This window comes from Adiantum capillus-veneris, chromosome 4, assembly GCF_014529385.1.
Source record: "Adiantum capillus-veneris isolate H3 chromosome 4, ASM1452938v2, whole genome shotgun sequence".
Lineage (NCBI taxonomy): Eukaryota > Viridiplantae > Streptophyta > Polypodiopsida > Polypodiales > Pteridaceae > Adiantum > Adiantum capillus-veneris.
Genome location: NC_140934.1, coordinates 113,905,024 through 113,977,112, shown reverse-complemented (window position 1 = coordinate 113,977,112; position 72,089 = coordinate 113,905,024). Strand labels below are relative to the sequence as shown.

General features: G+C 41.0%; 1 protein-coding gene and 1 pseudogene across 5 annotated transcripts; both read right to left on the bottom strand.

Annotated features, from left to right (window-relative positions):
- Positions 1-32,091: 32,091 nt before the first annotated feature.
- Positions 32,092-38,917, bottom strand: LOC147459835 (TMV resistance protein N-like). Of its 5 annotated transcripts, XM_086511032.1 has the most exons (11): positions 38,815-38,897; positions 37,996-38,714; positions 37,646-37,912; positions 36,622-37,356; positions 35,071-36,498; positions 34,395-34,488; positions 34,296-34,311; positions 33,929-33,986; positions 32,983-33,026; positions 32,803-32,857; positions 32,092-32,372 (listed from the first exon to the last, which is right to left on the bottom strand). In XM_086511032.1, exons 1-11 carry the CDS (start codon positions 38,870-38,872, stop codon positions 32,283-32,285), a joined length of 3,564 nt encoding a protein of 1,187 aa, XP_086367158.1. In that variant the 5' UTR covers positions 38,873-38,897; the 3' UTR covers positions 32,092-32,282. The 5 variants fall into 5 exon arrangements, 2 of the variants coding, with proteins under 2 accessions (XP_086367158.1, XP_086367157.1); XR_015187914.1 differs by having other exon boundaries at positions 32,803-33,026; positions 33,929-34,488; XR_015187915.1 differs by having other exon boundaries at positions 32,803-33,026; positions 33,929-34,488; positions 37,996-38,917.
- Positions 38,918-50,529: 11,612 nt separating this feature from the next.
- On the bottom strand, positions 50,530-54,472 carry LOC147459834 (uncharacterized; annotated as a pseudogene).
- Positions 54,473-72,089: the final 17,617 nt, after the last annotated feature.

Genomic DNA, 72,089 nt, shown 5'->3' with positions numbered 1-72,089 from the left:
CTTTCCATCTCCTTGTCAAGAACTTCTTATGATTATCTCCTTGTTGTTGGAATTAGGGTTGCAGAGAAATGCACATAGCTTGGAGAAGACAAAGGAAGATCAAGGCACGCAACTGCGAGTATGTTACTTAGTGTGCAATGGAAAGATAGATAGCCCTAGAGTGATGGGCGTATATACAATGCACGGGGGAAAAAACCTCCTAAAGAGGGAAAAAATTCCCGGCAGTCCTAGTGTGTTCACACACATCACTACCACAATTATATGGTAACAAATCCCCCCGGGAGTGATGCGGTGAACGAGAGCTGGCACATCAATAAAGGGAACTGTCATGCCTTGAGGACATGATGAACCCACAAAGCTTTGCGGAAAGCTTCAAACTTCTCACAAGACAATGCCTTTGTGAAAAGATATGCAAGGTTGTCCTATGTTGGCACATAAGCCAAGCTGATCTCTCGTGCTGAGGGCCTCTCCCTGACATAGTGCTAATGCACCTCAATGTGCTTTGTGCAAGCATGAAAAATTGGGTTCCTCGCAACTGCCAATGCGCTCTGACTTTTTTGACACAAGCAATAGCACCATCACATTGCTTGAATTGTATACCCAAGTAATGATGCATTAGACCCAAATCTTTCATCTTGAAAGTAGCATTCAAATTAGCCTTAAATTCAGCAATAGGTCTCTCATTTGGTCCAGTGATCAGCAAATCATCTACATTAAGAACCACAATGAGAAGTACATCACCCTCACGCTTTACATATAATGTGCTTTCTGTTGGACTATTACAAAAGCCTCGTTTGACCAAATGAGTGTCATCTTTCTCATACAAAGTACGAGGAGATTGCTTCAACCCATACAAAGCCTTCTTACATCTGCACACTTTGTCCTCTTGTCCTTTCATGATAAAACCGCGAGGCTACGTTACATAAACTTCCTCAAATATGTCACCATTCAAGAAAGCAATAACAATGTTTGATTGATGTACATCCCAACCAAAACGAGCTGCCAATGTACATAGAAAACGAGTAGTAGTCATACAACAAGTGGGAGCAAAAGTTTCTTCATAATATGCCTTTTTGGTGCGCATATCCTTTTGCAACAAGTCGAGCCTTATGGCGATCAACCTCACCATGCGGCTTGCATTTCAACTTGTAAACCCACTTTGTATCAATGGCCTTTTTGCCAGGAGGCAAATCACATAAAGTCCATGTGTCATTTTCTATAAGTGCATCATTATATGATTGCATGGCAGCCATCCAACTTTTTGAATTTTTTCCTTCATCAAAAGAGAGAGGTTCCTCAATATCATGTAAGCTAGACGTAGCCAAATCATAACAATATGATGCATAAGATGCATGGCAAGATCCTGAACGAGTACACTTAGACAAAGGTGCATCCAATTTATTGTCACGCAATGTATGCACCATCCATTTTTGTATACCTCTAGCCTGCTCATTTTCAGCCCTTTACTCATCAAGTACATCATGTACATCTGCATCAGTAATAGGATGATCTCTAACATTTTGGGAAACCCCCATCGGTTGTACATTTGCCTCATTGGAATTTACATTCGAAATTCCACCACTGAAAAAGAGGCAAAAAGTATCATAAATGTCTTGTGAGCTTACATTACCGTCTCTAGAACATGACAACAAGGGCTGAACAGAATCTTCCACAAACACTACATCCCATGGAACCAAAATACGCTTTGTTTGCGGATGATACAACCTATAACCTTTGCTTTAAGCACTATAACCAACAAAAATACATTTGACAGCCTTACCATCCAATTTTTTGCACTGTGTTTGTGGCACCAAAGCATATGCCAAACAACCAAAAGCACGCATGTGCTCAATATAAGGCTTTCTATCATGCCATGCTTCATATGGAGTAATAGACTGCAAAGATTTTGTAGGACGCCTGTTAAGTACATAAGTGGCACACATGATGGCCTCAAGCCAAAAAGAATGCGGCAAAGCTTAACTTTTGACCGTACATCATGCCATTTCTGTAAGTGACCTATTTTTCCTCTTAGCTACACCATTTTGCTGAGGCATATAGGGCACTGTACATTGGTGTTTTATCCCACGACTAGCCAAAAATGCATTAAATTCATGAGACATATACTCCCCCCCTCGATCGGAATGGAGGGTGTCCATAGTACATTTCGAGACATTTTCAGCCATAGCCAAAAATTGTTTGAAGTACATAAAAACTTCGAACTTCGCTTTAAGAAAAAATACCCATGCATGCCTAAACTAATTATCAACGAAAGTCACGAAGTACAGGTAATTGCCCAAGGACGGAGTCATGGACCCACAAACATCACTATGCACAAGCTGCAACCTGCATGTGGCGCTAACTAAACCATCCTTTAGAAACTTAGAACACTGTATTTTATCCAAAATATAGCCTTCAAAAACATGTTTGACAGGTGCTTCAAGAGGCAGCAAAGAAGCAACCATATTAGATTTTTGCAAACGCAGCAAACTGGCAAAATTCAAATGCCCAAAACGTGCATGCCATAGTTTTGCATCTGAAATAGCCCTTGAATCTGCAACTGCATTTGCAAAATTTTTTCCACACTTGTCATACAAAGTGAGCTTATATAGCCCACGGCACAACAGACGAGATGCAACAATTTCATCACCAAAACTGACATCATGAATTGTACATCTGGCATCCACAAATTTGACTACAAGTCCAAGTCTAGCAAGTGCAGATACAAACAAAAGATTCTTCCTGATCTTAAGTACATAAAGTGCATCAACAAGTGTGAAAGAACTGCCATTTGCAACATTAAGCACAATCTTTCCAACTCCCTGAACAGGATAAGAGGCATTGTTGGCACAAGTGACTGAGAATTCCCACAAGGGACGGACTCGAGAGAGGTGAACAATTCATGATGTGAGGTAATGTGCTTGTAGCACCACAATCGAAATACCACACATGTGAATCTGCAACAACCGACATGCACGCATCATGGATAGCAGGATTGTAAGTGCACTCTGCACTTAACGTCCATTCTGCATCCCCTTTCACAGAAGACTCAACAATGGCTGCATTTGTAGTGGAACCAGCATTTGCAGTGGAACCACCTTCTTTCTTCTTAGCCTCTTTGGCCTTCAACTTAGGACACTGCTTGATCAATTGATCATTAGGTTTACAATAATGGCAGCGCATCTTTTTTGCCCTTATCACCAAAATTTCTAGACGAATTGCTGCCAACAGAAGCATTAGAACAGAATTTTAGCCACTCGTAGCAGAACCATAAGAAGTGGATGCATTGTTGTTACCACCCTTTCTTTGAGAAGCAATAAAAGCTTGTTCAACTGCACGCTGCCTAGTCCTGTTTTTTTTGGAAAGTGACTCTTGCAACAGCAATGTGCATAATGTATCAAACTTGACAACTTCAGGATTTCCTTGGGTCATAAGTCTTCAAGTACTAGAAAAAGTCTGGTAAGAATCTGGTAATGCATCAAGAACAGCCTGCACAAGGGAACTGTTTGAAATGACGTCACCTGCAGAAATAAGTTGCTCATTGATATCCTTGACACCAACAAGGAAAGTGTCCATATCATCTTCCTCATGCATAATCTTCGATTCTAGCTCTTTACGCAGCAAAGCAATTTTAGCCTCATTGCGGCTTGCATAAAGACCTGCTAGAATATCCCAAGCCTGTTTTGTAGATTTTGCTGAACAAATGTGAGAAGTAATGGTACGCTTCACAAACAACGCAATCAATGCATGAGCCTGCGCATCCTTTACATCCCAACGAGCTTGTTCTGTCGTAGGCAAAACAACTCTAATGGCAACAATTCTTGCAGCAAGACCTGCAACATCCTCAACATCACCTACATCCTAAGAACCAGGACGTATATCAATGCTCTGCACAATATTCCAGACACCCTTTAACACAAGAACATGTTGCATCATGTAAGCCCACATAGGGTAATTGTCCCCATCCAATCTGTCCTCAGCAGCAAACATCTTAAACACATCTGTGTTGTTGTCAGCCATGGAAAATGCATGCACCTGATGCGAAAACTACCCGAAATGAGGAGAAACTGAGTGAGACCAGCACGTGCTATATAGCACAACTCGTAGCAGACTGTATGGGACTTATTATGCAGTAATTGGCGCTGACAAAAATTCTGCACAAAATGACAAAATTGCATGTGCAGACCTGGTTGTAGTAAAAATGGAGGCCGAGATGAGCCCGAATCAGAAATTTGAGCAGACTAAGCTCTATGAGCGCTCCCGAAATTTTTGTCGACCTGCGAACGCTCACCAAAGCTACTGAAATCGGAGAAAGCGAGCAGGTGTGTACTAGAGCTGCTGGCGACTAATCCCGGGAGGACGCAACCTGCTCTGATACCAATTGTTGGAATCAGGGTTGCAGAGAAACACACACAACTTGGAGAAGATGAAGGAAGCTCAAGGCACACAACTCAAAGTATGTTACTTAGTGTGCAATGGAAAGATAGATAGCCCTAGAGTGATGGGCGTATATACAATGCACGGAAGAAAAAACCTCCTAAAGAGGGAAAAAATGCCCTGACGGTCCTAGTGTGTTCACACACATCACTACCACATGTATATGGTAACACTTGTCAAGGGGTGTTGGCCTAGTGGTAAAGGTGATGGGCTCTAAATGCACCCACTATGGTTCAACCCCTAAGACATGTGGGTGTGGGTGAGTGGGCTCAATCCCATAAAACTAGTCAAAGCGATGCTTCAAACATCTTATTAAAAAAAAGGGATTATCTCTTTTAATCGTTTAAGGTATCTCTTTGCTCATTACCTTACTTTATGGATCGGTGGCAAGAGCTGGTTTTATTTGTGGCCATTCATCATCTTCAACAAGCAAGTGAAATTGTAAGGAGAAAGTTTGTGGGTGTGGGTGAGTGGGCTCAATCCCATAAAACTAGTCAAAGCGATGCTTCAAACAGCTTATTAAAAAAAAGGGATTATCTCTTTTAATCGTTTAGGGTATCTCTTTGCTCATTACCTTACTTTATGGATCGGTGGCAAGAGCTGGTTTTATTTGTGGCCATTCATCGTCTTCAACAAGCAAGTGAAATTGTAAGGAGAAAGTTTGTGGAGTGATATGAGCACCTTCTCTTCCCTCACTTGGGAAATCCATTTTCTTAGACCGAATGGTGGATGTTTCGATGCACAACAAAGGTGACACTTTGGGGTCAGGATCACAATCACTTTTGCAACAATGTTTTCTTGGCTATGGTTATCAAAGCTATGGGTTTGGTCCGGCCCTCAATATTACTGTGTGTGCTGAGGTCAATGCATCGTGGGTTCTTTGAGCGAGTTTTTTTACTTGCACAGTTTCTTCGTCACCACAAGATATGCTTTTATCCCCATTTTGAATTGTCTTAGAGATCCTTTTGGCATATCACCTCATACCAATGAGGCGGGTGTTATGATAACATGCAAAATTATTCCAATAAATGAGTAACCTAATATGTGCTCTACTTGTGACAGTTGCTTTTGTAATCATATGATGGATGGGTTTATTGACTTGTAAAAACACTATCTTCATTGTATCTCTTAACAAGTTCTTTGTATATTAAGATCTTAGTTGTTGTGTTTAGTCCTTTCTTTGATTCCACTTGACAGATACAGTTTAATTCTTTCTTGGTTTCCTATATCTAGTATTTGTAGAATTTCACTGAGATAATTATAGACGTAACAAAATTTATTTATATATTTATTTACAATTTCATACAACAACCTACATTACAAGATTTAAAGGATAACACTAATCTTGCTATTACTTACAAAAAATTGTCGTATTACAAAAGGTTGCATTACTTGAGTGACACAAAAGATAACAAAATGGAGTTTGTATTCAACGATTACATGGGCTAGGGAAGATTAATAGGATCACAAAAAGGAGAAAACACGTTACAAAAGGTAAGAAAACTGAGAATAAAATGTTCTTAGTCCTCCTAGGAAGCACCTTCAATGGAATAACCCTTCCACTGGACCAAAACCACTCGAATTTTCATATGTAGTAGCTTCGGCTCCTTCATGTCTAAAATTTTCTATAGCTCCATCCTCATACTCTTCCTTAGTCTCAAGAATGGGAAACTTTTCATTCCGGTCACTAGTATCCAAGGCAGCATAAACGTTGGCTTATTCATCTATCTTATCCTTTACTAAAACAAAGTTTACTATTGCTGATCTAGGTGGGTTGATGATTGGCCCATGAGAATGAGTTGTAGGGGGATTTATTGCTTGGGTTGGGTTTCTTCTTCTAGCTCCAAGATTTTTGAGTTTTCCCCTTGATTAGAAGATTTTGAAAGTTAGTAGGGGTAGCCAAAAGACTAGGGTTATTTCCTTGTGGGCATTCGACCTCTTATGGCCGAATTCTAGGCATTTATAACACTAAATTTGCCTTCCACTTTGAGAGATTGAAAGAGGATTCACATGAACAAAATGCGATGGAGACTGGGGTTGGCAGTTGGCTTTGGTATAAATGACACTTTGGGTGCTCTAGAGGGCTGATTGGGGTAGGAAGGGAGATCATGCTTCCTACTTGTTGTAGTACCTTCCTTAAAAAATACTCTTGTGTTTTGACTTGGCCCAAATTAGAGCATCTACCAGTGAGGTAGGTTGAAGGGATTCTACTTCAGGAGACAAATCTTTTCCAAGACCGATGAAGCGACTTAGTTTTTGTTCCTCTATCATGAGAGGAGCATATCGTGAAAGTTGGACAAATTATTCATAGTAAGCCTTAACAGACATGTTCCTCAGCTTGCAAGAAAGAAACTAATTGATCATATTAGTAGTAAAGTAGTCTACGGGAAGATATGTCTCCTTGAGATGATGCTTTAGCTCAGCCCATCTTTGGGTTACTTCTGCTACTCGGTGAGATTGGCAGTTGAGCTTCCACCATGTCTTTGTTGGTCCTTCTAACTTAGCTCTCCCCATTATCGCCTGAGTAATTGCATTGTAATCGACAAGAGCAAAGTAGTCATCCATCTGAATTATCCATTCTTCTAGTTGAGTAGGCACATCATCACACGTGCCTAAAAAAGGATGTGGTTGCACAGATTTGAGCAAGGTCTTAAGATTCTTGTCATGCGCAAAATCCTCTATGAGTGGTATAGTAAGCGGCATCTGATTTGGTATAGGGATAACTTGAGGTGCTAGTGATGCTCATGTATCATGAATCACAGAATCCAAAGTGTTATCTACGGGCGAGCCTTGAGCATATCTATCTCTTAAGTGTTTTCATGGAATATTTTATGGCTATGGTAAAAAAAACCACTTCCTCTTAGCGATAGGTTCACAAACACTCAAGGGTATATTTAAAATTTTCTAAGAGGCAAAAATTCAAAAGATGGATTCTGTTTATCTCATCCAAAATTTAAATTTTGGAAATAATTAACCATCAAGGAAAGAACTTCTTTTAGCATTTTGTAAATGCTAAGTTCTTCAATTTCATGTTTTTGAGAGGAGTACCCTTAAATCCCTAGGATTAATAGTAATGCAAAATATAAAATTATAGACTCGGATTAAAAAATGACTTGCGAGCCCAAATACAATGCCATTTTGTTTCTCAAGGGCATGTCAACACAGGTCCAACAAGCACGTTTGTTTGTGGTTAGATAGACATTTCCTCCTAAGAAAGATTCATTATTAATAATTGAAGCTTTCTTCCATAGGTTGGTTCATAAGACTTGACAATACAATAGTACTTGCGACCTACTCCCAATTTTTCTTTCACCATTTCTAGACGGAGAGTATCCAAGTTATATTCATGGCCCTCAAGGCAATATTCAAGTTATATTGTACTCGATCTTCTATCTTTGCAGATTTCCAATTCTTGTTTTGTTAAGAAAGATAAGGTAGACAAATTTCTTTATCATATCATATTCTTTTCTTATTTCTTTTCTATAGTTGTTGCTATCTCCATTTATTCTTTCACAAACTGGAGAACTTACTCTCCTCAATAGTCTATTGTCGATACCTCACTCTCTTCTTACAAAAGTTCATACTAAGAATCTTTAACCGTCCAAGGAGAGAAATTGTGCTCTGATACCACTTGTGAGAGCCATGTCAAGGACTGTCTATTGCTCCATGTCCAAATGGATACACCACGATTTTTGACATCCATCCTGCTTGAGACCGACACCAAGACAGGACTCCTCCTGCTCTTCGATGTCAACTCAAGGGGATGATAACATTCACTTTTTATCACATGGAACCCTTAAACCCAAAATATCTTTCCTTATGGATTAAAACTTTTCAATCAAAGCCATCAGACTAAATTTGAACTCTACCTTCCAGGTTCAACTTGTGAGAGATCTCTAATTCACCCTTGATTCAAGGTCACTGACGCTTTTTTTCCCGGTTATGATCGATCACAGTCGTCAGTGCATTCCTCTAAGATGGGTCTATTTACTAACTACATGAATCCCTCGTTCCCAAGTTTGATTCCTACTCAGTAGATCAAAATCCCTTTCCCATTGACTTAAACTTAATAGAAAACATAAAAATTGAGTTCAACTTTTTGAAAAACAAATTAAATCTCTAGAATCCACCCTCCCATCAAACCATTCGATAAAAGCACATTTTCAAGGTAGTACTATGACACTAGGAAAACAATATTCCAAACATATCGAACCAAGAATACATTTCAAGCATTTGTAAGCAGCATGCAAACTGTTGCATACCCTTACAAGTGTGCATTTATCATGTCATTTTCACCTTTTTTTTCTTTTAAAATATTTTACTTTTTTTCATATTATATTAAGTCTATTTAGTTACCTTTCAAGCAATTGCATATACTTCTCGAGGAATAGTGCTATCCTCATTCTAGGACATTCGAGTATCCTGTTTCCTTTGTCACGTGTGGAGGCAGAGCCTTTACATAATTTTCAATTCTTATTTTTCTTTCTCTTGTTTGGGAGCGGCTTATAAAATTTATATATCTTAAGTTCCTTTTAGATAAATATCCCGAGAAGCAGAGAAAAGGTCCGATTGATAGCCCATTTAGGTTCCTAGCCTTTCCAGAAGAGTTCCTTAATTGGATCACATCTTCCTCCCTTATCTGGTCCCTTCTTGGATCTATTTTCTTTCCTCCATTTCCTTCGAGATCATGCCTACCCAGACTAGGTCGATTTTGAGACGCATCTATAGGTCCTTCCATCCGACCAGGAGACTCACTCCCATCCAATCCCAGTTCCAGGACATTGAATGGACCCGAGCTCAAAATATAGACCAACAATTATTAGTCCTAGCCATAAAGGAACATCCTCCATTGCATCCCAGTGGTGAACACCTGTGCCAGCCATTTTCCAAACATGCAAGACAAATTTTACACTTAAACTCCTATGTTATGCTAGGGCTATCCACATCAAATATTCTTGATAAAGTTTTAATCCCAATTGAAACTTAGATAAGGTTCATTGAGTTATAGTCTCTTAGTTCCTATTTTCTTTTAATGTCTATAGACTCCATCAAGAACTTAAAAAAATAGTGAGTCTCTTGGGAGTTTAAGGTTTTGTCTCGACGTAAGTTTCACGTTAACCCCGTCATGGGAAAATCCCATTTTTTTTCTTTGCACTAGTTTCCATCCATGGGGCATCTCCATGGAAGCGATGGGAGTTTTAGGTTCAAGCAACATTGTCATCACTTCCATGAAGCTATCCCTTTACTCCCCCCTTTCTTCGTAGTTGCAAAAAGAACTTGAAAGTAGACAAACTTGAAATGAACAATGCATATGTTCTATACAATGACCTTTGCTTAAGTATGAACCATGAATAGTAAATACTAACATTTAGAATGCATCAACTTGTGATCTTATGACAAATAATTTAAAAATTACTTTGATTGATTATGCAAGATAACATGATGGTTTATGCAAGAGTATAATCCTTCCATGAATGATAGTGTAAGAGTAATTTATAAAATTCTTAAGAGTGGACATACTAGTGCTGTGCAAAATGATCATGAAATGGAGTATGGGTGATTAATAAACTCTTATTTAAGATGGGATTAAGGCTTACCTCCACTACCGTGGAGAGGATTTATCACGTAGTTAGGAGAGGTTTAGAGTTTTGAAAATTTTCCAATCAACAATCGGGAGATAACCTTATTTGGAATGGGAAAATCCTTTGATTGTGATAAAATTTTCCTTCAAAACTCAACTTTTTCTTGAGAGAATTAGATATTAACTTAATTATATCAATAAAAATCTTACACATGGATACTTTATAGAGAGGGAAAAAATAGTCTATTTCTTCATTTAACTTGTATGCAGAATCAAGAAAAATTTGTGATCCTTTCATGAGATAATTTTATTTTGGAGAAATTATATTTCATCTTTTGAAATAAAAAGTTATTTTACAAAAAATTCCAATGCTCAAATGTCCTCAATTCATGGCATTTATCTTTATTTAGGTCAGAGAAAAATAGTAATTTAAAAAATCGATAAGAAATTGTTGCAAAGATTTAGGGGTAAGTACAGATATTAGTCACCATTCATCATGCATACTATTTAGATAAGTATGATTTTCAAGCACCTATGGATAACGAGAGTGCTTTCTACTCTCTCTCTCTAGGCCATATTAACCTGGTACTCTAAAGAACTTGAAATAATGGAACTTGAAATAACATCGGAGTTAGTGGTTAGTAACGTTGTTAGTTAACAATCAAGAAAAAATCAATACATTGTTCCTCAAAGTAAGAGGAAAGCTTACTTATGGAAATATGAGAGCTTAAGTATGAATTAACTTAGAGTAAAAGCAACCAATTGTTTAAGATGTGCAATATCATAAACATGACGAGCAAACCTTACATTGGTGTGTGTATGATAGAGTCTTCTCTTCGCTTTGGGAATCATCGGAGAAGCTTGGTGGCGTAGTCTTCTCTCTCTCTCTCTCTCTCTCTCTCTCTCTCTCTCTCTCTCTCTCTCTCTTCGAATGTGCTATTTGGAATGTAAGAATGGAATGAGACAAGGGAAATTCAAGCTATGGAAGCTTGAGGATTAGGAGAGAGGAAAGAGAGAGTGTAATGAGAAGAATAAGGTCAAGTTACTGCAAGCTTGAATAGGGTTTTGGCCATGGCTTCTCTTGGAGAGGAGTGTGTGTTTGAAAGAGGCTTAGCTATGGCTTTCTCAAGCTTACTCTCAAGTTTGCACCTTCAAGAAAATGAAGGAGATGAGTGTAAAATGAGAAGAAAAGCCCTCTTTTTATGCACATTTTAGATAAGTGCCTTCATTTACCTTGATAGCTTATCTTCCTTATCGATAAGTTCTTTTTTACTTATCTTGATGTCTTATCTTGCTTTTCAAAACTTCTTCAACAAGTTACTTACTAACCTTATCTTTATCTTCTCTTTCTTTTTCTTTATGCTTAATTTCGTGAAAAGAAAAAAGCTAATTTCTCATGCATTGCTTATGACCATGTCCCCATGGTGTAAATGGTGTAAACCGAAAGAGTATGTGAGTAACTAGGGTACTTGGCTATAGCCTGAATTTACTCAAATATTTGTTTGTTTGCTGGTTTGTTTTTTTTTAAAGTCGATGGCTTAGATGCGACGATCGAGAGTAAGGGCTAGGAGGAGTCCCTCACAAAATCAAAGTAGGTAAGCACCATGTAGCCGAGCGTGGAAGAGGAGCCCCTGCAAAAATCCAATCGCGTAGATGGGGGGTGTTAATTGTAAACGACAGCAGCTGTGAGTAGGAATTGGAGGATGCATCTATTGAGGAGGAGGAGCCACTGACAACTCCTACAAAGGCTAAGATACAACAGTCCCTGATGTATTATTTTGTGGATCTCAAAATCAAAATTAAGTGCAGGACTGAGGCAAATTCAGATTGGCTTAAGAAAATAGGGTTGTTGTCTTTTGCTTTGTTGCCTTGGGTTGAATGGAGGAATAACTATTATTCCAAGTCTTAGCTAGAATTTTTGATGCTTTTAGAGTATTTTTCATTGAGCCTTGAAGTAGTTGCAGGTCCTCCGACTACCTCTGACTGCTGTGATAGTTATCTCAAAGTGTTCTAATTTTTATTGAAGAAGGAAATTGGGGCTAGGGAAGGTGGAAGACAATACTATATTCTTAAGAATGCAAGTTATGCTTGAAGGGAGTAGCTGAAGTGGTATATGGAGAGGTTATGCTTTTTGGTTAAATTTGATTATATGTCGAAGAAAAAATTTGCACCTTTGTGTTTTACTGGGTAAGGGGGCTTTGGCAACTGGGCAAACTGGCTATATGATCCGATTTCTGCAGAGGTGTATCGGTCTGATAAGAGGAATGCTCATACTAACAACAATTGAGTGATTATTTAGCAACCCTTTTTGGCTGTGCTCAAAAAGTGACGGTGTGGAAGGGTGATACTAAAGATAAGGTAAAGCTAAGTTATTCAACTAAACCAGAATAACTTAATCACCTGTGGAGACGGTTGCACATTTGCCAAAGCCAGAATATTGAAGTGATAAGGAAAAATTGGATGCCTACAGAAGCTTGGTAGAAGTGGGGTATACAGAGGAAGAATCCTTGAGGTGTGTTGATACCCCAGAACTGGTGGATATCTTGAAAGAGTGGCCCCATTATTGTTTCAAAGCCTAACAAGGTCAATCAGACACCAACCAGGTAAGAACCAGGTTGAGAAAAGCATTTACTATTTCCAAGAAGGGGAAGATTGATTCAAATGTCATGAATGTAGCCAAGCATTTGAATGTTGGGGAGCCTTTAGAGCAAGGGAAGGTTACTATGCAGGATGGTGACATGGCAGTGAAGGTGTTGATGGTTGTGCAAGAATTCATGCAAGAGCAAACTCAATTTCTTACCACCATGAAGTTGGACATGGGAGTGATGGCAGAACAACATAAGCAAGAAATTCAAAATATTCTGACACAACATAAGACTGAGGTCACAAAGGTCAAAATGTCCCTAGGCTTGTTTAAAGAGTGGATTAAAGCTCTAGAAATGAAAGTAAAGTTTGAATTTGAGAAGTTGGGCAATATAAACACAAACTTATAAGTGTAAAATGAGATCTTGAATCAGAGGCTTCAACCACTGTTGGAGTTTGAGAAGCAAGCTTTAGGACAAGAGGATGCATATTTGAATGGAGTATTGATGTCTAAAGGTGAATTGGCCATTGTTAAACAGAAGATAGTGGAAAGCATGTAGGAGTTTTGGAAAGGTATCAAAAAAAGGTTGACTGATGTGGCCAAATATCTATATGAGGTTGTAAAGACAGGTTTTATTAGCATGCATGAAGCAAACTTGTTGGAGGATGTTGATCAATTAAAGAAGGAAAGGGAGATCTAGATGAGGCATGTCCAAGATTATAGAACTAAAGAATCATGGAAGCATGTTTATGATCAGAAGCAGTAGGAAGCTGAGCAGGTCAAGAAGGTTCCGGAGAAGGATCTGCAGCACCTGTGGTGAATCACACAGAGTTGGAAGCAATAGGAAGCTCAGTAGGTCGAGAAGGTTCCAGAGCTGGGAGAAGTATCTGCAGCACCTCTGGTGAATCAGGAAGAGTTGGAAATTGCAAAGGATCAGAGTGGAGAAGGAGATGTGGAGGTACTTGAGAAGCTGGTTGTTGAATCTGAAATAACAATGATTGATCCCAACCATAAGTCATCAAATTCTCCCCTATCAAGGTGAATTTTTGAGCCTTTTGAGCAACTCTCCTCCTATGTAGCTTGAAAAGATTTTCCAAACATTGACGTTTTACTCAAAAATCATCAATCTCCTTCAAAGTCTCCCTACTTGCATAGGTGGGAAGTGCTACATATAGACCTTCTACATGCATTTGTACATGACTACTAGCCAAGTGGTCTACCACTTGATTTTTTTCCCTTTTGACATGCTTGAATTGCACCACTTCAAAAAACTTCAACAACTTCTTTATAGAAAAAAACAAAATCTTAAGAGAATCTCTTTTTACCTACCACTATCCCAAAAGTTTCTTAATGACTAAGAGTGCATCACCCTTCACCACGCGCTTAGAAATGCCAAACTCCACACACTACTTTAGACCCATGTGGACATGTTTTATTAGCATGCATGAAGCAAACTTGTTGGAGGATGTTGATCAGTTAAAGAAGGAAAGGGAGATCTGGATGAGGCATGTCCAAGAGTATAGAGCTAAAGAATTGGGGAAGCATGTTTATGATCAGAAGCATCAGGAAGCTGAGCAGGTCAAACCTCATTCTTCGGGTGGACATCCTCTAGATCATTAGCCTTGGAGAAGATACACTTACCTTGTGGATCCTGTATCACCACTCCTCCTGCTGCTTTTTGTATTACCCTTCTATATGCTCCATCAAACCACGTCACAAAGGCTTACCTTGTGGATCCTGTATCACCACTCCTCCTGCTGCTTTCTGTATTTCCCTTCTGTATGCTCCATTGAACCATCTCACAAAAGCTCCTTCTAAATCCAGTTCTTCCCCTACTTCTTCTCTCACCACTATTGGATAAACCGGAAAATCAGCCTCTTTGTTAACTAGAATATTGGCTAGATGAGATCTGCTTGTGCGGTCAATCTTGAACTCAAACTCAAACTCTTGCAACTCTAGCACCCACTTTCAAATCCATCTTCTTGGCTTTAGATAAAGCATCACTTCAGGAAGAAAATTGTTAGATATGAACACATAAAAGTTGTGAATGATCAAATACACTTTAAATTGCTTCCATGAAAACACCAAGGTCATCACCCACTGCTCAGCATCAGTGAAAGTAAAGAAGCTTGTAACATCTACGCACTTTTTGCATCAAAACAACTCCCATAGCAATCGTGCCTACTATCATGGCAACATAGAAATCATCCTCATGTTTGGGAGAACAAACCATTGACAACTGGCAAATAATTTCTTTCACCCTGTCAAAGGCTACCTATGCATCTACGGTCCACTGAAAACCATGAACCTTTTGATCCATTTTTTGAAGAGGATACATGTACTATGAAAGCATCCAAAAGAACCTGGACAAATACTTCAAATTGTGCACAAATGAAGCTAAACCTATCGCATTTGTTGGAGGTTCCATCAACACTAGAGCCTTCACCTTCTTAGGATTAGCCTCTATACCGTTCTATGAGATCACGTGACCCAATAAATGAGCCCATGGTTGAGCCAACTTACACTTCTTGGGATTCACCTAACCACCATCTTCATCTAACCTTTGAAAAAACACGGTTTCAACCTTGACAAATGATCAATCCTCGAGTTGTACAGCCTATGTTATCCATAAAGACTCTACTAAAATTACCCAAATATGGCCCAAACACCCTGTTCATCCAATCCTAAAAAGTCGCATAGGAATTTACCAAACCAGAGGGCATCCTACAATAAACAAAGCAGCCCCATGGCAAAAGGAAAGTAGTCTTCAATTGATCCTCCAAAGCAATACCATTCTGAAAGTATCTTGAGAAGCCATCCATAATCAAATACCTCTCATTACTTGCTACCTGATTTATAATCTTGTTTTGAAATGGCAAAGGATATTGATTTTGCTTCATAACAGCATTCAATGGTTTATACTCTACACACACTCTCCATTTCCCATTTTTCTTTGGTGTAATGACAATAGGAGAAACCCACTCAGAGTCTTGTACGTGATAGATGATATCCACTTTGAGTATCTTGTTGATTTCCTACCACAAGACCTCCTTCTGAATCTCCCCCAGTCTTTGTAGCTTTTGTGCCCTTGTCTTGTACCCCTCTTTAAGCAGAATTCGTGTTTCACCCCTTTGTCTCCTTGTAAATCCTTGTACCTGTAGCAAGTAGATTGAGATATGATGCACACAACTTCACATAACGGTTGTTTTCATTCTTAGTCAAAGATTTGCCCAACATATTCTTCAATTGTATTGTATCAATACCACAAACCTGAAACTATATATTGTTCTTTGAACAGGGAGAGTCTATTGTGACTCCAAACAGATCTACATCAATCTTCAAAAAGTACTCGTCACTCTCTTCCTCTTATGCACCTATATGGCCCTCATCATATGTCAGCTCGGTCTCGTACTCATGTCTGGTGGTCAAGTCATCTCCATCACCTCCCGCCATAGGTTGAAAATGGCTTTCCCTGGTTTTCAAATCCAACACCACCTGCCTACCATTCCCTTGTGTGGCAGAGTAAAAACTCCGATCTCCCAATCTTGCTTAGCTCTAATTGCAAGTAGCCATGGCCTCCCCAGAATAATAGGGTAAGCATTACCACATGCTTTCATCTCACAAAAACTTCTATGAGGCACTTAATTCCTATCACCCTTACTTGCACATCCTAAGCTACCCCCAAGCACCTCGCCTTGGCCATCCTCATTGGCACATTTGACTTGATCATAGCTTTAACTCCTACATCCTTCATAGTAGCTTCTATCATGACACAAACCTGGTCTTTACCATCAATGTATGCATGTACCTGCATCTTCTTCTCAATTAGTGTATCAATGAGAGGAAGTACATTCACTAGGTTTTCTACCCTTAAGGCCAAATTCTACACCACATGCACATCTCCCCGAAACCATGGAAGCCTCGTACTAACACTGGTAGACGATTGCCTTCTCAACTTGAGATTCAATGCTAACAATTGCCCAAATGTAATATTAGCTTTTTGACTCTTGAAATCACTCACTAGAGCATACTCAGGATGACCCCGCCCAAGCTGACAATTCGATTTCTTGATTCTTCGATGTCCAAGCTGAAAATCCGATTGCTTGATTCTACAAATTCTTCCCATCTTTGGTTGTTACTTGCCTTCATACATGCCTTTGTGAACTATGGTCTCCCATTACGTCTCAGTCTTATTTTCTCCTTGTGCTCTCTTGTTGGCCAAAACATTCATAACCTTGCTCTCTTTGACCATTGAGCAGCCCGTGTCCTTTGACTTTGCCAAAGAACAAAAACATACCTTCTCTTTCCCTCAACAAATGTGGGCAATTTGGAGCCTAATGATCCTCTTCCCTGCAATTGTAACACCGGCTAGGCAACCTAGCTCTCTCTCTACCTGCCCTTGGATGTCCTTTGTCCATCACAATAAAAAAAAGCTCTTGCATTTACTCTAAAAAATCTTGAATAGTATGTACCCAATGTTGAGGAACGGCTGCCACAACTCAATTCGCTTGATTCTCCACTTGTACTTCATCCCTCGGACTCTAGGGCAGGTTGGGAGACACAGTTTCATACTCCAATACACCTTGCTCAATCTTCTTCTTGATTTTTTTCTCTTTGCCCGTGCAATTGTGGCTGCACCATTATACTTTTCTAGGCTCTCAAAATCCACATTTTTTTGCACCTTGGGATGCAAGCACACCATGAATTTTTCAACTTGAAGTGCTCCTCGTTGACCAGTTGCATAGAAGTTGATAACTCTGCCAACACTCTTCAAAACAATTGAAAAAAACACAAAAATCTTCACTTATAACCTATCTTAGAGCCTTTAGTTTTGCACCGGAGATACCTGCTTGCAGAAATCCTGGAAGGAGCAAGCTTGCAAGACTAGCCATGCCTGCCTTTTAAAGCATCAAACCATACCTTTACTTTACCATGCATCACCAATGGACTTGTTTGTATCTTGTTGTCCTCATTTGGCATACGCAGTGATAGCATATACAACTCGATCTATCCACTCCTTTGGATTCTCCTCACTGGTAAAGATTGGTCCATAACTTTTTGCTGCCATCCCTTCTTGTCAAAAACCACCCTCTTGATTCGGCCAATGAGAAATTACATTTCTCCTCCATGGGGACACTTGAAGATGGAGAGAGGGAAACGGGACATACCCAAAAACACTCCCAAATGCCTCTTTATAGTCCAAGGTATCCACAACATCCTAATTCTTTCAGAGACAACTTCACAGACTCACTTTTCGACAACATACACTTGGTTGTACACCGTCAAACACACACACATCCATTGAAATCAACTCCCATACACATTCCACAATGCGTTTATCTCTATATCACTGCCACACACAAAACCTCTCTCTCTCTCTCTCTCTCTCTCTCTCTCTCTCTCTCTCTCTCTCTCTCTCTCTCTCTCTCTCTCTCTCTCTCTCTCTCTCTCTTTGTGTGTGTGTGTGTGTGTGTGTGTGTGTGTGTGTGTGTGTGTGCACCACAAATGGTCTAGGGGGGCACACCTGTTGGGGTATAAAGCCCAATGTGGTCACCCAGGTAAGTGGGCGGGCTGCCAGGTATGTACACATATTCTTTTGTAAAAACCTAATAAGAACTCACTATGCTCTACACATTACAATAGAGCGAGTTCACCATATCGTCGTGATCTTCTTCTCGCACTCTCTCTCACGTCGCACTTCCGCTCATACTCCTTCAACTGGTATCAGAGCTCAGATCGAGGCTCGGGGCAACACTACAGGAGGCTAGAGTCACCAGCTCAAATTGGAGTGAAATTCGACAGGCGAAGACACAGCCCCAATTTAATTTTGAGATTGGAGTGAAATTTCATTCTGAGGTCATCTCGGTCACCGTTCGGCTTCGTCAAAGTTCTGTGCAGGCCATTTTTGACTACGTGGTCTCAGCGGGTGCAGATCCGACTCTGCAAATTTGGGGTTTTCGAACTACGACTGCAGGTGTTGAGGATATCGACACTCCCAGAGTGTTGATTTGTGGCTGTCTACACATCGAAGGACGGCTCACAGTTCTTGGAGGCGTGTCACATACGACACGGGCGCATCTACACACAGACTGTAGGCGACATCCACTAGTTCATCAGGTAGCTTGTGTTTGCTGCTTGATATTCCAGATTTCATCCTGACATTGCAGGTACATCCACATGGGATGTATTGTCAGAGATGATGTATGTCTGTTGAGGGTTTGCTGGCTGTGAATCACGCAGCAAACAACCGCCGCAGCGGTTACAGCATACAGTGGGAAATTTGTGGATGTATGACTTTGTGGGAAGTCTATGTACTATCAGATTTACTACAGCCTTTGTTGAGGGTCGAGTGAGGTTTTATTGAGCTGGGGGATTCTCGAATGTTGAGATCCTTTCGGTGATACAGGTCTTGGAGCGATCCCTCGAGCACCCTTAGATAGGCAGCTAGGATGTATTGACTGTGAGTTAGACAGTTGGAATTGCATCTTTGCTTTACTGCCGTTGAGGCATTGTCGCAGTCTATCCTTACAGGACAGTGACAGGACAGTCAGAGACAGTACAGGTGCAGGACAGGTTTACCCACAGCTTACAGTGTTAGAGAGACAGTGGTTTTCTGAGCTGTTTTTTGGTCTGTTTTTAGTACACCAGAGCCATTTTACAAAGGAGACTCTGCCAAAATTTCTGCAGAATCTGAAGCTTTCTTGGTTCATTTGACAGGTTGATATTGGTTCAGAGGTCAGTTTACAGGGGAAACTCTGCCGAATTTTTCCCAAGAAAGTAAACTACTGTGAAGCGTAGCTATGGCTGGATCACAGGACACTGCTCTTTACAATATCAAGAAGCTGGATGGAACCAATTTCCCATTGTGGAAGAAGCAGATTTGGCACGTGTTGGTACAAAAGAAGCAGATAAAACCTATAAAGCTCAAAGGGATAAAACCAAAAGATATGGACGAAGATGAATGGAGTGAAATGGATGAATTGGCACTTTCTACCATTATGCTGACTTTGGCAGAAAGCGTTTACTTCAATGTAGCAGACGAGATGTCGGCTTATCAAGCATGGTTAAAGCTGAGTGATCTTTATGAGAAGTAGAGTGCAGCTTCACAGGTATACTGGCTTAAGAAGCTTGTTGACTTGAAGGTGAAAGAAGGGACACCTATGTCCAATCATCTGAATGAATTCAACACAATCTATAGTCAGTTGTCAGCTCAAGGTGTCAAGTTTGATGAACCTGTTAGAGCTATGTTCCTATTGATCACATTGCCAAAAAGTTGGGACACTTTTCGCACAGCTTTGAGTAATTCTGCACCTCCAGATGGTTTGAACATAGCAGGTGTAGAAGGAATTCTGCTTACTGAAGAAACCAATAGAAAGACAATGGACAAAGGCAAAGGAACAGCCTTAGTTGTCAGGGGAAGGACCAAAGAAAAGTACAAAGGTGGAAAGAGGAATCGGTCTCGTAGCAAGTCCCACAGTGCTAAAGGCAAGAGTGACATAGAATGCTACCATTGTGGCAAGAAGGGTCACATGAAAAGAGACTGCAGAGAATGGAAAGCAGGAAAAGGCAAAGAGAAAGCTGAAGACCATGGTGAGAAGAACAAGTCCTCAGTGAAGATTCAAGAAATAAATGTGACAAACACTGTTGCAGAGGATGACAGTCTAGTGTCAGGAGACATCTACTTCTTGAAGAATACAATGGACTCAGCTCTTCTTACAGCATCTGATGGAAATGCACTGAGTGACTGGATTATAGACTCAGGGGCATCACTTCATGTGTCTCCAAACAAGGAGTGGTTTACCTCTTATGTGACCACTAAAGATCATGTTCGGCTAGGCAATGGGCAGACATGTGAGATCTTAGGTGTTGGAGATGTTCAATTGAAGTTTCAGAATGGCTCTTCTTTCACGCTAAAGAATGTGAGACATGTTCCCGCAATTACAAAGAGCTTGATCAGCACATGTTTACTTGATGATGCTGGCTACGTCACCACTTTTGGACAAAACATGTGGAAGATATCCAAGGGTTCTATGACAATAGCACATGGAGTAAAGTCTGGAGGACTTTACATGATTTATGTATCAAATGTCTCGAAAAATGTAATCAATGTAACCGAGCAGCCGAACGTTTCTTTGTGGCATAGCCGGTTAGGACATATGTCCAAGAAGGGAATGGAAATCTTGTCTCGTTCTAGTTATTTGCCTGGCTTTTCATTTAATGATTTTGAATTCTGTGAACATTGTCTGTATGGTAAGCAAACACAGCAGCCACATAAGCATAGAAGCAGTAGAAGAGATACACAGTTGGCACTTGTTCATAGTGATTTGTGTGGACCTATGCCTAACCTATCTCTAGGGGGAGCTTCTTACTTTATGACATTTATAGATGATTACTCGAGGAAAGTATGGGTTTACTTTCTCAAGCACAAGGATGAAGCGTTTAGTGTTTTCAAAACGTTTGTGACACTTGTGGAGAATCAGAGTGGCAAGAAGCTTAAATGCTTCCGCACTGACAATGGTGGAGAGTATGTTTCAAAGGCCTTTCAGGACTTTTGTGAGTCAAAAGGTATAAAACGTGAACTTACTGCTCCTTACAATCCTCCTCAAAATGGTGTTGCTGAGAGGATGAATAGGACCATACAAGAGAAGGTCATAAGTATGTTGTCTAATGCACAGCTGCCAAATGGGTTTTGGGCTGAAGCTGTATCAACAGCTGTTCATCTTGTAAATAGATCTCCTAGCAAGGTTTTGCAGAAGGATTCAGTGCCAGAGATGGTATGGTCAGGCAAAATGCCCTCATACAAGCATCTCAGAGTCTTTGGTTGTGAGGCATATACTCACGTTCCAAAGGAATTTAGGAACAAACTTGAGCCAAAGAGTAGAAAGTGCATCTTTCTAGGCTATGGTAATTCTGGTGAGATGGGGTACAGACTTTGGGATCCCGAATCCAGAAAGGTTGTCCGTAGCAATGATGTTCACTTTAATGAATCCAAATATCATTCTAAACCAGAGAGGGTTGAGGAGATTAGAAGAGTTTTCTTCCAAGAAGATGGACCTGCACGTGCAAGACAAAATGTCAGGGCTCAAGAGGAGCAAGGACAGGATAAAGTGGAACCACAGGTTGTGGTTGAGCCTGAGCCACCTATTGTGCGTAGATCTGGACGTGTCACGCGACCTCCTGATAGGTTTGTTCCATCTATGAACTATGTCATGTTGACTGATTGCAATGAGCCTTCATGTTACAAGGAAGCAGTGCAAATGAAGGACTCCGGGAATTGGCAATTGGCCATGCAGTCAGAGATGACAGCTCTGCATAAAAACCAGACATGGAAGCTAGTTAAATTACCACGGGGCAAAAAGGCTCTACCCTGTAAATGGGTTTACAGGTATAAGATCACCGCTCATGATAGTCAGCCAAAGTACAAAGCAAGGCTTGCTGCCAAGGGCTTTAAGCAAGAACAAGGCATTGACTTTGATGAAGTCTTCTCTCCGGTGGTCAAGATGACTACATTGAGATGCTTTCTTGCATTGGTTGCCATATTAGATTTGGTGTTGCACCAAATGGATGTCAAGACAGTGTTCTTGCATGGTGATTTAGATGTGGAAATTTACATGCAGCAGCCAGAAGGGTTTGTTGAGAAAGGCAAGGAAGATTGGGTATGCCAGTTGTTAAAGAGTCTTTATGGCTTAAAACAATCACCGAGGGCATGGTACCATAAATTCCACAAGTTTATGCTTTCTCAAGGCTACAAACGTAGTGAGTTCGATCACTGTCTATATACAAAGAAGGCTAAGGATGGTAGTTGGCTGATCCTTATTTTGTATGTGGATGACATGTTGATTGCTGGCAAGCACTTGGAAGAAATTTCAGCTTTGAAGTCAAAGATGGCAAAATCGTTTGACATGAAGGACATGGGTGAGGCAAGTCATATACTTGGTATGCGCATTGAGAGAGACAGATCAAAGAAGTTGATTTGGTTATCTCAAACAGAGTATATTGGCAAGGTTTTGCAACGTTTCAATATGGAGAAGGGAAAGGCACTGAGTGTTCCATTGCCACCATATGTGAAACTTAGCAAACAAGATTGTCCTGTGTCTGAGGAAGAACAGGCTGAAATGGATAAGATTCCATATGCGTCTGCAGTGGGTAGTTTGATGTATGCAATGATTGCTACTCGCCCAGACATTGCATTTGCAGTGGGAGTAGTAAGTAGATACATGTCAAACCCAGGCAAGAAACATTGGGAGGCAATGAAAGGAATATTGAGATACCTGAAAGCTACAAAGAGTATGCGTATACGCTATGGGAGTCAGGAGCTAAGTGTAAAGGGTTTTACAGACTCAGATTATGCAGGTGACTTAGACAACCGAAGGTCTACGTCAGGGTATGTCTTTACATTGGCTAGTGGAGCAGTATCATGGTGTTCTAGATTACAAGATTGTGTTACTCAGTCTACTACAGAGGCTGAATATGTTGCAGCATCAGAGGCATGCAAAGAATCAATTTGGCTTAATCGACTAGTAACAGATTTGGGAATCAAAGAAGAGATGCCTGTGTTATATTGTGATAGTCAAAGTGCTATACAATTGGCTCGCAATCCAGTTTATCACTCAAAGACAAAGCATGTGGATGTGAAGTATCATTTCATCAGGGAAATGCTCGAGGATAAGCAACTTCCGATTGTCAAAGTTCACACCACAGAAAATCCTGATGATCTACTTACAAAAGGACTTCCCTCAGAGAGCTTTGCGCATTTTCGCAAGCAGTTAGGTGTAGGGTAGTACATCACTTCTCTACATCTCTTGTATATTAGCTTGTATAGTAGCTTCTCTCACACTTAAAGTACCACATTGGACTTTAAGTGGGAGGTTGTTGGGGTATAAAGCCCAATGTGGTCGCCCAGGTAAGTGGGCGGGCCGCCAGGTATGTACACATATTCTTTTGTAAAAACCTAATAAGGACTCACTATGCTCTACACATTACAGTAGAGCGAGTTCACCATATTGTCGTGCTCTTCTTCTCGCACTCTCTCTCGCGTCGCACTTCCGCTCGTACTCCTTCAACACCCACACACACCGGCACCACCACACAAAAGAGCAGAAGAAGAAGAGAAGGAAGGTAGGGGAAAATGACACCAAAATAGCTATGAAAGCTTGATCACTTTCAGAAAACATCATACAAGAACTCCTTTACAACTTTTTCAGCTTCTCCTTACAGCTCTGAAGCCCATTTATAAAGTTTTATTTGACTATTTTAGTCAGTCGATGAGCACCGGTCATTGTATGTATTTTTGCATAAAGCATCAAGAAAGGTCTTGAATCCCAAGGCTTTGAATGAGCGCTAGAGATTATCCACTATCTAAATAAAGCTACAAGTATATGAATTCCTCTACAAATCGAAGCTATATTTTTGTGACTTTATCGGCCATGATGTATGAAGTACCTACATCAAATATGTGACATTCACAAAGTCATAAAATAAAAAAAGTGAGCAATAAATGACTAAAAAATATTCATCATTAACATGGTGACAACTTATAATTTATAAGCTAATGTGATACACTATGATCATATAATAATACAATCAAGCTAACCAAAATTCAATCAAGAAAATTTGACATAATCAAGTGCTTATTTTAAATAGAAACAAGCACTAATAATAAAACAATGACATTGCATGTAATCTTGCCCATTATAAGTACTTAAGTCACTACTTGGATCGAATGCAGAGGCTTTTAGCTCCATTGTAATAGTAAGGAAGTAACCATGGACCCAAACATTGAGCAAAATTACATTGAAAACAATCACTAGAAGCACAAACCAAGCAAGCATACATAGTAAAACAATGATAGAACATGTAATCTTATCTGTTGTAAGTACCTGAGCCACTACCAAGATCCCACGTAGGAAGTTTTAATCCCATTGTAAGAGCAAAGGAGTAACCGTGGATCCAAACGTCGAGAAAGATTACATTGAACACAAGTCACTATGAGTAGCAACACCGCTTCTCTCTTTGTAAGAAACAAAGCTATGTCGAGGATCACAATGCAGAGAAAAACGTGTAATTTGATAGCTTGCATATGTTGGAGCTATACTAAACCTAAAAAGCACCACACAAAGAGAACCTGCCATGGGTGAATCAAACAATGTACATGCTATCTATGATCTTCTAAAACAGCACCTCAAGTAAGACTAGTGAGTCAAACAAAAGTTTCCATCTAATTATTTTCAAAATTACTATAGAAGTAAGAGACTGTATCAAATAAGAACAACCCACAATAATGTCTAAACTCCAACCCCCTAAAGTAGGACGCACAAAATGGTGAATCAAACCTTGCAAGTAGTGTCTATCTGCTCTACACAGCCCATATACAAGTAGGACACATTATAAACGCATGAAACAGACTTATAGGTACACATAATTTGAAAAGACTTAAAAGTGTGTGGCCATAGCTAGAGTGTGTATGACTACAAGTAGAGAGAGTGTGTGTGTGTGTGTTTGTAGGTGACAAATGAGAGAGAGAGAGAGAGAGAGAGAGAGAGAGAGAGAGCGCATTCTATAGAATATCGATCGAAAGCGTAGTCAATTGAAAATATCTTTCGCGATTATATAATTGTGGGTAATTGATCGATATTTTTATCGATTGATAAATCTTTCAATCGATAAAAATATTGATCAGTTAAGTAGTAATCTATTTGTTGGGAGAAGAGGGGGAGATCGACTGCTTAAGCTATTCAACACATGCTCCAAAACATCACCATCAACCTGTCCACCTCTTTTCCCAATTTCCAAGCGCACACACACACACACACCTAGACTATGACACACACACACACACACACACACAGAGAGAACATAGAATTGACATAGACATGCTTGTAAGAGAGAATAAGAGATGTGTAAGAGATGGAGACTAAATTAGAGAGTGCACAGCAAATAGAGCATAGCATAAGAGAGTAGAGAAGAGAATCTGCAAGAGAAAGGCTTAAATCTAGCCCCAAACTCCACGGCACCTCTCTTGTGGAGTTGGTATTAAATATATTATTTTTGAGTTTAAGGTGTCAAAATTTGAGGCCCCTCTTTTTACAACCACTTCACTTTTGTAAATGAGTGAAGCTCATTAGTTCTTGCATGACCCATAAGAGGAGTTCCCACTACAACTATTTACAGAGCCATAGTGGCTTATTGAAATGATATTCTAAAATGTTGTGCAAATATAAAATGGCCAAGAGTAATTGCCGACGCCTCTTCATCAACTCCCCTCATTCCACTCTACAAAATCATCATCAACTCAATTAGAAAATAAATAGACAGCACATAATTAACCATTACGCCAGCTATCCCAATTGCAGCTAACCACTACAACAGGAGAGTGCCCAATCTCGTAACATCCCTCCCACCAGGGATAGCAACTGTTCTCAGTTGCTCAATAGAGAAATCAACTGGACCGTGAGTGGTGGAAGGTGTGGAGAAGATCGGGAAAGTTACGAAAAAACTTTTCATGCATCCATTTGGCATCCTCTCTAGGGTGGCCCTTGAAAGTCAAAACGTAATGGTTATAAACCATGCCAGTGCGTGTAGTGGTGGTCTCGTGATCAACTATTTTTTCAGGGATGAGTTGCTCTTCTTGGTCTACAAGTGAAGGTGGGTATTCATAAATGTGGTGTGTAGATAGGGGTCCTCTGAATGGGCGTAAAAGACTAATGTGAAAGGCATTGTGAATGTGTCAATGTGCAGGTAGGTCTAAACGAAACAAAACATCATTAATGACAGCTAAAATTTTAAAAGGTCCATAAAAACGAGGAGCAAACTTAACAAAGACATTGGTATCAACACTTTTCATCCTTCGTTTTTCGATGTGAAGTAAAACATGATCACCTTCTTTGAATTGGTGTGCCTTGCGGTGCTTGTTAGCATGCTTGGTGTAAAGTTCTTGTGATTGTTTAATGGGAGAATGCACACTTGCATAAATATCATGAAAGTCAGTAGTGAAATCATCAGCGACAGGCACAACATTAGAAAGACGTGAAGCAGGAGTAGGAAGAGAGTGACCATATACAACTTCAAATGGAGATTTACTCGTGGCAGTGTGAGTAGTGTTGTTGTATGCAAATTGTAGAATATGCAGGTAATCATCCCGTTTCTTAGGTTGAGAAGAAACATAAGCCTTTAACAAGTCAATAATAGTACGGTTGGTGACTTCGGTTTGACCATTTTATTTAGAATGAAATGCAGAAGTGAAGTCAAGTGTAGTGCCAAGATTTTCAAACACAGTAGTCAAAAAAGGACTACAAAATTTTGAATCTCGATCAGAAATAATCACTTTAGGAAAACCATGATGTGGGAAACAGTCTTAAGAAACAAAAGTGTAGCTTGATGTGCTGTGAGTATTTTCTTACAAGGAATGAAATATGCTTGTTTAGAAAAAATGTCAATAATAGTCCAAATCATGTCATGTTTGTGCATTGTGAGTGGGAAACCAGTAACGAAATCCATTGAAATGTGTTCCCAAGGTCTTTCAAGAATGGGAAGAGGGTGTAAAAGTCCCAATTTCTTACTTGTAGCTGCTTTGATTTTTTGACAAATCAAACAAGTTGAAACATACTGTTTAACATCCATTCTCATAGTAGGCCAATAGAAATCACGACATAAATTTTGAAAAGTTGCAGAAAATTCTCTATGTCCATCATAGGGTGGTTTGTCCAATTCTTCAATAATTAATGTATGGAAAGGTTTAGTCACACACAATTTTTGTTTGAAATAAAGGAAGTTTTTTTGAATAGTGTATTCGAGGAATGTGTGCACAGAATTATCAAGCATATACAACCATGTCGTTTTGAAGACATCATCATGTGCATAAGATTTAGGCATAGTGTCAAATGAAGTTCCCGTAATGGTTGATAGATGATTAAGTGAGTGTCTTCTACTCAAAGCATCAGCTACAATGTTTTCTTTACCAAGTTGGTATTGAATGTTGGGCTGAAAACTTTGAATAAAAGAGGCTCACTTAATATGTCTATCATCTATTAAGGGCTGAGAAAGTAAATATTTGATACTTTGTTGATCAGTTTTAATGATCAAGTCAGTACCCATTACATAGTGTTTCCAAATTTTCAACGCATGTACCACATCAGTCAACTCTTTATCATAAGTACTGAACTTTGTTTGAGAAGGTTTGAATTTACGACTTTCAAAAGCAATTGGATGGTTATCTTGCATAAGGACTGCACCGATACCTTTTCCACTAGCAGCAGTGACTACCACAAAGAATGGTCTTTCAAAATCAGGCAATTGCAATATAGGTGCATTAGTCAAAGCATGTTTAAGTGCGTTAAATGAGCTTCTTGCAAATCAGTCCATTCATAAGGCGTGTTTTTTTCCAACAGAAGAGTCAAATAATGTGATTTGTAAGCAAAATTACGAACAAATTTCTTGTAATAGCTACAAAGACCAATAAAAGAACATAGCTCATGCAGGTTTTTAGGTCTAGGCCATGACTGAATGGCTTCAATTTTCTTGGGGTCTACATGTATTCCCTTACCCGATACAATGTGTCCCAAATATTCAATTTCAGATTGGAAAAATGAACTCTTTCAGGATTCAAATACAAGTGATTTTGTGCAAGCAGATCAAATACATGTGTTAAATGTTGTTTATACTCTTCTTCAGATTCATTGAATACCAGAATGTCATCAAAAAATACAATCACAAAATCTTGATGGTCAATGATAATTCTATTCATCGTGCATGTGAAGGCGGCTGGTGCATTTGTCAAACCAAATGGCATGACAAGGAATTCATAGTGTCCAGTTTGTGTTCTAAAAGCAGTTTTGAAGACATCATGTTCAAACATTTTAACTTGATGATACCCCAATTTAAGGTCAATTTTGCTAAAGATGTTTGTCCCTTTCAGTTTGTCTAATAGATCATCCACTCTATGAATAGGAAACCTATTCTTAATGGTGATCTTGTTTAAAGCCCTGTAGTCGATACACATACGAAAGGTTCTATTTTTCTTTTTGACAAGAAGTATTGGAGCTCTAAATGTTGAACTACTAGGTCGGATTAGGCCTCGGTCAAGTAAATCAGTGATTTGAGTTTGTATTTCCCTGTGTGCGGTTGGATTGACACGATAGGGTGCTCTACAAGAAGGTTCACTACCCGGTATAATATCAATTTTGTGGTCTTCTGGGCGTGATGGTGAAACAAAAAAATTGTGAGAGAAATTCATCGTGTGTGGAATTACGTGAAGTTTCAGTTTCAGTAGAAATTTGATTTACCAATACTAGATATGTTTTCCTCTGTTTTCGAATTGCTCTTTTGGCTTGAGTGTGAGAGAGGAATGGAAATTTTTGATGTGCTAGTGTTGTTTGGATGGAGAAATTTTTATTATTATGAGTGAGAGACATTGTACGCTTATTTTATAATTAATCAACGGATCAAATTCATGATGAAATGGCATTCCCAAAATCATATCAAGACCATGCAAGGGTGCTACCAAAAATGTTCGTGCTTGTGTAAATTCACCAATGCAAACTTCAACAGTGACTTGGGTTTTACAATTAAAACGTTGATTATTGAAAACAGTTTTGACCTTGTGAGGTGATGAGATTTCAGAGAGAGATAGTTGTCGTGCCAAACGTGTGGAAATGAAATCATGGCTACTACCATCATCTAACAGAATGGTGACACTTTCACCCTTAACAGTGCCTTGCACTTTGAACAAAGTGTGAGGAGATATAAAAGTACCTAAGGATGGGTTGTCATCGTTATCATAGCCAAGATCATATCTCTCACCGTAGTTAGCTTCCACTTCATTGTCGTCGGGAGTAGCATCTTCGATGAGGTTAAGAGTAGCTCCGTTGGGGCGGTTGTTGTTGAAGGGTTTTTTGACTTGAATTTCTGTTGACTCCATTGGAATGGCCATTGGATTGACCATTGCCCTTAGCAGAACCATTTGGACACTTATCTGCATAGTGACCACACTGAAAGCATTTAAAACACTTCACTTTTTTGTTACCATTAGAATTTGGAGGAGGACGTTCGTTGAAAGAATTTTGGTTGCCTCGTTGCTGTGTGTGGTTGTTGTTGTTGCTTGTATGAGGTTGAGCAGTTATAGGAGAGTTGTTGAATTTACATCTCTTTGAAAAAAAGTACGACTTTGGTGTTTGTTTCTGTCAAAGTTAATAGAGAAAGGAGGTCTCTTGTTGCGGTTAGTGTTAGCAAGTTGATCGATGTGAGAGGGTTGTCTACCTTTCTTCTTTTCTGCATTGAGAGCCAAATTAATAGCCTTTGACAGAGAATTTGGTTCGAACATATCTACCTCAGCACCAATTTGTAGTGCCAAGCCTGATATGTACTTACGCTTCAATTTCCTGCGACTAACATGTTCAATAGCTTGCAATTGAATTAAACAATTCCAAAAACAATCAGTGTAACCCTGTACATCTTCATTTCGACCCTAGCGAATTAAATCCCATTGACGTCGTGCTTTAGCTTTGTACTGTGTAGGCAAAAATTGGTGTAAAAACACTTTTTTTAAATGCATGCTAGGTGCATGATCTTCTCCCATGCTGCTTGGTGGTGTTCCACCACAATGTAGCGCTACTAGTGAGATGATTTGATGCACATTTTACCATTTCACACTCGGAAAAGTCTTCATTATGAAAATAGTCATCTAGTTGACTAACCCATGCTAGAACCGTGCTAGCATCTTTAGTGCCATCAAATCCTTGAAAGTAAAGGCTTTTCTGCTATTTTGTTTTTCTTAGGTGCCGATGCAAATTCGGTGCAAGCAGAATGCAATAATTTACCTTCAAGTTCTTGCCTTCGCATGCGTTCATATGTGAGGGACTGTTGCAGATTTTGAAGTTGTTCCGTAATCGTGGGTGCCTGAGGAAGGTGTGCCATGATTGCGTGTTTTTTTTATATTTTTTTCTTTTTAAATTTTTTAAATTTTTTTTTGTTTTTTTATAATAATGCTTAAAAGGGGCTATTTGGTGATATTTACAGATACAATATGCAAATTAAAAGAGTAAATTAGATAACAGAAATGTAATGTACTTAGCTGAAAAATTGCGGTGATGTCTGGTCCGGAATGGCGATGCGCTAGGGAATTGCCAGAAAAGAGAGTGGTCGGATGGTGCGTCTGCAAGTCGAGTCAAATTGCGTGGCGTCTGATCTCCCTTATCCTCCGCAAAGAAGACAACAATATCAATTGCAGAAGAGGAGTACGCAGGTTATTCAAATGATTGATAAATTTTTCGATTAATTTGACGACGTTCGGATTCTCGGTAAATAAATTTGCAGCTCCATTGAGATAGTCGATGTCAAGGAGGAAGTAAGTTGGAAGAGCCGATAATTTTCGTTGCAAAAATATTTGGCAACTGTGGAAATCTCCTGTGCCAATACCAACCAGTGACTTGCAAGAAGGGAAAGTCAAGCTTCTTGGAAAATAATAGCCCCTTGTGACCGAATGGGGGAGGCCCGATTGAGTTGGGAGACCGGTCAAGTAGAGGTAGGGGGTGTAGCTCACTTGGTAGTGAACTTGAGCAGAAGGGGGTGAATCGAGGTTAAGCAAGGTTTTTGTTTTCTTTTTTAAATTGCCATTGGACGGCCGGTCACTGTCTTTTAACGTGAGCCTCACATTTTTACAAAAGGTGTGAAGGCATGCAACAATAGCGTTGTCGACAGTGAACAGGTAGCCAAAAAGGACGTGACGAGGTGAAGTCGGAGATGTAGCGCCCTGTGTGGGCTGTTTCGGCCTCTGCAGAAGCAAGAGATTATGCTCAACAACCCAAGGCGACTTCGTACGGATGCAATTGCGGCCGATTTGGTGCAGTACAGAGCTTGCTTTTTTGCTGCTTAGGAGGTCGTTCCCGTCGTAAACCTTCCGACAACTCAACCTGAGACGCTTGATTGGTTACAAACTTTTCTCCCAAACTCCGCTCCCAGATCTTATCAAGGTCTTCTTGGCCTCTTCAACCCCTTCTCTCTTTTCTTCGACCTTCGAGTCTTCAAGGCAAGATTTCAAAGCTTTGCCGATTTTTAAATTGTGGTCGATATAGATTTCCTTGATCCTTGCTCGAATTCTACAATTCCTTAATGAAAATTTGCATCAAAATTTCTAAGTGTACCTCGGCTTTTGCAACCATAGCTTCCTGATTGGCGAATCGAGTCTTCTTTGTTCGTATAATTACTCCAAGTGAACGGAACCTTCGCTCTGATACCACCATTGGGAGAAGAGAGGGAGATCGACTGCTTAAGCTATTCAACACATGCTCCAAAACATCACCATCAACCTGTCCACCTCTTTTTTCAATTTTCAAGCACACACACCTAAACTATGATACACACACATAGAGAACATAGAATTGACATAGATATACTTATAAGAGATGTGTAAAAGATGGAGATTAAATTAGAGAGTACACAACAAATAGAGCATAGCATAAGAGAGTAGAGAAGAGAATCTGCAAGAGAAAGGCTTAAATCTAGCCCCAAACTCCACGTACCTCTCTTGAGGAGTTCGTATTAAATATATTATTTTTGAGTTTAAGGTGTTAAAATTTGAGACCCCTCTTTTTACAATCACTTCACTTTTGTAAATGAGTAAAGCTCATTAGTTCTTGCATGATCCATAAGGGGAGTTCCCACTACAACTATTTACAGAGCCATAGTGACTTATTGAAATGATATTCTAAAATACTGTGTAAATATAAAATGGCCAAGAGTAATTGCCGACGCCTCTTCATCAACTCTTCGCATTTCACTCTACAAAATCATCATCAACTCAATTAGAAAATAAATAAACAGCACAAAATTAACCATTACGCAAGCTATCCCAATTGCAGCTAACCACTACAACAGGAGGGTGCACAATCCCGTAACACTATTCGTGTATTCACATATAATTTGAGAATACACATTTATTCATATAAAATCCGAACACACATTTACTCACGTATAATTCATTCATTCACATATCAGTCGAGAAAACACATTTACTTTCGAATTATGTAAATTTTTCCATTATTCAACTAAATATATGCAAGTATTACTAAGTATAACCACATTTAACCCAAAAAAACAGATTTGATTATTTACTTTAAAAACTTATTGTGTAGCTTTGATGGACCCAAAAGAGCACAATGTTTGTTTCAACCTTAGAATATATAGTGTAACCTTAAGAGAAACAATTCACCTTACTGTATACTTGTGGACCCCTGGTTTGCAGCTGGTTGCCAATCAGCTGCGAACTAATTTAGTTTCCATGAAAGATTGTTCAAGGCATGCTGACTCATGGGTCAGGAGGTGGAGCAAGACGGGAACCACAAAAAATGGCAAGAGAAGTTTTGCCATGGTGCACACTTTTCCGCGTCACGGAGAAAAATTGCTTTTTATAATTTCACGTTGCAAAAAATCAACCTGCATGTGAATTCGTCAGTTGCAAGTTGCTGATTGCGCACAAATACACAACTCCAAGGCCACGTGAATTGAACTTTATTGAAGCCTATTTTGCATGTTGCATCAACTTTAACCCCTTTCACTTATCCCTCATGTCATAACACATTCACATTCACATGCAAGCCTTTGTGATCCTTCACCTTGTGATTAAATGCTAAGGTGATGACATACTTTGACCACCAATGGAAAATCATATAGAGCTAAATTTTGTTATTGTAAGTTTAGTTACGCTAGAAATGCTATGGTCTTGCCTTTTGGAGGAGCCAAAAATGATGAGACTCTTAAATGAAAGGGCCCATATACAAACTGAACTCCTGCCTATCTCCTTCCCCCCACCAAGGCTTGTTTTAGAAAGCACTACTAGTACATTGCGAACTGTTAGGTTGGCCAGAAAGGGCATATAGGAGGTTCCTAAATGAAAGGACTCGTTTACGAACTCAACTAAAGAAAATTTCCAATGCTTCATGCAAACGTCAGATGTGTGAAAAAAGAATGGATACTAGTGGCACTATGAGTACTAGAATCCGTTCTTGGCTTATTCAGAAAGCCATGAGAACTGGTGGGTTATGTTCCCTGTCTGTACCAAAATGCAATGCATAACATCATGAGCTTCTGCTTAAGACACTCCATACCTAGCTAGGTACGATTTGGGGTAGGGAACCCCCCCCCCCCCCCCCCCCCCACACACACACACACACACACACACACACCGGGCTAGCAAACCCTGCTCCAATCGCATGTAGCTAGGTATGCCGTGCTTCCCTCACAGAAGCTCATGATGTAGAGGTAAGTCACAATGTCACAGAGGACCTAATCACCGGTGTATTTCGAACTTACGATGAGTGTGAATACTTGGGACTTACGCTGTTTGAAGTAAGGCAAGAGAGTGAATAGGTCGCACCCTTCTCTAACGCAAAGCTTCTTCACTTGACGTCCAGCGAGGCCTTGGCTTCCAAATGAAAGGTTCGCATGTGAGATGCTTATTATGTGGAATCTCTGTTAGTGACGTGCAATTTTCCACGCGAAGATAATTCAAGGATGTCATCGCTACCACGCTCGACATGCATGTCAATGAAGGGCAATTGCGTATGGTGAGAGAATTCAAGGATGTGAGCGATGCCACAGTCGATACGTCTTGCAATGCACTGCAATCACTTAAATAGAGTTCCTGCAAGAATTTTAGCCCTGCCTCCACCAAACTTGTCAAACCGCTAAGCACGGAGCTATTACCCTTCAAGAAAAGCACCTGCAAGGAGACCGGAAAATATTCATGACAGGGAAAGCTTGCATAAGCTGGTCCAAGTGCACAATTATCCAAGTCTGAGCTACCCTTCTCGGCCACTGCTATTGGAACATTGCCATCATCACTCGTCAGTTCTAGCCTCCTCAAGCCCGGCAGCGCACGCATCCCAAGCGCTCTCACCTGCACCCAACCATCGACATCAGCATCATCACCTGCGTTTTGACATTGTCATCACTCTAAGACTTTCAGATCCTAAACTTTCTCTACCATAACAATCACAAGAATTTCTAGACAAATTCTCATCAAAATTCCCACATGACAGACTACGACAACATAATGAGTTGTTGTGAGGGAGGCAGCGCATGCCTAGCTAGGTGCGATTGGTGGTAGGGGGATGTCGGCTCCACTGAAACTCCCTTGCCCCCAACTGCACCTAGCTAGCTAGGCATGCGATACCTCTTGAGAAGCAACTCACGATGTTGAGCTGATAAGGCAAAATCATGGGAAAATAGCTGTTTTCTCACATTGGAAACTTCTTGTGAATATCGTGAGCTTGGTCATTTTCCCATGTGGCCGATTTGTCACTGTTTTTCATAAAGTGGATAACACCATCAGCTTTCGCTCAGGAGGCACAGCTTATAGATGCGGTGGGAGGCCAGGGGATTGAGTCACCTACAATCCCATGGCCTCCAATCACACCTAGTTAGGTAGGCAATGACTCCGGGGTGAAAGCTGATGATGATGGGGTAGGGGGAATATTACCAGCATGGGACAGTCGATCCGAACATAATTCAGCCTTGAATGTCCTGCTCCAAAGCCGCTGATCTCTTTCAAGTTGGGGAAATTGATGATTATCAGGGCTTCAAGGCTGCCCAGAGAATTTGGGCATATTGATAGCTTTTCCACGGACTGGAAAGAGCTCAAGTGTAGCCATCGCAACTTGGTAGAGTAAATCTGCCTAATTGTGCCTTCTACGATAAATCCTGTTAGTTCTATCGAAAGAGATTGCACGTTGACGAAAGGATTAAGATCGCCAATAGTCCATTTTATTCCTCCTCCATGCTTATAATCACAGGCAACCTGCACAGCATCCCCAAGAACTGAAAGGTCACCTTGATCACCGGAGCTGTTATGATACTTCAGCAATCTATCACAGTCGATGCTGAGATGTTCCAATGGATTTGTCAAGTTGAGTCTGACCTCCCCCATGAGCAACCAACACTCTTTTATCCCCAGCCTCCACAGATTCTTCAAATTTCTCAAATCTGGAATGCTTACCAATTCCCCGCACTGCTTCAGTTCTAGATGCTCCAAGGCTGTGAGAGAGCAAATGCTCCCCTCCATGCTCCTCAGCTTGGGGCATCCCATCAATCGTAGGGTCTTTAAACTGGCTAGCTTTAGGTCCGGGAACTTCTCCAGCTTCTCGCATGATTCCAAGACTAGTGTCTTCAAGACAGGAAAAGTGTCGGGCAAAATTGAGCCCATCTCCACGAGATGCACATTTCCATTTATGATACGCAGAACCTCCAGCTTGGGAAGACAATCACCCACTTTCAGAAGGCTCGCACAATTAGCACCCCCCACAAGCACCTGCACTTGCAGATTCTTACACGTCTCCAAGTGCAGCGTTTCCAACCTCTTCAGGCAGCCAAGGGGCCCCATTCTTTCCAACCCAATCAGGTCAATGAGCCCCAGCCACACAAGGTTTGGAACTCCTTCCCAACCTTTGATCTCTCTGATGCCCATGAAGCCTCGCAGAGACAAGTAACGGAGAGCCTCCATACTTCCCCCTAGAAAGTCCAGGCTCTTGCAAGGGCCCCTTTCAAGGCTTTCATATAAATGTAAAACTTGTATCTGTACTTGATTAACTGGGGCAGTCTTAGTTCTGAAACAAGATCCCGACACTTTTCTACTTCCAAATAAAGTTATCAATGCACTCGCTTTTAGATTATCTCCACAGACATATTTCTTGGACACCAATTCATGGGACAGAACTTGTGACAAATCCCAGTTTAGAACTGCATGGTTGACGACAGTATTAGCATATTGCGGAAGGGACACTCTCGACTCTGCCACTAGCCTATGCAAGTCATGAATGACAAGGCGCCCTCCCGCAAAGACACCCCAATCTCTCCTCTTGTCAACCTTATCCTTAACTTCGAGAAGGCCATGATACTCCAACTCAAGTACCTGGACAGATGAGTAAAACCATGCAACAAATATAAGTGCTACCTAATTCATAGCTTTGGCAACAAACTCTCCATTCACTACAAGACCTTGCTAGTTATAGAATTTGAAGAGCATATGCGTTACTTGATAAAACGTCTGATCCTTTGTGCCATCGTTGTAGTGAAAGCAGAGGAAATCCTCTCCAACTGGTCCATCCACCAACCCTCGATACCAGTGATCAGAGGTATGATGGCGCCATGCCACCAAGTCAATAAACAAGTTCTGAAGGTGGGAAGGCAGAATGTCTAAGCTTCTCTCAACACAACGCTTGACAGCTTCCTCGCTACTCCTAATGGTGTCATCGTGTGCATTTCCACGCGCCTCACTTTGCAAGCTTGAAATGAGGTCTTCCCATTTCTGATCATCGAATGAAGCTCTACCTTTCATCTGAAGCTCAATTCCCTTGAGCTTCAGATAAAGAGGATGGCATTGCCCTTGGAAAAAGCAAGAACTAGCCAAGTGTTGCAGGAAGTTCTTGGGGATGAAAGAGGAGAAGCAGCTGTAGGATTTTATTGCCTCCACAGCTTCTGCTTCAGACAGGCTAGGAACATGAATTATCCTCGGACATGTCGGCGGCACAGAATGCTCTTGGTTTGTTGAACTGCTCGCCATATTGTTCAGTCTCTCTTGAAGCAGACATGTCAGCACCTTCTTGCTTCTACTGGTTACCAATATTTTGCTTCCCGGCAGAAACTTCATAAGCATTATCCTTTTTGCCATATCAAAATTCCGGTGCTCTGATCCCACATGGCCCCAGACGTTGTCGATTGCAAGGAAAACTTTATCTCTGAGTAGCCCTTCTTGTAGGAGACCCATTGCCTGCTTAATTACGTGAATCAGAATGATCAAACTAATGTCCAAGTCTCTGACAGAGAGATCGTCCCATAAAAACACATAGAGAACCATAAAATATAAAACTTCAAGGCAAAAAAAAAAATGCTTGCTTGACTCAATTGCGAAGGGAAAAGCACAGGCATAGGCACTGGCTTATTTATAGGCATAAACACAACATCTAAAACAACTAGTGTTAGTTCAAGTTAGTTTCCATACGTAGCAGCCATTACAAGAGAGAGTCACAAATAACCTTCCTGCCTGTCCAGCCCATTACCTGGTCCACATGATCGAGTTTAGAGGGAGAACCGGCAGAAAGTCTTTCAAGAATGGCTTCAGTGTTCTGCAGAAGCAGCTTCTCAACTTCATTGCCATTGGTAGCCAACTCAATGAAGAAACATCTAGCACCAAACTCGTTTGTGAAGAAATTAGTCAACATTTTACACATCGTTGTCTTTCCCGATCCTCCTATGCCATTCACCCCAATTATTCTCACATCATCTGCTCCCAAGCTGTCTTTCTCCTCAAAAGCTTTATCAATCTCCTGCATTCAGTCTCAACAAAATCATTGAAATTATATCATCAGTTGAAGGCGTACTACTACAAATTATAAGAAATGATTTTTACTTGCTTCATGTGTTCTTGCCCTTTTACAGCATCATCGAGGAAGTATTTTTTGGCTGGTGGAGGAAGCAAAGCACAGATGTGGCTGACAACTGCTTCAATGTATGCATATTCACTCTGGTAACGGGTTCGTTCATTGTGAAGATGGATGATGTTGCGTACATCTCCGCTCCTGTATTGAAGCTTGTCCAAGTTGTTTGCCCAGGAGCTTACGTCCAGGCCGATGTCAACATCCCACCCACTATATGACATGACCTTCTGCAGATTGGACATTCTCTGTTGCCACTTTTCTTTGTTTTCTTCCCAGCATTTCTTCCAGCGACTTATATTTTCAGAATGTGAGAGGTCCGCCGGTTGAAGCTCGTAGAAGAGGGGATAAATGAAGCGGGCATTGGAGGTGGGAAGCATGAGGTGCTGCAACTCCAGCATGGGCCAGAGGCTGGTGATATAGTGCTCCGAGAGGACGACCACGCCCATTTCACAAGCTTTGCAGGCTTGAAAGATGCGCGGGGGGTAGTCAAGGCCGACGGGCAGTGAATGGATGGGATCAGTGTCAAAGAAGGGGCGGTGGTTGGCGTGGTGGAGGGCGTGGTAGAGATGAGTCACAAAGCCAGGCTTCTGCTCGCCAGAATGGCTGAGAAAGATTTGTGGCAGCGAATCAGCATCAAAAGTATCAGTAGCTAAACCTTTAGCCCGGCTAGTCTCCTCCATCTCCACATTGTCTGCAACAATAAAGGCGCTGATTTGAGAAGAGAGAAATTACAGCTGATGCAGATAGCTTGAGCAAGCCGTTCAGGAAATCTGGCCTGGTGGGTGTTCAACCTGCAAGTTTCCTTCGCGCAGCAGGAGGAAAACCCTCGCTGGCTGTGAATTCCGGCATGTGCTGACAAAACCTTCTCTCCACTTCCTCCGCCCTTTGTCAACAGTGTTCGGGGAAATTCATTTTTGGGAAAATTACCAAAATACCCCTCAAATTTCAAAATTCCCAAAGTACCCCCATAATTTGTCATAAATTCCCAAATTGCCCTTCAAATTTTCCCTTCCTTTTTCCAGGGGAAAATTGCCAAAATACCACGTAATTTGTGAAAATTCCCAAAATACCCCCATATTTTGTCAAAACTTCCCAAAATGCCCTTCAAATTTTGCAAAATTTCCAAAATACCCCCGGTTGTAAGATTGAACATCTCCAAAGACAATTTTTTTTGGAGCTCTTCATAAGAAGATTGATTGTCTATCATTGTAAGACGCTAAAACTAGAATTTGAACTGGTTTTGTAAGCTTTAGAGATGAATTGCTTCATTATTTCTAGACATAATTGCCCTTTTTTGTCAACTAATTCATGAGAAATTATGTGTTAAGCAGTCAAAATGGATCTCTATTGTGTAAAGGAACAAACTTTGAAAAATCTAGAGCTATCCACCCAAAACGAACACGAGGGTAGTTTGGGAATTTTGAAATTTGAGGGGTATTTTGGGAATTTCTACAAATTAGGGATATTTTGGTAATTTTTCCTTTTCTCAAACATTCAAAATTCTTTTCCTTGAATTTGTCAAGAGGAAATTTTAGAAAATTAGGTTACTTTTTTAGGTTTTTACACTATTTTTCTCTATTTTGGGGCGGAATTTCTCCTGTTCTACTTGCCCTCAACCGGCATTTTGGAAATCGAAAACGGCACGATATTAAGCTGAGACACATTTTTCCCGTCGACGCTGTTGTCCAAATGGAGCTTTTTCATTGGAGCATGTTCCCCCATCTTTCTTCCGCCGCCTTAATGTGAACCCAACTGAGAGGTGCAAAGCCTCAGGAATAAAGAACACGGATGACGGGGTCTTAAATGACCCCCCAGCCATGGGATCCATGAAGGAGAAGTGCATGCACAAAAGTAGAGACGCCCGGCGCCGTCAGATTTTGAAAAAGCAAACTCAGACAAATTTTGTAAACTCGGACATCCAGAGAGTAAACTCAAACTAGCATAAGTAAATGTGAACACACACATTTTTCAAAGAAATGCTTACACGTGTCTGGTTAGAGCATTGAGCTGCCACAACGCCTGTCTGAGTTCAAATTCGGGGCCCTGCATTCGCCGCCAAATTTTTGGTCGCCGTTCGACCTCGTCGAGATTCCCGCCCTCAACCGTCCGCTGTCGATCCCATGCTGGGGGGTCATTTAAGACCCTGTGTCATTTAGTCACGAGGGGTGCCAAGGGTGCGCAAAGGTCAACGCACAATTCATTGCAATTGGTTTGTCTTTATTGCTTCACTGCGAAACTGGTGTGAACAAGGCTATGGTCACGCGAGGCTTAGTTATCCGTTACAGATAACTAAGGGCGGCTTCCGCCCATTCTCTATGGACAAAGTGAATGACCACTCAGGGGTTGCCACCTAATACATGGCGCCTCATTTTTGATTCACACACAAAATGAAAGGGCGCGAGCTGGCATCCCCGTCATGCTCGTTGTCGGACTTTTATGGGGACCCCCCAAAGCATGGATGCGATTGCCATGGCAGCTTTTTAGCAAAAATTTCAAGCAGGAGACTTGATCTCAACACCACGTGCTTGCATGCCCAACGTCGTATCCAACTGAGCCAATAGTTACTCATGCTACCATTCCACGAAAGAGTAATTTTGTTCGTTCTTTGTGAATGCTCGAGTGCCCATCAGCCGAGTAGGGTACTCTTTGGGCCGTCCATTGGCATGAAGTGTCGGGATGGGTGATGCCCGTTTGTGACGCCACCCTAAGCTTGTTGCATGGTTACACAAGATTTAGTTATTCATTCAACCTCCCAACTATGCCTTGAACGGTCCAGGGATTTAATATTTACGTAATTACGTCAAATTTTGTGTGATCACAAGGTCTTATTGACACATTTACATGATCACATCAAACATGATCACACAGAAACCGGTTTAGGGTGACTTGCAAACCCACAAAACTCCCGCCGGGTTTTATTATTTTCCCTCCGGGCCCGTCGGGAAAGCGGATAAGCCCGACGGGCTATTTGCGTTATATATACGCGGGCCCGATCGGGCCCGTTGGGTCTATTATCGCTTTCGCCTTGTGAGAGAGAGAGAGAGAGAGAGAGAGAGAGAGAGAGAGAGAGAGAGAGAGAGAGAGGGCTTGCGCCACCTTTGCACGTACGTCGAGAGGAGAGAGGAGAGAGGGAGAGAGGGGGTCGTGTGGGAGCGTGCTCTGCATCGTAGTGCGCGGCTGTAGCAGAGTACCTGACCACACGATCCGGGTATGTGTTGTGTGTGTGTGTATACCTTGTGTGGTAGCGTGCCTTTTGTCGTAGTGCATGGCAGTAATAAGGTACCTTACCACACAATGGGAGTGTGTGTGTAAGCTGTTCTCCAGAACAGTGCTTATCACGGGGGCATCACCTCGGTGACGTGGGGAAGATGGTGTCCTTGTGGTAAGTATTGGCTTACTGTCTGGGTACTATGTCGGTAACGCGGCGAATCTAGTATCCTTATGGTAAGTCAACTTCCCTTCCCCTTTCCCAAAAAACATATGGGTATCGGTCGGTAACACGGCTAAGAGATGTTCGTATGTAGGCCATTGTTTTTCCTTAGATTCAGGCGGCACTCGGTCGGTAACGCGGCTAATAGAGTGTCGTTTGTTAGAAGCATATGTTTTTGCATAAATGTGGCGTTCAGGTCGTTAACCCGGCCGTACGAACGTCATATAATTTTTATGTGCATATGCAGTTAATTTTTTAAGTATTAAGTATATGAAATACTTGGTCGGTAACGCGGCTGTGAAGAGTATTGCATATGCAAAATGTATGAATTGCTTGATTTTGTTGTTTTTAACCGTCCATTTGAAATTATATACTAGCCAATCATATTCAAAAGAATACTGTATACATCAATCATCGCTATTTTAAATGTTCTATTTATATAGAATAGAGTTGGCATCAATCATCACTATTTTAAATGTTCCATTTACATAGAATACTTCATCAATCATAACTATTTTAAATGTGTCATTTATATAGAATACTTTATTTATCAATCATCGTTATTTTAAATATTCCATCTATATAAATTACATGTAAAAAATTATTTGCACACAAATTGCATGGTTAATATTTGTTTTTAATCTTTTTAAAGGACTCTCAAGCATTATCAATGTATCGCTAGTTTTAATGCTTCATTTACATAAATTCTCTGCAAAAATCTAAATACATACAATTTGCATGGTAAATATTCTTTTATATTTTTTTTAAGAGCATCAATTATCATCGCTTTTTGATTGCTACATTTACATAAATGCTATGTAAAAAAGTGTGTGAACACAATTTGCTAGTTCAATTTGTATACTTCCAATGTTTTAAATGTTTTGAAGATTTTAAGTCGGTGTGTGCTTTGTTTGAATTAGTATGTGTGCACGGAGAAAAATATAAGTTACAAAATTCAATATATGTTGAAATGTTAAAGACCGTTAACATGTATTGTTTGATCTGAATTAAGTTCTTATAAACCATTTGTTTGAACTGCTTTTTACACGTGTAACAGATTGCAATTTTAAGTGAAGATTATATTCAATTTTTATCAATATTTCCATAATATTTGTTAAAGTCTTCAAGTGGTGGTTAAGAGTTTACCAGAGATAGTGTGAGAGTGGTAGTGTCATTCGCAACCATGAATTTGTATTTGATATGCTATTTTTGTATTGTCCAGTGCAAACATGACGCCAGATCAGAAGAAATGTATTATGCGTGCCATTCGTAAAGAATGTATTTTGGCAATCTCATCATGTGCAGCTAACCGCATACAGCAAATTAGTGAAAGCGATGTCTACATCAAAGACATCACTAGCGCTATATGGGAGAACACGGAGCGCATGTTGCGACTTCAGAGTGCATGTTGTGACTTGAAGGTCAATATGAGTTGTTGAGTCCAGCTGGGAGACGAGAATTTGACCCCCACCATAAAGTTAGGACAGTGTTGGGCAATATGAAAGTATGCTGCAGAGACTTAAAGGAAGATATCCCACCTGCTTGCGACATGTGAAAGTTAGAGCTCTGGGATAAATTGTGGGAAGAACAGAAGGTAAAGATGAAGCGTGTGAAAGCGGAGGACCAAGCAGCTCTACCCAAGAGATTGAAGATGGCACAAGATGCACAAGCAGCGTTGGGAGGTCGATCCGATGCCATCGGCACCGGCACAATCATGCGCACTGCTTTGAATGCAAAGTGCGCTCATCTTGTCAGCATCCCTCACGAAGCCTTGGTAGAAGGTATGAGGATTGGAGCTGGCCCCTTCGGTGTGTGCACATTGTACACTGTCAAAGGCATCTCATTTTTTCCATACCACATTACATATGTGGAAAAATGTTACAAGGGAGGGAGTGAGACAAAATCTGACAGCTTTTAGACAGAGCAGGGAATGCAAATGCTTCACCCCTTCATTGTCAGGTGCATTGGGTTTACTACAGAGTCTCCTTGGATCACGATATTCGCATACTACAATGGGGGTACCGTGGGCGACATGATGTGCCGCTTACCTTTCGCTCACGGATTGTTCAGATGACACATGCACAGGCTACAACACGGCTGGAGGTCATTGCCTGTAGCAAACAACCCTGTAAGCGAGATAGACACAGTGCGGATCAAAGCAGTGGTCGAGTAGATGCCGGCAATTTGTCATGCCTTAATCGACGGCGTTGCGGCTGTCCACCAAGCCGGTATAGTGCACAGTGACCTGCACCCATTCAACGTAATGTTGGACTTTACACGCGCCAATAAAACCCGCGTCGGTATCATTGATTGGGGTATGATGCTGAGAACACCTGTTAAGCGTGTGGCAAACAATTATTTGTCTCCAACCGCACAATCGGACGAAGCAATTTTGAATGCACAGAGAGAGCAGGGAACGCCGAGATGGCTAAGCGACTGTGGATTGCTCCCGAACTATACGATCCATGGTGCGCAGCTGCATACTCAAAAGCCAGCGACATTTATGCATTGGGCTACCTGTTCGACATACTGGCAGATTTTTGGAGTGCGGCCAGAAAATTTTATTTTCCAGACGATGTTTTTCACCACCCGGACGAAGATGTCATGAGAGCTATCCGAATTAAAGTAGAGTATTGGATGAAGTTAAAAGATCGGGACCAAAGAAGGAATGCTTCTAACGTGTTGATGTTTTTCAAAGAAAATTTAAAGACAGACCCTAATCCTGTGCAACGTCCACTTGTTGAACTTGCACCATCATTTTATCCGATTTAAACATTTTTATGATATACATGTCTTGTCAAGTGTATTCAAATTTTTATTGAAGTGTATTATCTGGTTTGAAGTGGTTCACCTAATTGAGTCAATTATCTTGCCTTGTGTCATTTAACTAATTGAAGTGGTTCATCTAATTGAGTCAATTATCTTGCCTTGTTTCAAATTTGTCATTTAAGTTTTAACTGTCATTATTTCAAATTTGCCTTGTGGTTCAATTAGTTACATTTGAAGTGGTGGTTTTTAGTGGATTCCGCGCAGTGTCCCAATGAGTGAGAATATATATTTGCCAATGATATTGAATATTTGTCACTCTGTTGACTGCAGGTCTAAGAGAAAATGGCCGATCAAGAACAAGTTATTGGCACCCAATCACTGCCTGATGATCAACAACAAGCGGCTGTTAATGCATTTCAGCGCATGAAGTCTCTGGCACACGGCATGTCGGCACAACAAGCGACGTGTACTGCTCGCCGACTCTCAAAGTGGGCAAATCCAAACCATATGTAGTGGAAAGAGATCAATAAAGAAGTGACAAAGGACATGATCAAGACAATATGGCCATGTGAGGATGCAGAGATCAAGAAAGGAAGGTGGAAGGTTTCGAAGTGCACGCATGATGGTATCAAAGATAACGCTGAGAGGATTTATTTGGAGTTTTATGGCCATCCCCTGCACAATGCAGATTGTGCGCTATATTTTGCCAAAATGTTATACGTTTACTTTGTGCAACAGCGACCAATAGACTTCTCATCAAAGGAGACAACTGTTGCCACTCATGATTTAAGGGAGAGTTGTGTCACTTTCACCCGAGATGAGCTGGCATTGATAGTGGAAGGCGTCGACCTACAGTTAAAGAAAGAGAAAGATATTGTGACATGACACAGTTGGCAAAGAAAGATGCAGAAATAACACATCTTTCTATAGCCACCCAGACACCGCAACCCTCACAAGTCCGGATGGAGAAAAGCATTCACCGCTTAAGTCAGGACGTTCAAACCCTAACACAGCGAGTGAATCCAACACGTGTACAAGGGACACACATCAGCCACCTTGTCTTGCATCCGGAGTTGGTCCCCTCGTCTAATTCAGATGCATCCTCATCTTCCCAATGTCCAGTTTGCTACAAGAGTTTTGATGGATGGAGTGGGTACTATACATTGACATGTGGTCACTATTATCATTTAGTTTGTCTTGTTCGTTTGATGCAAAACAATAGTCGATGCGCAATTTGTTCACAAGATATTCCACAAAGAATGTATATTATGTTTGGCATGGCAAACGAATATAAATTCAAGCAAGCACACCCAGATACCCCTAGCACAATTAGAAATCCGTTTGATGAGCAAGATGATGCTTCAGGGCAACACAATTGAGATCGACAAACTATGTAATATAGCGATAAACTATGTACTATCGAGAATATGAAGCATTGTAATTACTCAAAACACATTTGAATACAAGGTCTTTTACAATGGTTTTTGACATTTGCTCATTCTACTCTCAAGCTATATTGAATCAATTGAGTTGTTATCTGGTTCTAAGTCTGAGTGTTGTAGTTCTCCTTGTAATTCAACCTCCACATCTATTATCAAATTCTCTTCTATTTCGTCTACAGTGCATTGAGATACACCAACATTGAAATCTTCTTCATTTTTGTTTTGACAATCATACAACCAGGTTGGCATTTCCTTCTCGTAGCCAACACTTTCGATGTGATTCAGTATCTTTTCGTTGCAATACATATACACTAATTTCTCTGCTTTGTCTGCTAATAGTCTGTTGCGAATAGTGCTGTGAACATACTTGTACATACTCTAGTTTCTCTCTGAACTTGAGGTTGCTACACATTGTGCGAGTACTTTCATTGCAAGAGGACGTAAGGTAGAGTAATGCTCTCCACCATTCATCATCCACCACTTCCATGCAGGTTGCTCTTTTGCCATTACCTGTACAAAATCATTCGCAAAAGGACCTTCTTTTAATCTAAATGCACTCATTTCTTTGATGCAATCAATTCGGTCCTAAACGTTGGAGTAGAACGTGTTGACCACGTGATAGAAATCGCCTACCACCTCTGTATTGGACATTAGATCTAAATTCCAATACTCTGGATCTAGCATGTAAGCCACGCTATGGAGTGGACTATGAGCGCTCTTCCACCTTGCATGAAAATACTTAGCCAAAATTTTCTGCTGTTTGCCAGAGAATGGTAATCGCCACTCCTTATCTACTATAGACTCTTTCAACTCTTCAGGATTTTCAAGACTCTATTGGACTGACCACCATGTCATCCACACTTTGCCCAAGTTTGGCGCCCTTTGATCAAGATTGCGGATCGCGAACATAACGGGCATCATTACATGGTATGCATCCATTACACTCCTCCACCAAGCAACCTTGTTTACATTGCCACGTAGACATGTAATTTTATCCTTCATTGTTTCTTTCTGCTCAAGCTGCCATTCATCAAAGGACGCGCAACTGAATGTGTCAATCACAGCACATTTATTACGGAGAAGTGATTCCAAGGTATAAAAGTGTGTGTAGAACCGAGTTTCAACAGGAAGTTTCAGCATCACTGACATGCGCATCCTATACAAATCGAGCACTCTTTGTCGTTTCAAGATAAATTTCACAACCTGACGTGCTGTATCAATTATTTTAGCGAACCATGTGGTTGCTTCGCTAGTGTACCAATCTTTCAGCACCAAGTTCAAGTTGTGCGTATTACAACCATTGGCAAAAATGTGCGGAAAGCACTTCTTTATTAATTTACTGGCGTTTTTACAATTCTTTGCCTTGTCCATCACAACCTGAATGACATGTTCAGCACCAATTTCTTTAATTACATCAATCAAGACCTCAGAAATGTATTTGCCACTTTTAATTGCACCAGAACTATCAATCGCCTTTATAAACGTTTCTCCCCTTAGACAAACCAGCATTACATTGATCAACGGTCTTCTCTGAACATTTGACCAGCCATCACTCACAATCGTACACTCTGAAAGTGAAATATTCCCAAGTATTATTTTGCCAACATGCTCTTTGACTTCGATGTAACATTTGTCCAAGAAAACATTTCTTATCGTGTGATAAGAAGGAGCTGAAAATCCTGGACCAAACTCACCGATTTTCTTCCAAGCAGCCTTCCAATGATTACTGTCTACCATGACCAAAGCACTTCCAGTAAAAAGTATTGCTTTGGCGAGTGTTGTTTGTGCTTCTTCTGGAAACTGCACTCGAAAGCTTTGATGTAATGATTTTTGACGCATTTGACAAATTCCACCTTCATTGTGATGTTTAAAAGGAATACTGCCTGGAATTTCCTCTCCTTGCGCAGGTTGCTCTCCAAGGTTAGTTGGCGTTACTAAAGGATCTGCGGAGTTAATATTTGGCTCTGGGAACTTTTGATTCGAAGGCACAGAGCTATATATCTGTCGTTTCTTGCCACCCTTTTTGGTGATCTCTTCTCTCAAACGCTTTGCAACTGCAGGTGCCTGAGAATGTTCACATTTTCTACAATTATTTTTAGCGCTACCCAGGAAATGACCCCTAATACGTGGTGCACCGCCAGATTTTGTTGTGAGACAAAATTTACATTGCCACTCCATATATCGGCCGCATATGTTGTGAGCATAATCCCACTCTTTGCCAGGAGCTTTTTTATTCTTTGGCTTCTTTGTACCACTTGTGCCCACATTTTGCTCCATTGCTTTTAAATTAAAACTGAAGAGAAAAGAACAAGATGTTACAAACTGAAAACAATTTTTTATTTTCAATATATATTATAATTTAAAAACCATTCAATATGAAAGTAACCATGATGCACAATATGAGATTTTCAATGCACGCTAGTCAATCCACATATCAATCACCTATATTGTGAGCAACCATACACATTGCAATGTAATCTATACATGGCGTAATAACTATAACAATACTATGAATCTCTCTATGCAATTATTATTATAATGATTATTTATATATTCACTTTGATTTGCAAACAATAAGACACATCTAATTTCATTTGCTACCAAAACAAACGAAAGCAATAAAATATATAATTGGTCATTTCATGCACTAATAATCTCGTAATAAATAATGCAAACGAATATATAAACCAATGCATGAACTAACACAAATAAATCTTCAATATAATCACCCAATTGGGGACTACTTGAACCCAGTGAAGGATTGTAGCCCACCCATGCAACCAATTCAATATAAAAGCTATTTTAACATAATCAAGGATTATAGCTCTTATATTGTAAATCAACTCAAATATAAGACTTCAAGGATCTTTATATGCCCGGTACACTAGTAGAGGACATCCGACCCTTGACTATCGACTAGACATTTACATATGCTCATCTTCCAAAACCAATTACAGCTCTCATTTGGACCAATGGCTTCTTCGCAATGAACATGATTCCCCAAGTTTTTAGTTGTTTTGGTTTCGTACCTTTATGTCGGTAAACGAATTAAATTTTTTTAGAAGTGGTTACCGAATTAAGAATCACGTCCGGCCCAAAAAAGGACCTGTGACTCTGTAACCTTAGGTCAAATCACAAGGAGATGACAATACCCGGCACTCGGATACACTCCCCAAGGATTTGCTTAGATAAAAAACCGGGGTTAGCACACTATTTACTATATATAATTAAGCCCGCCGGGTTTTTTCATTTTCCCGGCGGGCCCGTCGGGTAACTGCATTATCCCGGCGGGCCCACCGGTATAAAGCAGATGCCCGGCGGTGCCCCGTAGGGAAATTGTGGAAGCCCGGTGGGCTAACCGGCTCTATAGGTTTTTGCAGGTCATCATCAAAGTCACGTTAACAATTAACGTGATCACATGATGTTTTTGTGTAAATACTATAGTTATTTACGTAATCACCCGATCGTGATTACGTTAATGAAATCCCTGCTTGAACCTCACAACAATGCCAAAATCGGCATAGTTACAAAGGGTAAGCATAATTAATCATTTAGTGCTCGTTTTTGCATGTGGCCAAGCATGAGGCTTAGTTATCATTTCAAATAATTGATAGCTAAGGAGTCTTACCATACCCCGAGCGGATGTTTCCGAGCGAACCCAAAGTCGAGCGAGTTTAAGTGGCAATGTTATTGAGAGAGAGAGAGAGAGAGAGAGAGAGAGAGAGAGAGAGAGAGAGAGAGAGAGAGATGATATTAGAGTCCCAGAGAGAGTAAACATTCTACTATAGAGAAAGTTACGTACACTCCCATGCACACACATACAAAAAGAGGTATAAATAGATAGATAGAAACATGGAGAGAGAGAGAGAGAGAGAGAGAGAGAGAGAGAGAGAGAGAGAGAGAGAGAGAGAGATGGTATTATAATCCTAGAGAGACTAAATGTTCTATGATAACAAAAGATACATACACCCCCCACACAGGTCCCCCACAAACACGCATGGAGAGAGAGAGAGAGAGAGAGAGAGAGAGAGAGAGAGAGAGAGAGAGAGAGAGAGAGATAGATAGATAGTTCTATTATCGTCCTGGGAGGTCAAATATGACCTATGGGACCAAATGAACATGTCACGTGGTGTGAGTGGAGTTCATAAGTGACTCTCGATGCTCAAAAATGGCTGAAATGAGCGTCGCAATAGAGAGTCCACATCGTGGTTGGGAGAGGAAGGTATGTAGGGAGAGATCATGGCTGAATATATGGGAAAAAGAGGACCTAATGTGGTCAAAAGCTGAGCACTCAAGTAGTGTGTGAAGAGAGAACCTTTTTAAATAAGGAGCAAGATTTCTCATCATGGAACTATATCAATGTGTATGAGCTGGAACCTATGTTTTAGTAAGCATCTTCAAACCAATATAGATTCACTCACTTGCCTATTCCAACTCCTTTTCCTCTTAGTTCTTGTTGCATTATGATGGCTCTCTCCTTTTCTTTCTATTCTTGTCCAAAGGACAAGTTACATACTAGTGCTAATAAATTATGATTTGATCACCACGAGAGAGAGAGAGAGAGAGAGAGAGAGAGAGAGAGAGAGAGAGAGAGAGAGAGAGAGAGAGAGAGAGAGAGAGCAAGTGCAAAAGGAGTGGCATTCGAGAGGTTGTTTGGCACGTGGCTATGGAGGTGAGCTTTGTATGTATTAAGCGGTTTCAATGGTGAAACAATTCTTGACTAAAAATAAGTACTTTAACAGTACTTGTAATGCTCCCAAGTTATCATGTTGCAAGAACTATATATCTTACATTAACTCAGTAGCTTCACAACAAAAAGAAGACCAAAAAAATCCCCAGAGGTTATGCATGTGTATCACATATCACTATGCTGAGTCACACTCATCATCGATGAACACATTGCGTCTCCGTCGTTCATTTTGTAGCTCATAGTCGTATCGGGTGCTTGATGCTATTCCTCTCGCAATCTTCTCTATATAAACTGACAAAATACTTCAATGAAACAAAAAAAACATGATTATGGACCCAATACAGACGATATCCTAATACATCGCATATAGTAGCATCACAACACCACATAATATCCAAAATCTCAAGAATAGATATAGTCTACCAACATAGCAAAAAATGTCAAGTGGAGGGTGGAGCCTCACAAGTCATCATATGGGTTCCTACCAGGTCTATCACCCTCATCCTCCACATCCACAGATGTGGAGGCCTCATCAACACTCTACACCCAAGGCAACAATAGAGGTTGCACATATGTCGTCATCAAGCCCTCATCACTATCAATAGAATCACATGCACGTCCAGTACCAAGACAAGCTACAAGCACTGGTGCTGTCCCACACCCAAACTCTAAACAAATACCACCACGTCTGCACAACATCTCGACGAAGCATGCTAAAAGAGTGTGACTCATCTGAAGCCCACCACGCAATGGCTCTCCTGTAGATGTAAGGGCTCTAGAGGATACAGGAAGATAATGCCTCATCGTGGAATCTGTCGGGCTCATGCCGAGAGAGCGAAACATAGAGATGCTCTCTGCCAGAAAACATGGAGGGTGCATCCCCCTTCTGTGAACCAAAAATAGCATAGAGGTATCACACTGCAAATATAGCAATAAACAAAAGTGAAAGATGAACAGACCACCAAGACCCACATGAGTGTGATGTTAGAAGGTTTTGAGTTACCTCAATATGCTCCCCATAGCTTTGAACAAAACCATAAGCATCATGATGCATAAGAACAATGCGTCGATGAATGTGCATGTCAGACGCCCTACAAAATCGCTGCACCCACCAAACGCTATCTCCTAAACATGCCAACCATGATTTAAATATATCACTAAGTATGAATTTAACGCAATTAAATATGGATACTCACCGACGCATGATGCCATGATTAATAACCACCCCGAATCTGCAAGAGTAGAGAATGCTAGATGAACACCACTCCGAACATGATCCTCTAAGCAGATGTCCCAAGATGGCATCGTAGTTGATTCGTGGTGCAAGCCACCAAACGGCAAATCTAAAAATATGAAGTCAGCTGCCCATGCCACAATCCTACCCACCCTAGTGTACTGTACTCCATCTGGCCGAGCTCTTTGAGCATGTGGTCGTGAAGAGGAGTCCAAACTGGATTACGAAGCCCCACACGAAAGTCACTAGCAATAGAAATGTAATCCCCCACCATAGCCACACATCTAACATCTTTGGAGGAACTAGCGACCACTGTAGGAAAATCCGATGCATGCACAAAAGAGAGAACTTTCCTAACAACAAGAGCTCCGTGCACATCTGCAATGATTTGTAAACATAAACACAAATGATCCAAGAGACTCATCATAAAAAGTTTACATAGCATAAGTAAGTAGCTCACCATGTGTGGGTAGAGACTCGTCGATCACCTCCACTTCTTTATCCACAATCTGTTTTCCTTTGACGTTGTTGCGAACTCCTGTTGAGAAAATAAAGAATTTTTTTCTCTTTAAACAAATATGTCTCTAGTCTATGTTTAAAAAAAAACAAAGCACACATACTAGTAGCTGGTTGATCCTGGTTCAAAGGATGGTTTTCTTCCTGTGTGTTGGTCTTTTGGCTCTTCTTCATCTCTTCATACAACTCTCTCTCTCTAGCCAAGACATGGCCTTTGGCCATGTCCACCCACCATGGACAATGAACCAACTCCCACTCCGGCAAATGATGCATGGATGTGGGATACATACAAGTCTCACCTACAGCTATGTTTGTCCATTGCTTGGCCATCATAGGAATCATGCCATCATAGGAATGTGTCCCAAAGAGTGTAAATATTTGAAATACCTAAAAATTTCATGCTTTCAAACTCTTGACCACACACTCACTAAATTGAGTAAAAGTTAAAGTTTGTGCATCTCACCGATATAGAAGTCTTTGAGCCACCATGGGAGTGGTATCAACCTTCTTCATTGCCAAGAGCTGTGCATCCTTCGTTTTGGCCCCAAGGATAGTCTCAATAGGAAAGAGATGAGCTCTAGCCTCTAGCTTCAGCGCTTCAAAGTACATAGAGAGTGTACAATCAAGTGGCACAATAACACCCCCGGGCAAACCACCAAAATCCGGAAGAAGAACTGTAGCTCTATCAAGTATACATTGCAACAAACCCTCTCTACGAATCCAGCTACTACGAAAGTGAAGACAAAGTATTACAACCACATCACCACAAGCAAAACCTTAACGCCAACAAAATTTTCAATGGACTTACTAGCGAAAGAATAGATCTCCACGTTTTAGACCATAAGATACCCTCGTGATCTTATCTGACTCCAACAAAGAAATCCATAATATCTTGCTCTCAATAGGAGCATCATGAAGAGCAATCAGGTTAAGTTTCTCTAAGGTGGCCCAACTATGTGGCCCTCATCTCAGTGCCCACACACGGGCCAACCACTCCTCTCTAAGTCGAGGATCAACAATATTTAACATCTAAAGGTAATAAACATATAAACTCATAACCTCAACAGATAATCATATCATGAACTCTTATGAAAATAACTTACGCACACCTTGCCTACTCGATCACCATATTTATGAGCAAGATCATTTATCACTTTCTCTTCTTCATTAGCCAGATCATCTGCAGACAGCCTTTGCCTTGCTTGATCATCTACAGATAGCCTTTGCCTTGCTTGATCCATGCTTGAATGAATCTCCTTTGATATTTGAACCTAATAAAAAATAGCTCTAAGTAGATGACCAATACCAAGGATTAGAAGTCAATATTTAAAAGACATACATCATAGAGCAGTTTCCCTAAATATCGTCTCGTCAATGGATACCAAGGCTCCGCTCCTTTGGAATATGTCTTCTTGACCAATGCAATTACGCCTCTATCTTTCTCTGATAGGCCCTTCAAATATTCTTCATGATCCGCAACACATATGTGAGAACAATTAACTAGCTCATCTCGCAAGTGTGAAGCCACTAGAGCATGGGTATTCATGCTGATAAAGACAAAAAAAATGTATAACATAATTGATAAAAAAAGAATCAACAATGAAACCAAAAAAGCAATGTATTCTTACAAATTCATTCGTTGGAGTCCTGCCAACAATGCAATCTCCGACACCTTTGTCGGATCAATGACCGTACATAGAACTCTGCAATGTTTCTCTTTCACCAATGGAAATTTTTCCTTAATAGCGGCATGCCAAGCTATAGTCCTATGATTGCCCTCCCACACAAAGAACATCCTCTTTGAAAGGATATGCAAATCTGGACGAGATGCAACTTCATTTTCAAAGCATTGGTTTACCTCTACCCAAATCGGTCCCAAGAGGCTCTTATGGCATCTAAGCATCAAAGTTATAACATTACAAACATAACATTCTTGAGACTGGAATATTGAGGGAGCATTAAATAACCACATACTTACCCTTACAAAGTTGTCCTCTTGTTGACATGTCCAAAGAGATACAATAAAAGCACCCTTCTCTTGCGCATACCCTTCCTTTGCAAAAGCAGCTTTCAAACCGCTTACGTCATCTCTCAAGCCGCGCACTCGAGCGTATGGAATTAATCGACCTAGAGGAATTGGAGGACACTCGAAGCAGCTAAGTATCTTGGTTTTCTGCAAAATATCCTCACCTCTATGCATGTTAATATGATTTTCATCTCCAACATCCATTCCAGAATCAACCTCAGCTTGGACCACATATGGGACAATGTCCAGGCAAGCCTCCTCAGGACCATGTGCATTGTCGACTTCATGAACAGAACCAATGCCAAGCTCTTGACTCTGAGTAGTTTCATTATCCTCTTCCATGTCAGAGACGGCAACTGAACTAACTTGGTCACTACACTCAATTGGTGTAGGCACCTTTGATAGATTGCCTTTTTTGCGTGAGACCCCTCTGCAAGAAGCGCTTTAAGAATAAGCATCAGACTTTCAAATAAACAATTAATTGACTTTAAAGTGGCAAAGAACTGATAGGTTTTGTGGTCATATGACCTGTCCAAACCCTTGAGAGTCTGATGAGTTTTTGCTTATTGAGGTTTTAGGGGACCTGTTGATAACATTTTTATCAATGTTTTACCTATGCAAACACTTGAAACCAGTCCACGTTAACACGGACTGGTTTCAAGGGTTTGCATAGATAAAAACTTGAATCACTCAATGGTTAAAACATGTCAGGAAAGACCTTCATTAAGCAATAATCTTGTGGTCCAATGACCTGTGCAAGATTATTGCTTAATGAAGGTCTTTCCTGACCTGTTTTAACCATTGAGTGATTCAAGTTTTTATCTGTGCAAACCCTTGAAACCATTCCGCGTTAACACGGACTGGTTTCAAGTGTTTTCATAGGCCATTGCACCACAAGATTATTGCTTATTGAGCAATAATTAACCCTCAAAAGTCGGGTCACATGCGCCATTAAACCCTGTGCAATTAAGCCATTAAACTCATTAAGCCCTGGATGATTAAGCAATTAAAAGATCTGCCGGTTTTAAGATGGGGTTAGTGTACAGGTATTCGGAGCAGTCCCACACTTATATTATGTGACATAAATGCCCATTATGTCGTTCAAAAATTAAACAATCCCTTGAAAGACAGACTTTGAGGCATAAGTTATACCTTTAAACAATCTAGCGTTTATTTGGACAGACTCTGAGGCATAAGTTATAAGACTTCTAAATGAGTGATTCTATATTCTGTCAGAATGGTCTGCCACACAGAGTATGGAAGCTTCAATCTGGACCCCTTAGTGGTTTTTAATTGCGGTGCCACAATTCTATTATGCCACATAAACGCGCGTTTTGTTGTCTGTTTCATGCTCCGGTTTTGTTGTCTGTTACCCAGCGCAGGACTATGGCAATGCTCTCCTCTGCGCCTCAGTTGCAAAACTGATGAACTTCCGTTTTGTTGTCTGTTACCCAGCACAGGACTATGGCAATGCTCTCCTCTGCACCTTAGTTGCAAAACTGATGAACTTCAACCCTGCGCCTCATTTTTTTAAAAATATTACCCAACGCAGGACTATGGCAATGCTCTCCTCTGTGCCTTAGTTGCAAAATTGATGAACTTCAACCCTCCAAAACCAGTCCGCGTTAACGCGGACTGGTTTATGCATTAACGAAAGTGGACTTACGTGCTCCGCGCTCCGCGTGTGGTGTCCGCTGCTCCATGTGTGAGTGCTCTTCCTCTTGGTGTAGGCTGCTCCTCGTGTGATGATTCTCGACGAGGCATGGCACTTGAACAGACAGAAGCTACACCTTGGCAAAATGCAACAGAAGCTAACTTGACTCTAAAACCTAACCCATATCTAATAATATTAAATTACTAGTATATTTACTTAACGGTCGTTGACATCAGTAACAACACACTCGCTGTCCTGTTGGCCGCCTAATTTCTAAAGACAAAATATTATAATATGATAATATTATAAGATCTCTTATAATACTCTGATTCTTGCTGTCCTTTTGGCTGTCGAATTTTTAAAGACAAAATACTGTGCGCATATAATGATGTCTTTCACGTCATCAAAAAATTCTTTAAAGTTTTAAATCTATTTTCTTTTCAAACTGTCTGGTTGCTTGAGCGCCTTATTGTTCTTTCGAGCAGTAATGAACAGGCATTTCACTATCTATGGACCTAAAAGTGGCAGTAAACTGGTTCTTATCTCCGACAAGAGGGTGCTTGAACTCAGTGTGGATGCTTTGAAAGCTCATTTTGATCTGCAGGAGAGTGATTTTTCACTGAGACCATTAACATTATCTGGGATTCAAGTAAATCTAGAGCCTGGCAAAGATGACAATGGAAACTTTCTATTTTCATTGGACCATGATCAACATCAATTTTATAAGGTAATTGTGTCCTCAAAGAGTCAACTATCATGCTTCAAGGGGAGCAAGGCATCTCCTATTGATGTTGACTCAGCTGTCCAATGCAGTTTTTCAAATGATTCAAGTATTTTAGCACAAATCAGAAGATTGCCACTGCAGAGGAACCTTTATGTTTCTTTACAACAGGTCAAAATGTCATTAGTGTGAAAGAGCTTCCACTCTATTATGATGGATATGTTGCTTACAAATTGCCTCCTTCTGGAAATGGATCAGGTATGGTTGGAATGGAGAAGAAACATGATTGTCATGTATGGACAGAATATGTGACATGTAGCAGCGATTGCTTTAATGGAGTTGTAAGATTTAGTAGATGCTCTGGGCATTTGAAATGCATCAACCTTGATTGTCCATATTATTTACGCTCCAATATACAAAATGAAAATCAATGGCATGGCCGTCTTGTCTACTCTTGTCCTATAGGGCTGGTTGCAAAAGAGAATGGCAGCTTAGCATGTTTTCATTGTGGACAGATGCCCCGAATGTCTAGCTACTTGTCCTGTTGTCATCTACTATTGCCTGCCAAGAGATAAATCTAATTGCACTAGATATGCGATTCATCTCAGAGAACACAAGCATCCATGTGTTGAAGGAAGGAGTAGAGAAGTAGAACTACAAATAGATGGCATATTGGAGGACCAAGCCAAAAGAGACCCTTTCACGACGCCAAAGCAATTGGAGCGGGTCACAGCTCAAGATATCATATTGGAAAGACTTTTTGAAGAGAGCAGGGAGAAATGTCAAGTACTTGGAGATAATGAATTTTCTGAATTCTTGGATTCAATTACTCCCCTGTCTTGTAATCGTAGGGCTGAAAGATGTTTGGTGAGTGCCAAGAAATCAAGAAACCTCACGTCCAAGGGACTTGAAGCAGTGTTAGATCTTAAGACTAAATGCCGTTACCCATATATTCAAAGTGTGTTGTACCCTGGACAACTCAGAGATAAGCAACAACCACACGTATTTAAAATGTATGCGACGGGACTTGGGAGTGGAGTGGATTTGGTTAATAGGATGCGGCCAAGAAGCAATTTGGAACATATGTGGGTCCATTTTGACCATGTTCATCGTGTCGCGGGTTGGCCTACAATGTCAGCACATGTTTATGATCCCTTTGTTCGAGAGCTCCTGACTATTGCATCATGTGAGTTCACACTCGAGAATAAATATGCCCAGATAGAGTTTTGGAAAATGCTAAACAAGGTGGTTATAGAAGCCGGTTTTGAGAAACCTAACTTTAGAGGATTCATGGCAGATGAGGCTAATGCCAACTCGATAGCTGTTTGTATTGTGTATTTTGGCGGCTCTAAGAAAATTAACTCTAATAAGGAAAGGTCTTGTGTTTTCCACTGGGAGCAAAGCATGATCCAACACATTGTCAAATGCATTCGTGCTTCATTTCAAAAAGAGCACAAAATCTTGTGTCGCAAGTGGCGTAGTGCCCCAAGTGAAAATGCTGTCAAATTATGCAAAGGAGAGCTTAGAAGATTTTGGAAGGCGGGCCATGCTATTGAGGGGGAGGTTCCATCGTTGGAAACATGGTTGTCATGGTGGGATGTCAGAGTTCCTCATTGGGGAGCAAGGTTCGTTTCTCAAGATGACACTGGTGCATTCATACCAACCACAAATTTGTCTGAGTCTAAGCATGCAAGCATGCGTGCATCAATGGGTTATAAAGACCACATAAGTTTATATGAAGCAGCTTGTGCCAACATGGCGATGGCCATGCTTCAAAGCGTCATGTATAATGCATATTTGAAAGGTATCCATAGTGCGCATGGCCCTGGTATCAAAGACTTGGCTGATCGTTTCTTAAACGAAGATTCAGCAAGGTCAGCCGCAAAAAGATTGGTGGATCTAACACATTCCTCTATGCATGAGATTGGCATTTCTAGTACACAGATGAACAGAGGTGCGCAAGAAAAAAGTACACATAGAAAGAGACCAATTTTTGTGGATGCAGATGTTTTGCTCGATGAAGATAGCCACATGCCCGAGTATATCACAGTCATAACACCAATTGGGGGGCAACAAAAAATAGATGGTAGAATAGATGATCATGGACTATGGCAAGAGAATGTTGTCGCAAAATCTATGTGGGCAATACGACGCATAGAGCCAGGTCGAAAGATGACTTGTTTTGGTGTGATTGGAGACCAGACGGAAAGATGTGGGTGATTCATCAATGAGAGCACTTTGGATGTCACCCAGGGTGTTGCTGCTCCTTGCTTTTGGGGTCGCAGAAAATATCCTCCAAGCGGAACGCGACCAGGAGGAATCGTTGAGGGGTTCATATGGTTTTGCAGCAGCAGCACAAACACTCACACTTGGAAAGTCCATGATATGGCGGTTGAGCCTCCTGTTCTAGCTCCGGGTGGTTGGATGGTTTCCAAAGGTACAAATTTAAAGCAAAATGAGGCAAACCTTCTTCATGCAAATGGCTTTGCCCTAAGTGGGAAAGCGGTACTGCAAAAGTTCTTGGGGCCATTGTTGTGGACCATAGAGTGCCTAGTGGATTTTGGCCAAAGTACAGAGATGGAAAAATTGTGAAGTAGCGTTCTAAGCTAACTAGGGACTTTATGGATCGGGTGGACTCTGGGAGAACAATGAATGCAGATCTGGTTAAAGAGGTGATTGTGGTTTGCAATCAAACACATATCTTCTATGTGAGCACACAGGGATCTCTTGAAAAGGGAGTTAATTACTCTGTTACAATCTTTGACTTTCCTAGATGCACATGTGAAGATTTTCAGAAAAGAGAAAGCAAGCGTCTTACATATGTGCCATGTAAACATCTATATTTTGTGTTCCTCCAGGTGCCTCGGCTAGACTCCGAGGCTCACCAATTCATACATCAAGCTGCATTGACAAAGGTCGAATTATTTCAGGCATTGTGAGGTGCAAGAATGGCTGCAAAACCTTAGACTTGGATATGATGCACCATCTAGTATTTCATGTTTTTGGAGACTAGACTATTTTGGGGTTGCTTATGCACCATCTAGTATTTGTTTTTGGAGACTAGACTATTTTGGGGTTGCTTCTGCCTTCTCTACTCCCAGTAATGGAGAGCATTTTGTTGTCATTCTATCCGGTAATATATTGTCTTTTTTATGTTTAATCATATGTTAATTGAAGTGTTCAAACTTTGTATATTTATGGATTCTTTCAATTTTAATTTTTGTTTGGAATTAGAGATAATTAAAAAATACGTACTGCCAAGAATCATTGATCTCCAGCTTCTATTTTAAAAGTTATTGAAAAAACTATTTACTATAAGGACTCCAACCCCCCTCGACCTTAATACCTTCAATTCCCTTGGCTCCTCTATGCCTCCTCCCTCCTACTCCATTGCCATTCCCCCGCCCATCACCATCCTTCCATCGCCTCTCGTCATGCACTCTCTTGCCTAGATTTCTCCTCTTCTGGCCGTCCTCTTGTGTCATGCAACCTGTCATCTACTTTCCAAATCTTGTCGGCTGAAAGGGCCATTCTCGAGCTGCGGCAGTTGGACATATATACTTGCTGTAAGAGAGTGAAGAAATGAAGGCAACCCCTACTGGAAGAGAGCTTTCCCAAAGAGAGCAGGTGTATGTGTGTGCACGCGTGTGTGTGTGTGTGTGTGTGTGTGTGTGTGTGTGTGTGAGAGAGAGAGAGAGAGAGAGAGAGAGAGAGAGAGAGAGAGAGAGAGAGAGAGAGAGAGCTTAATAACGTGAATCTTCTCTTTGAGAATCTATGAAGATTTGCATTAGTAAAAGCTACTATCTCCTCTTGTCCTTGATTAAAAAACGTATTTTTGGAAGATACCACACACAACATGGACTCTGTCTCTCTCATTCAATAACATTGCCACTTAAACTCTCTCGAATTTGGGTTCTCTCGGAAACATCCGCTCTGGGTATGGTAAGACTCATAACTAAGCCTCGTGTGACCAGCACCTAAGTGATGAAATCACGAGGCTTGCCACTTGGATAGTATTGTGGTAGTAGATCTTTAAAAATATAGTTAATAATAGTTGGTTGTCCTTGACTTTGAGAGCCTTCCATGAGTTAGGATTGGTTGCATGGGTAGGTATAAGATGTCGGCAGGACCAACTATGAGAATGCAGGGGAGCTGAAGAGCCATTGGGGGGGGGGGGGAGGGGGGGAACTGAAAGGAGGTGAAGAGGTGTCATAATAACTAATATCTAATTCTCCTAAATGATTTTCTCATGTTAAACTAATCATTTAATATGAGGAAGTGCCAGGGGAGAAAAAGCTAGAATATTGGTTAAACTGGCAGACCGGCCACAATAGGGATCCAAAGGAGGGAAAATAGGGATCCAAAGGGGGGGCCATCTGCAAAAGAGCAATGTGCAACAATGGGCTTTAAAGACCCTAAGGTTCAGCCCATTAAGACTTCCAAAATGCTAAGGTTCCAAAATTCAAAGGTTGTGTCCAATGGTCAAGCTTAGTAAAATTGGATGCTTTGTGAGTGTGCCAAAAAAGTCTTCAAGACTCCTACGTAGGAGGGGGCGAGCCCGAGGGGGCGAGCCCTGTAACTGTAAAAGTAGGGGATGAGAGAGAAACACACACACACACACACACACACAGGCTCCCTTTGCACAAAGGGAATAGGGGACACATGTCAGCTCCTTGCCCACAAGGTGCACTCAAATCTTATTGGATGGCCATAGAGGTGGACCAATGAGAATTAGGCTAGAGTAAATCTAGTTTAATTGATTTAAAAACACTTAATAAAAGAACTAATAAGAATTAAGCTCTTTAAAAGACTATTGGACAGTCTCCCAAGGGGTCGAATGAGCATTCAACAGCACAGTGGCTTGCCTGCTTCCTATTGGCCAGAAGACAAAGGGGTCCAATGAGAGTTTGTTGCATTATTTAATTACCTATAGCTCTCACAAAAGGGGAAAGGGGGACACATGTCACAAGGCTATCACTTATGCTTCTCAATTTTCATTGGCTAAGCTTGGAGAGGTCCAATGAGGTGCCAGCATGAGGATTTAGCAAGAGGGGTCGACCAAGATAGAGAGGGGGCTGATTTTTCAAAGGCATTATTCCACACACACTCACACTAGGTCATGTGTGAAGCAAGAAGGCTCTCTCTCTCCTTCTCAAGCTTTAATGGAAAGCTCATCATCTACTCCAAGCTTGTGAGGAGGGAGCCCTACACCAAAAACTCTTGGCTTTGTGATGCAAATCCAACCAAGAGCCAAGATTCAATGCATGCTCATCTCCTCTACCATGCTAATTACTAATCTATGCTAAGATTTTATGAGTGATTATGGGAGGAGATATACTTCTTTCTCGTAAGACTACCCCTTCTTCCTCTCAATCTACTCTTATACCCCGCTAGCTCTCACCATCTTCGAAGGTGTGTGAGGTCTTGGGTCTGAGACCGTGAGGGAATTGATATTGTGTTTTATAAGTGTTTGCTTAGTGCTTGAAGCTTCCATCTTCATTGCACTAGCTAGTTATTGAAGAAACACAAAGAATTGTATTATATAATGTCTCCCTTGATGGGGGAAACCTATAATACAAAGCCTTTTGGAGGGGGAACCGGCTCCATGTAAATCTGGTCCTCAATTGTTGTCAATAGCTTAATTTCTCTCTTTTGAAATATTGGTCATGCCTATCTAACTAGGTGTTATGCTCTTTGTTGCTCTCTCCACCCAAGCACTCTTGTTATGCTCATTAGGAATCTATTCTAATGAAATGCTCACTATGTTCATGCTATTTTCCGCTACACACAAGTTACTAGGCCATTAAATGTTTCAAAAGGCATCACACGGGGGGAGAGAGAGAGAGAGAGAGAGAGAGAGAGAGAGAGAGAGAGAGAGAGAGAGAGAGAGAGAGAGAGAGAGAGAGAGAGAGAGAGAGAGAGAGAGAGAGAGAAAATCCCAATAAGATGTAGAGGGACGTCTGCTCGACCTGTAGCAAAAAGCAACAAGTCTGTCAAGTCTTGACTATCTAGAGTCTTGACTGAAGGGTCGTCAGGCACTCCCTCTCCACTTGTGTCTCTCACAACTTTCCCTCTCTCTATAATCATGCGAATAGGCCGCTGCTTCTTCAACTCCCCCACTGCTTTCTCTACCTACATTTATTTTCTATGATTGTGATTGTATAAAGTTGTGATTGCTCTTGTTAGCAGGCCAATACTCATGGAAGTGACTCAAATGGGGCACGGAGACACTTTGAGAGGTTGTCAATCTCAAGAATTGAACCTAACAAGCTAATGCAACAACTCAACAAGCAAATCAAATCAGGGAAATCTGCCTATGTCCTTTCTCACCGCTCTAGGTCATCACGCCATTTCAGCACTTGAACGGACTCTAAATGCAATGAAACTTTAGGAGGAGGTCTAAGACACCTAGGACACTATCCCAAGTTTGGTCGCAATCCGTCAAGGTACCAAATCACGATCCATCATGAAAAAGGTCATGAAAACGATAATAGGTCAGTCCAAAAAGGTCGCCGTATGGTTTAGGAACACTCTCCTATGGTCAAAACGACTAAGAACAATGATAACACTCAAATCTGTAATTAAGGCTCACAGATGCATAGTCGCGAACCACAGCAAAACTGACAATGCTTACACTTGAATGAAAGAGCAAGGAAAGAGGAACACAATGCAAGTTTCAAAATTGAAAATGGATTACCTAATCATTAGTTGTGATGATTACAAGTTGGAGCAGCTTCGTAAGTTGAGCGTACATACAACATAGATCTTTCTTCTCTAAACGATAAGCCTCCTTTCACATTAAGGTTATTGACCTTTATACCTAGGGCTTTCTAAATGGCTAGTGGCTGGCTCACATGGGATTTTACACTTATCATTACAGATTTACATCTCAAGAAATTGACCTGCTACTCTGGAATCAGGATTTACACAGAGTATCATTACACTAGCTCAAAAAAATAATAGAATACAAATGTGGTGTCCGATTACCTGTCCGGCCAGGTGGGTGCCCGTTTGGTCAGTCGTTAACATTCCCCCCTTCCTAGCTCGTGTCGTCCCTTGACACGACCATGTTCAGTCTTGTCATAGGGTTGTCTCCAACTTTGTCTTCCTTGTTGGTCTTTAGCTTGGGAAGTGTTTGTCGTTGATGACGCTCCCCCTTTCCTTGAGTGATTCATATCAGTCGTGTTGTTGATACGTAATTTGAGCTTTGATTGTCGAAGCAACTTTTCGTCTTGTTGCACATTCTCTTTTTGGCATGGACTTTATGATGGTTTTGCTTTCAAAGTCCACTACAATTTGAGTTTTTGGCAATACGTAGCCAATGTTGAAGCATTGTGTGAGCTACATATGGTTGTTGTGGATAGTCCGCTTATTGAATTTGTTATTGCGTGTCGTTTGGCTTTGTATGCCATTCTTCAGCTTGCCCTTGTTTGACGAAGCTTTGTTGTTTTCCCATTTTTTGATCGAGGTGTGTTGTCACCCTTGAAGATAAGAGACGCTCTTGACAAGTATGTTGAGATCTACAACTCTTGCTCCAAGTCATTGATGGTTGATTTGGGTATCCATTTCCTTATTGTTGTTGTAGAAGGAATATATACAAGAAGATGATGACGAGGATTTCTAGATTAGGATCTGAAAACTTGGATGACCAAAGGGAAAAAACCCGGTGGGAAAAAAGTGCCTTTGGTGTACACTCCTATTGGAATTGAGCATTGAACTTGAAGTACCTGCCATGCAATGTGAGTGCTTGGGAGTAACAAAGGAAGAGTGTCTAATGCAAGTGCCAAGTATGGGACACTCTATATGCATATGAGAAATTTGTCAAACAAAATCAAGCAGTGCGAAACAGGAATTTGATGGGTGCTTCAAGGAACAAATGTAGCACATGGGACATCAAAGGACGTCACAATAGCTTCAACGTTTCCAAGAAGGGTTCTCAATGTAGAAGCTTCTCCACTCATACCTCACTATGCTCAGTGCATGAGTGTCTTTTGGACTTCCTCCTTCACTTTTGTTGGGATTTAGGCCAACTGGCCGGACATCCCACTTACTACTAACCCATCTACTAACTTAACAATTATACACTTATTCTTTAATACAATAGAATAAGGAGCTGCAACAACAGGATAACGATGTTGTGCGCTCCACCCAAAGCAGGTCTCTCTCTCTCTCTCTCTCTCTCTCTCTCTCTCTCTCTCTCTCTCTCTCTCTCTCTCTCTCTCTCTCTCTCTCTCTCTCTCTCACTTGCACTTGCACAGGCTTCCCGTGGCACCTTCAACTGGTATCGGAGCAGGGTTTGTGCTTGCCGTTTTTGCGTCCGCACGCGCGCACTTTCAAAAGTGCAAACAGGTTTTCGACTTTGGCATCAGAAAATTCAATGTTCCGAGAGCGTTTCCAGCAGGTGTCTTGCAATTTTACCCCCCTTTCAAAACTGTTCCTGTAGTCAAAAGCTTCATCCAAGCTACGCTTCAGGAGTTGTATTTTTCAACTCCACTTTTGCTACAACTACAGGTACAGGTACAGGTACAGGACACAGGTGCAGGTTGTTCAGAGACTATTTTGGGATGGTATATAGCCGTTTTATGGCTATTATGTGCTATTGAGATTATGTTTATGGGATTATTAGTAGCACTTTTCGGCATCGACATTGTCTCGGGTTTTTTTCAGGCTTCCATCTCCTCACAGGTTCTTGCATACATATAGGACATCAAGGTTTCTTACAGGTTGTAGTGTTTAGCATCAACACAGATTTCAGTGGGAGTACTTGATGCGCATATGCATTGTTTTGGCACTTTTGATAGTGCTTGACCTCTTTTGAGAGCGGTTTTACTCCCCACAGGGATTTGTTTACTGCTTGCACATTTTGTTTGGCGCCTGTTTGAGCACGTATATTGCACCTTGCAGTATTGTTGACAATGGATGTACGTTGAGTTGCGGAAACTGCCATATGTACCTTTTGTGGAGCCGATTTGGCTTGTTTCTGGTAGTCCCAATCGTTTCTGAGACTCGGTTCGGAGGCCCTTTCTGAGACTGGGCTGGTTTCTTGTCTGCATAACCTTTTGTAAGGGTCGATAGCGTGAGGTTGTCTTGAGCTGGGGGATTCTCGAATGTTGAGATCCTTTCGGTGATACGCGCCATAGGACATGTATAGAGAGGGCTAGGTGCATTTGACGTCGTGTTGGCAGTCTTGGGTCAGCTTTTGACTTTTTATGCACAGTTAATGGTTGATGCGCCTGCCTTATGCTTTGAGAGCATTACTTTTGATGTGTTACTTTGTGACAGTTTTGGATTGAGATTCTGTCAGTTTTTTTGGGAAAACTTTGCCGAATTTTTCAGAATTACCAATGTTTATCACCTTATTATCTTTAGCTTGCAGCCATGTCATCTAGTGGTGGAAATAATATTTACAATATTCAAAAATTTGATGGGACGAATTTTGCTATCTGGAAAGAGTAGATTCAAGATGTTCTTATACAAAAAGGCCAGCTGGATCCTATCCTGGAGCACCCAGAGGGCGAGTATACAAATGTTGAGTGGGAGAAACTTGATGCTAAGGCCAAATCTACCCTCCGTTTGCATTTGGTCGAATCTGTGTACTTTACTAGAGAAAAGGACTACTAGAGATGTATGGGATAAGTTGTGTTCCAGTTATGAGAACAAAAGTGCCACTAATAAGGTTTTCTTGATGAAGAAGCTGTTTGACCTTTGTATGAAGGAAGAGGGCACTATTTCGACTCACATTAATGAGTTCAATATCATTTTCACTTAGTTGACCACTCAGGGTTTGTTCTTCCAAAAGGAAATCAAATGTATCTTCTTGCTATGCAGTTTACCCTCGTCTTGGGATACGTTCTATACTGCGATTAGCAACTCAACACCTGGTACCGGTCTAGTGTACAATGACGTCTTTGGAAGTCTGTTTACCGAGGAGATTCATAGGAAATCTCTTGAAGGCAAGAAGGATGGTGATGCGTATGTTGCTATGATAGATAGAGGGGTCGCACTCAAAGTTGTGCCAAAAGCAAGGAACGTGGGGGCTCATGCAGTAAGTCTCGGGGTTCTATGTGTAATGTCGATGCTAACACTGATATAAAAAAGGGCATGTGAAGAAGGATTGCAGGAAATGGCAGCAAAGCAAGAAGGATAAACAATCTGGTGAAACTTCTAAGTCTGATGATTCAAACAAGGGCAAAGCAAAGTTAGAGGAGATCAATGTGCTAGAGTCTTTAAATGATCCTATTGTAGAGACTCTTCCAACATTTGTTATGCCACTTACCTCTGATGTATTGGTCTTCACAGCAGATCTACCTGTCGAGGCTCTTGTTACAGAAGATGCGCAGTATGCACAGAATTGGATAGTAGATTCTGGTGCGAGTTTCCATGTGACACCACATTGAGAATGGTTCTCTACTTATTCTCACTCTTGTGTCAAAGTGATACTTGGTGATGCTTATGAACTAGACATTGAGGGTGTCGAAAACGTCAAATTGCATCTAAGGAATGTCACGCACTTTACTTTACGTAATGTCAAACATGTGCCCAAGTTGACTAAAATCTTGATTTCTGTTGGTCAGCTTGATGATTTGGGCTACAACACCATATTTGGCAATGGTTCGTGGATAGTACGCAAAGGCAATCTTGTTCTACTCAGAGGTCATAAGCATGGTACCTTGTATTCCATGTGTCATAATAATCAATATCTAATTCTCCTAAATGATTTTCTCATATTAAACTGATCATTTAATGTGGGGAAGTGCCAAGGGAGAAAAAGTTAGAATATTGGTTAAGTTAGCAGACTGGCCACAGTAGGGATCCAAAGGGGGGGCCATCTGCAAAAGAGCCATGTGAAACAATGGGCTAAAAAGACCCTAAGGTTCAGCCCATTAAGACTTCCAAAATGCTAAGGTTCCAAAATTCAAAGGTTGTGTCCAAAGGTCAACCTTAGGGAAAATTGGATGCTTAGTGTGTGCCCAAAAAGTCTTTCTACATCCCTACATGGGAGGGGGCGAGCCCCAAAGCTAGGGGATGAGAGAGAAAGCCACACACACACACACAGGCTCCCTTTACACAAAGGGAATGAGGGACACATGTCAGCTCCCTAGGCCAGATGCCCACAAGGTGTGCCCAATTCCTATTGGAAGACCCTTGAAGTGGACCAATGAGAATTAGGCTAGAGTAAATCTAGTTTAATTAATTTAAAAACATTTAATAAAAGAAACCAATAAGAATTAAGTGTCCTAGAAGACTATTGGGCAGTCTCCCAAGGGGTCCAATGAGCATTCAGGAGCCCCATGGCTTGCCTGATTCCTATTGGCCAGGAGGCAAAGGGGTCCAATGAGAGTTTAGTTTAATTATTTAATTATCTAAAGCTCTCACAAAAGGGGAAAGGGGGACACATGTCAGAAGGCTATCACTTATGCTGCTTAATCCCTATTGGCTTGACCTGGGGAGGTCCAATGAGGCAAAAGCCAGACTAATTTAGCAGCTAGGGCTCGCCCAAGAGAGGGGGGGGGCTGATTTTTGCTTGGCAGAAACACACACACTCTCACACTTGACCATGTGTGAAGGGAAAATACTCTATCTCCTCCCAAGCTTTAATGGAGAGCTCATCACCTACTCCAAGCTTGTGAGATAGAAGCCTACATCAACACTCTCTTGGCATGTGGATGCAAATCCAACCAAGAGCCAAGCTTCAATGCATGCTCATCTTCTCTACCAAGCTAATTACTAAGCTAAGCTATGCTAATATGAGTGATTATGTGAGGAGATGTACTTCTTTCTCGTAAGATACTTCTTTTTCCTCTCAATCTACTCTCATACCCTGCTAGCTCTCACCATCTTCGAAGGTGTGTGAGGTCTTGGGTCTGAGAACGGGGATAATTCAAGTTGTGTTTGATTAAGTGTTTTGCTTGGTGTATGAAGCTTCCATCTTCATTGCACTAGCTAGTCTTGAAGGAACACAAAGAATTGTATTGTACAATGTCTCTCTTGATGGGAGAAACCATAATACAAAGCCTTTTGGAGGGGGGACCGGCTCCATGCAAATCCGGTCCTCAACTGTTGTCAATAGCTTAATTGCTCTCTCTTTTGAAAGTATTGTCGATGCTATCTAACTAGGTGTTATGCTTTTTATTGCTCTCTCCACCCAAGCACTCTTGTAATTCTCATTAGGAATCTATTCTAATGAAATGCCCACTATGTTCATGCTAATTTCCGCTACACATAAGATTTTAGGCCATTAAATGTTACACCATGCATGTGTCAGATGTTGGTCATGATTACATATCTATAGCCGAGCTGTCGTCTACTGAGTTGTGGCATTGCCGGCTAGGTCATATTAGCCAAAAAGGAATGAGAACTCTGACTCATTTTGGCTACTTACCTGTCTTGTCTTATGTTGACTTTCATGTTTGTGAGCATTGTATCTATGGCAAACAGACTAGGTCCGTGCACTTACCATCGGGTCAAAAGCGTGCTGAACCTCTAGATTTAGTACATAGTGATGTTTGTGGTCCTATGTCAACCAAATCTCTAGGGGGGGCAACTATTTTGTGACATTCATAGATGACACTACTCGAAAGGTGTGGGCATGTCCTTTGAAACATAAGGATCAAGTTCTTCCTGTGTTTCAGAAATTCTTAGCACTTGTTGAGAATCAGTCTGGCAAGAAACTCAAGAGGTTGCGGACTGAAGGAGTTTGACAATTTTTGTGCTAAAAGGGGGATTAAAAGGCAGTTTATTGCACCATACACACCAACTCAGAATGGAGTTGCTGAGCGCATGAATCATACAATTCAGGAAAGAGTCACAACCATGCTTTCTAGGGCAAATCTCACACAAGGCTTTTAGGTAGAACATTATAAATCGTTCGCCTAGTATGCCATTGAATTATGGGATACCAGAAGAGTTATGGTCTAAACGTAAGCCACACTATGACCATCTACGTGTTTTTGGTTGTGAAGCTTATGCTCACGTGCCTAAAAAACTTCGACAGAAGTTAGAGCCAAAGTCACACAAATGTATTTTCATTGGATATGGTGCAAATGGAGAGATGGGATATCGTCTCTGGCACCCGGAATCTCGTCGAGTCATCTGTAGTCAAATGTGATCTTCAATGAGTCAAAGATGCATAAACAACCTATCAAGGAAATAGAGGTTTGGAGAGTCACTTTTGAGAATGTTTCCTCAGAGAAGTGAAATCAACTCAGTGGGCTAGTGATGTACCTTCCACTAGCAATGCGACAGAGGGAGCGGATAGCAATCGTCAAGGAGTGAGACGGTCTACTAGAGTCTCTCGTCCACCTGCGCGTTTCAAGCCAGGTCTTGATTGAATCATGTTGACCAATTGTGGTGAGTCAAGCTGCTACCAAGAAGCGATGATGACGGATGATGTCGTGAAGTGGGAGCAGGCTATGAAATCTGAGTATAACTCAATTCTGGCTAATGACACTTGGGACTTGGTAGAACTGCCAAATGATGCGAAAGCTTTACCTTGCAAATAGGTTTACAAGAAGAAATTTACCTCAGGTGATCCAAATCCAAAGTACAAGGCTAGACTTGTAGCCAAAGGGTTCAAACAACAAAAAGGAGTCGATTTTGATGAAATCTTCTCGCCTGTGGGGTCAAGATGACAATGCTTAGAACCATACGTGGTCTTGTAGCGATTGAGGACATGGAACTTGTCCAAATGGATGTGAAGACAACATTTCTTCATGGGGATCTCGATGAGGATGTTTACATGCAGCAGCCTGAAGGGTTTGTTCAGGAGAACGCATCTCGTGAGGAGCTAGTATGTAAGCTCAAAAAGGCACTTTATGGCTTAAAGTAGGGTTCAAGGCAGTGGTATCATAAATTTGATGCATGTATGAGGTCTCAAGGATATAAAAGGAGCGAAGAGGATCACTGCTTGTACACAAGAAAGCTAGATGATGGCTCGATGATCATTCTAGTTTTGTATGTTGATGACATGCTTATAGCTGGGAAATCCATTGCGGAAATTGACAACTTGAAGAAAACACTTAGCAATAATTTTGCAATGAAAGATTTGGGGGATGCTACATACTTTCTTGGCATGCGAATCAAAAGAGATCGCAAACGTCGGATTCTTGAGTTATCTAAGGAAACATACATTGAGAAAGTTTTGCAGCGTTTCAATATGCAGGGGGGAAGCATTGTGTACCCCAATGCAGGCATTCTTGAAACTCAGCAAGGAAGATGCACCCAAATCTGATCCCGAGCGATCTGAAATGGCTAAGGTACCATATTCTTTGGCAGTGGGTAGTCTCATGTATGCTATGGTGGCCACAAGACCAGACATTGCTTTTGCAGTGGGAGTGGTGAGCCGATATATGGCAAATCCTGGTAGCAAGCATTGGGAAGCAGTGAAGCACATTGTTAGGTACCTCAAAGGGTCGACAGGTGTTTATGCTTCGGGAACAATGATGCATCCATCGTGGGTTTATGCGGATGCATACTATGCGGGTTGTGTTGACAATAGGAGATCGATATCTGGCTATGTTTTCATATTTGTTGGAGCAACAGTATCTTGGAGGTCATGTCTTCAAGATTGTACGTCGTCTTCCACTACGGAAGCAGAGTGCGTTGCATTGTCGGATGCAAGTAAAGAGGCTGTATGGTTATCTCGCTTGGTCAGAAATATTGGCATTAATGAGACTCCATTGATATATTGTGATAGTCACAGTGCTCTTGCACAAGGAATCCCGTGTTTCACTCCGAATCGAAACACATTGAAGTCAGGTATCATCTCCTGAGATATTTCTGGCCAAAAAGCTCATTGATTTGGTCAAGGTACACACTGAAGACAACCCAGCAGATGCTTTGACAAAAGGCTTAGCTTTGGAGCGGTTTACACATTGCAGTGAGTTGATGGGTATAGGTTGAAGCCACTAGATTGCTTCACAGTTGTACATACCAGGCAGGTCACTTGGGCTGCGTTGGCCTTCAAGTGGGAGTTTGTTGGGATACAGGCCAACTGGTCGGACATCCCACTTACTACTAACCCATCTACTAACTTAACAATTATACACTTATTCTTTAATACAATAGAATAAGGAGCTACAATAGGATAACGATGCTGTGCGCTCCACCCAAAGCAGGTCTCTCTCTCTCTCTGCTCTCGCACTTGCACTCGCACACGCTTCTCATGACACCTTCAACTTCCCAGACTTAAAATACATAGACTTTGACTCATATGCTCACATGTACTAGCATGAGCGACACAAAGTAATTATGCTCAACTTTTCCTGCGTGAGCAGTACCTAGAATAGCTAAGATGCTTAGACCATAGAGAATGTTACTTGAAGCTTGGGGACCAACGCCTCGCTCAGTAAGTGGCTTAACTACCCAACTCTGACTTTTATGCCACGTGTGTTTAATGGCGACTTGGAGTTACTTGTTCAAAGCCAGAAACCCAATTCCATAAGTTCTTGAAATTTAGGCCTCTTTCATTGTGTTGGTCTACGGATTCACCGTTTTGTCAAGTAGATTGGCATATTTTGGCTCCTCTTGACTTGCTTGTCGTATGTTGACATTGCTTTGTGAGTTTCCACGAGCGATTTTGGAAC

What these genes read in the sequence shown, in the direction of transcription:
- LOC147459835 (XM_086511031.1), bottom strand. Translation starts at nt 38,872, where the DNA reads ATGCCGGAATTCACAGCCAGCGAGGGTTTTCCTCCTGCTGCGCGAAGG. An exon ending in AACTCGATCATGTGGACCAG is followed by an intron (nt 37,357 to 37,645) that starts GTAATGGGCTGG and finishes GTAATTAAGCAG; the next exon opens with GCAATGGGTCTCCTACAAGA. An exon ending in AGGATCAGACGTTTTATCAA is followed by an intron (nt 36,499 to 36,621) that starts GTAACGCATATG and finishes TCATCTGTCCAG; the next exon opens with GTACTTGAGTTGGAGTATCA.